The following is a 60948-nucleotide window of genomic DNA, read 5'->3' as shown; positions in this document are numbered from 1 at the left end:
TTGAAATGATTGCCTCTATAAATGTCAACCAAAGCTGCCAGTAATAAAGATAACCATCCTTGCCAGGTTGCTCTATAGTAAACAAAATATTCTGAATGCCCCTTTCAATGAGACAATAGAACCTATGTACAAAATATTGGGGCCATCTTACACCTACAAAGCTCACAGGTTTCCTTTGCATCTGTTTTTTTTTTTTTTAAGATTTATCAAGCATCCATCATTCTGACGGTACTGGGATCTCATTCATATTTGGAGGAGCATCATTAAGTTATCAACCCATGAGGTCTCTGGGTTTTACATAATTCCATTTTCATATTAAAATGTGCTCTAAATGCCTGCTTTTAGTATCATTTGATGGCTTTCCTGTGTGCAAATTTAAAAATACATAATAAAGAAAATCTGCATCTCTATGAGTAACATTGTAAATCTAAGCTTTTAGCTCATGGACAATCATTTGTAGATAAAGTTATGATACTTTTTCTATCCAAGTAAAACAAAAAACACAAGAATATCCCGTTTACAGTGACAGACAAACAGCTACTACGGAAGAGGATAAAAAGACTCTTCCTAGAGCCAAGACAGACAGGTTAACTTTCTCTGGAATGAAGTGGATTTTTATGACAACATTAACATCAGAACAGTGTATATTTCATTGAGCACCACTGGCTGTGGTGCAGAGCAGCTGCAAAGACTCATTCTCACTGTACATGCATTAGTATGAGGAACCAGTGGTTACACAATGCTTGTCGCAGTGCATGCGAGTGTAAATGTATTGCATGTGGAATTTTTTTTTTTTTTGTATTTACAGCTGCCTTCATTTAGGAGTGTTGTTTTCCCAAAGCTCAGCAGCACAAAGCAACAGAATTCGAAAGACAGGGTTGTCTAACAGAAAAAAAAAAAGGAAAAAAAAAGAAAAGCTAGGTGAAAGTGCAGTGACGCACATTATAAATCGATACCGGGCAATCAAGCAAGCACACACACACACATCTCTAGGCCCACACTGATTGAAAATATGAATGCCTTTTAAGTCACAGCTCAAAGACGGCACTTTTACAAAGCATTAAAACAATAGTATTGAGGGGTATTACGACCAGCGCTGGACCACATCCAGACTTGTCTTAAATTGAAATATTATTTCTATTTGTTGCACTTCTTGGAGTGACTAAACTGACCAAGCTTCAAACTACAGCTTTGATATCAATAACTGGACTGTATACTGGGCAGATATTGCCATTTTAATAAGAAAAAAAAGTAAGACTATTAGGTGATATTTAATCCATCTGTAACACGGAAACTGTACAAATATGCACCAAGTTGGTTGGGTAAAAAAACAAACATACTGAGGTCAGTGATGGAGACATAAAACATAGTTGTGGAGAGGAGAGTCCAGCCAAATCCAAGTGTAACAGACAATTAGGATTTAAGTACTGGTCAAGTTTCAACAGATATTTCCAATTTTTTTTTTCAATATAAGATAATCCTTTATTAGTCCCGCAGCGGGGAAATTTGCAATATGAGTGACTGAATTGCAATCTTGCCTTCTTAAGTTATAATTTCTGAAAACTGGTATTATTTTTAAATTGTATTCCATTTTGTGGGATGTAATTAAGGTTTGTTTACATCATATGCTTAAATTTTGTCATAGCAAAAAAACTTTTTGTCACTGTTGGACAGACCCAGAGCTGGCGTTAGCTGAGACAAATGAGGTTGTCAATCTTAGTTCATGACGGATTCATGAGTTTTTCCTGAATGCTGATTATGCTAAGAAAAATTTGCTTACGATAGCTAGTGTTGGACATTTAACCCTACAGCACACTGACCCGAATTTAAAAGGAATAGTTTGTTTTTTTGGGAAGTGCACTTATTTGCTTTGTTTAAATTTAGATGAGATCAATACTACTCTCCTGTCTTTACAGTCTTCACGGTAAAAATGAAGCTAAGGCCAGCAGGTAATAAGTGAAGCTTAGCATAAAATCAGAAAACAGGGGAGGGTTTTTGTTTAATCGGTACAAAAAATAAAGTGTAGAAAGGACTATGGATACCAGTCAGCCTTGCTTCCAATTTTGCCCAGTGGCTACTGGCGGTTTTGCAGCAAAAAATCCCAAAAAGCATTTTCCCCACAGACCACAATTGTAAAAGAGACTCCTGTTAAACTGTTGACAGGACACTTTGAAACGCAAACAGGGTCCAGTATGACCCTTTTTAATATTTTTTCTTTGATCAATGTTGGCTTTTATATATAGAACTTTCCCCAGCCGAAAAAAGCAATTTGAAAATTGGTGACGTCATCACAATTTAAAGTCTATGGGCGGAGTGGGAACTCGCGGGTGGTGCCAGCGAGAGAAACACTACTGCAGATATTCAGTGGGTCGCATAACCAGGATATAAACCCAGAGGCTAGAAAACTTTATTTGATGTATGCGCCAGGTGAGCTATTCTCATTGGACTGAATGGGCGCCATCTTGGGACCCCGAGATTGGTATCCAGTTTATATAATACATCCATGGGAGTAACGGGCTGGAACCATTTCTTTTTGGGCAACACTAAAGGCAAGCGCCTGCTCGATGTAGCTTCATTTCTACCATACAGTCATGAGTGGTTCTAATCTTCTCATCCAATTGTAGAAAAAAAGAAATCAAACAAGCTTATTTACGGAAAAAATGGCAAATGATGGCTTTACAACAAGTCGTTGCATTGATCAGGGTAGTTATCTTCTGATATTTGGCAACTTTTTGTAGTACTATATCATCCCCGCTGTTGATGTGAGTGCCATGCTCACAATTTCAGAAACATTTGGAATGTTGGCATTTGTCCGCTCCACGCACAAAAACACAAGGCTTAACATGACGAATGCTAGAAGCACCACAGACACACACACACACACACACACACACACACTAAAAGTCTTAAGACACAAAATGTTAAAAAATAGTGATAAGAAAAATGCTGAAGTGCTGTTTTCAGTGTGTGCACCACAAGTTCTGCAAGTTTAAGTAAGGCAAAGTAGAATTAACAACGCTTTGAAGTGTTTTTCCTTTCGTTGGTGGGTCCTCGTGGGAGACTTGTGATCCATCTTGACCCATTCGGTATTTTCTGGGGTTGTTGTGGTTCACGCCACTTTAGGAGAGGGGCGGCTCATCAGTCGTCAATGTCCTCATACACGTTATCGTCGAAGGGCCGCGCCAACGACGGCTGGATTTTGTGTCGGGAATACTTGAGCTGAAGAAGGTCTCCTACCTCACTGATGACTGTCAGCGCCTGTGGATGACATTTTGTTATGGCAGAGGAGGCGTCAAATATAAAGCATTAACATGACCAACAACACAGCCTGGAAATGACTGATTGCAATGTTAAGTACTACTGAGGACAAAGTCCCCTGGGTTGATTATGGTGTTATCCGATAAGACAGAAAAAAACCTGGTATCCTGACGGAAAGTTGTGGGTGTATTAGCGTAGAACAGCTTATGTTTATACTGATTGTGTTTTAAAAAAAAATGCAAATTCATGTTTCTTGCAGCTAGAAATTTTTACTTATTTTACATCTTGCATTTTTCTTTCTATACTGATAACATTTTCAACTTTAAGATGCATTATTTGACTTTCAGGCCATTTGGGGCTAGCGAAACTAACTGTGAAGACTGTGAATCATAATAATCATTATTGTAATTACCAGGAGTGACCAAGGACCTACAGTAAGAGTCTGTCTGGGGTGTCTCCCCTGAAGTTGTGGACAATACATTTTTAAAAGCACAAGACAAAGAACCTCAACACTGCTGGCTATCCTTCCAAGGAAAACAATTTCCATCCAATTATGAAAAGCCAATTGGAGAGCATCATCTGAAACCTTATCCGTTTCTTCCATCTCACCTTTAAAATCTCATATCTCTAAACCTACACGCAAGATGGGCCAAAATGAGTTAGCATTTTTGCAGTTCCGGTTTCTTAATCTTGAAGTCAATGGGTTTTGTGAATGGGATTTTGGTTGATGCCTGAAATAAGACCTGTGGTTATTAGAAGATATTTTACCTTTTTGTTCTCCGCCTTGAGCTTTGTGGTGGTGACATGAAGTCAAGTGACCGTGGTTTAGTTTGTCTATAGCCAAACATTAGCTTTTAACTTCTGGCATTTACGCTTCAAAAATCAAAAAAGGGGTGTTCATTTGTGAAGATGAACTTGCTGAACAAGACAATTTAAGTAAGTAAGTGAGTAACAGATGTAAGTTTCATAAACGTTTGTTTGCCACTAGGTTATCTTCTGCAATAATAAAACGGAGGTCATGATTTTTGCACCGGATCAAGTTGTCCCTATGATCGAGCAGAGTATTGGTCCACTCAACTCTGCTGGAAACTCCAATCTGCGAAATTTAGGGGTAATTTTTGACAAATCCTTGTCGTTTGACTGCCATGTTAAACAGCTGTCTAAAATGTGTTTTTTCCACCTCAGACACATTGGTAAACTGAGATCTCTTGTATCACAATCTGAACTTGAGATGCTCATACATCCCGCATTGACTATTGTAACGCCCTATTCTCCTCACTCAGTACATCTGCACTTAACCGTTTACAGTTAATCCAGAATGCTGCAGATAGACTACTGACTAGGACTAATAGACGGTCTCACATCACCCCCATTCTCAAATCTCTCCACTGGCTCCCTGTTGAATATAGGATACACTTTAAAATTCTCACCCTCACTTACAGATCACTACACGGTCAGACTCCGTCATATGTAGCAGAACTTCTTCACCCCCGTTTACCAGCTCGCACTCTACGGTCAAACGACTTGAATTTGCTTTCGGTACCACGCACTCGCCTTAGGACCCGTGGTGACCGAGCCTTTGAGGCAGTAGCGCCAAAATTATGGAACGCTCTGCCTGCACACCTACGGTTATCTGAATCTGTGACTTCTTTCAAAGGCCTGATTAAGACATACCTTTTTAGAAAGGCCTTTGTATAACTCCAGGTCTACTTTTTAACTTGTGTTTATTATTTCTTGACTGTCTTCTGTACCATTTTAACACGTTTTATTGTTTTATGTCTTGTTTTTATTGAATTACTTTTTGTTTTCCTGCTGACTGTAATTAACGCTGCTGTTAAGCACTCTGTGACCCCTGTCTGTGAAAAGCGCTTTATAAATAACATTTATTTATTTATTTATTTGTGGTCGGAAGAACAACGTCTCTTTAAGCTGCCAAACCGTTTGCAAGTGTCTCGGCTAACTACAGTCACTTGCTAACACATAGCTTAAATTAGCTTGTTAACAGCTAACTTGTTCCATTATCATTTTAGTTATCAACTGCACCACTGGTAGACATAGGGCTGCTAAAATAATCCTACAACTAGCTACAGGCAATCTGCTAGCGTTTCATTCCCTTGGTTGCATATTGGCATGTTAGCTTGCTAGCAAACAAGCTAAAGTAACAAAGTGTTGGTAAAGTTTATCTCACGAGAAGAGAGATGGAGTTCACTGATCTGTTTCACACTAACTTAAATGACAAACTGCGACTTTTTTGTCCTTTAAATTGACAAACATATGTGTAATTCATGGCACAATTCAAACCAGATCTTTCACCAACGACTACTGTACATTTGTTTTCCACAATGAAGGTCTCATGGGGGGAACGGGAAGAGGAGAGACTTTGCCTCTCTTTAGCACTTTTATGGCGCATAGTGGTCAAAGAAAGCCCAAACTAAAGTCACCTTGTTCTGTTCCCACCTCTTCAAGAAGTCAGTGTAGATTAGTATGATTTGTCTAGTCGGAAATTAATTTGGTCATTGAAATTAAAACGTCTTCAGGGTTTATGCGTACGTGTGTGGGTTTGTTTGATTGTGTTCTGCGAAAGCTAACCAGCGGATAAAAGAGACACACAAATCAAGATGACACATCAAAGTACGAGAGAATGATACCGAGAGGACGGCTAACAAAGAGAGACTTCACCATCATGACAGATAAAAGCACTAGAGCGCTACAATACTCCCACTCCCTGTCTTTATTTCGTTTTTTTTAATTTTGACGAATAAAAAGAGGAATGGGACAAGATTACAGCCCACCAACACCCAACACTTCCCGGAGACACAGCATGCATCTGAGCCAACTGAGCCACAAGGACACCCGAATTAGACAGGAGATGGTTCAGCCGCCGTGTGAAAGGATCTATATATTTTTGTGAGAATGAGAGACAGACTGAAGTTTAACGGTGACTGGAAGAGGACCAGCAGGCAGGTCTGCAGATAGCTCAGTATAGTGAAAGAAAAGAGGAGTGGGCGTCCTTCTGATGTTTGGCCAAGGGCAACCAAAGCTGAACAGTCTGCGCGAACGTAGAGCAACACAATGAGAAAATAGAATGGTTGGAGCGGAGGTTAAACACAGGGAAGATAATGTGACTACACTGTGCATTAAGTGACTCAAAAGACATCTCTGTAAGTGGACATTTGGGGTCATGACAGATCACACTTGTGTCCTTCTAACTAAAGAAAGTGTTCCTGCCCACTAGACCGCCCTGCTTTCCCTTTAATTCTGACATGACCTCTTGGCTTAGATTCAAACAAATTGAAGGTCATTACACCAACTTGGAACAGGAGAGCTGTTATGAAAAAAAAAAAGTTTAATAAACTGGTACTACTGAGATAAGCATACCAATGCTGGACATATTGGCATTCACACCCTTCTCTTCCTTCTGGAATCAACAACAATAACTTCTAAATCTCGCTAATAAGCTAATTGCTGGAAAACTTTGACAAAAATCAGAGTAGTGTATAGGAGCTGTTTGTTTTTTTGTTTACATTGGTAGGGTTAGGAAATAAAACAGATAAAGCTAAGCCTTATCTTGTTCTGCAGAAGGTTAGTCATTTTTTTAAAGCTGACAAATAATTAGTTACCCTGTCGAGCACGTCTTTTGTGTGGGCGGCTGAGATGCAGAAGCGTGCCCGAGACTCTATGATGGGCGTAGCCGGGAAGCCCACGACAACCACGCCGATGTTCCTCTTCAGCATCTCCCTGCCGAATGCTCTGGTAAGGAAAACGTGAAGAGATGTGGCGAAAATTACACACAACATAAACAATTTATTTGTCGATTGATTTAAGAGGCTCTGTGTGTGACATTAACCTGGCATGTCAGATAAATATTAGCCTGAAAATAAAACTGTTCAAGATCGTACACTCCTCTGATTGGAGGACGACAGCAGCTAGTCAAAGCTCGAGGCTCACCCTATCTTGGCGGGCATGTAGAGCATCATGGGAACAACGGGTGAGTCCTCGTTGCCGTAGATGATGAAGCCCATCTCTCGAAGCCTCTTTCGGAAATAGACTGTGTTCTGCGCCAGCTGTTGCACACGCTCAAGACCTTGGGATGACGAGAGGACATATTGAAACATGAGTTGACCCTCTATCCAAGTTAATGATCATTAAGTATATTTACACCGTGGTGAACATTAAGCTCCACTGAATGTCCTTCAACTCTATTTAGCACAATTCACTAGGATAAATGCAGATACTGGATTTAAATAAAATGTATATGAATGTTGAGAGTTAAACAAAGAAGACTCTCCTTTCCAAACATGTTTTACCTTTACCAGGTTTGATACTTCTGTTACAGGCAAGAATAGAGAGGAACTTATATATAGCTAGTTTGATGATGCATCGAAAAGAAGCAGAAGCAGAAGAAGGTTGACAAGCAGCTGCAAGCAATCACATTCCTGAGATGAGCGTTACAGCAGCCAGGCAGCATGGGGAGATCAGGTTTTTTACTTTCTCTGTAATGTTTTCCAGATTCACTGGGTTCTTTTGGAAAGCTGGGTTGGCAAGACTATAAACTCATAATTCTACACGTAAACAACATCACACACAAATTGTTGCAAAGATATACAGGTCTATGCCAGCAACAAAAATTATGTTAGTTGGGCTTAAAAGAAATGGCACAAAAGCTAAATCTGTACAAGATTTATCTGGACTAGCCTTGGAATGAAGGAGGAGTAAAAGAGAGATACTATTAACTATATCTAAAATGGATTGCCTTCAACTCTTTGAGGAGTAACTGGATTAAGATGAGACTACTGTGGCCGTCTTAGATTTTTATTGGTGTGCACTGACACCCGCTGGCACCTGATGTCAATTACAGCATTTAAAATAAAATTAATTCAACACTGACAAAGAGGACAGCGCCATTGCTAGTCTGATGCTTTTCACTCTTAGTTCATTTGAAATGATAAGCTATGAGAGTCTCTGATGTATGTCATTCATTAAGAGTCTTTGTTGGTCCTCTACCTTTTTAAATGTTGTAATAAACAAACTTTGCAATGGTGCTGTTAGGCTTCTTTGAAGGAGGCCACAGTTTTTTGGTAAATATAGATAGCATCAATTGTGATTGTTAAAATTTCAGTAAAAAATAAAAAAGGAACTATTGGGGCCCCGGTAGTAGGGCTTCATAGACCAAACGTATCGACACATTATGTGCAGTGGGTAAACTTTTCATTACATCTGAATCTCAGTCAGGGATCTTTCTAAGCATCAAGTTTAAAGGCGCCCTGTGGAGTTTTCTTCTAAACAAACGAAAGCTATGTTTACCTTTCAGTGTTAAGTCTCCAAAATGCATTGTGTGCATCTCCACATTCAGCCTCATAAAAAGTGAACAAAGCCAGAATTTTTGAACATTTTGAAACCTGCATTATTTATGTCCATGTTTCCTTGCCAGCAGTCTGCTGCTTGCCTGCCTTTGTTGGGGCCTTGTTCATGGGAATAGTGTGAACCCAGTGGTGGGACTGTGTATAGCGTTACCTTTTTGTTCACGCATGCATGCATTCCTTCAATGGCCACTAGGTCAAAAACTCCACAGGGTGTCTTTTTTAATATTTATATATATATATATTATATTGTTGTAACACTCACCGATCGTTGCGCCATCCTCTCCCATAATGCACTTCATAGAAGTGATGATTTGCTCCACCACAGGAGGAGACATGGAAGTGGCGTAGACCGCACTGTGCGAATGGGAGCGCAGGTACTCAATGAGTTCCTAAACCCAGCAGATACACAGGAGATGTAAGGAGACGTGCATGAAAAGCTTTAATTTACTCTATCAGACCAGTGAGGGTACAGAACTCTCATGCATGCTGCTTATTCTCTGCAGTTGGTTACAATTTCAAAAGATAATGGAATGTATACTGTTTTGTACAGACTGATTACATATACAATAGAATACAATAGGTTCTGGCACTGCATATTATTAAGTTAATTTGAGAAAATTGTATTAAATTAAATCACTCCTCACATTTTGTCCTTTCACTTACGAAAGAAGATTACCATCCATCCTTACTGTTTGGCTACAGAGTTTCAAAGTCATGCAGGCTCTTAACACTTAGTTGCAAGCCACATCCTGTCACTTTGAAACACTTGCGGTGAGGTTGGGAGTAGGTGAGAAAAAACCAGTTAATCTGCTCAGGCTCATTTTTTACAATCTCAATATCACAATCTCTTCTAGGAGACACAAAAGCAGTTCACGTCCTGAGGTCGAGATGTCTGTGAACCTAGGCTTTTGTTTTGATACGTCGATGTCATGTTACAGGGTTAATATGTCAGGAATGCAGTGGCCATGAGCTGTCAGGCTGAAAATCCACATTACTGAGATGATGGGTATCATCTTTACCACACCTTCAACTTTGTCCCTTGGCACAATAATCCACCCCTGATTTTGAGGGATAGTTTACGACTTAAACACTCTTAAAGATTGCCGTTCAGCCTGATTGAGTATCCCGGTAAGAACCACGGGTTGCTGAACTGGAAAACCATCCATGTCTTGTGACTACAAGAGCTCTAGTTTAACTCTTTATTTTACAACCATGCTTTCAAAAACAAATAAACATACAACCCCCGCATCCTCACCCTTTTCCCTGCGATGTATCCCCCTGCGGCGCCGAAGCTCTTGGTGAACGTGCCCATCATGACATCCACATCACAGGGGTCCAGGCCAAAGTAATCGACCACACCTCTCCCTTTCGGCCCCAGGGCCCCGATGCTGTGGGCCTCGTCTAGGTAAAGGTAAGCCCGGTAGCGCTTCTTCAGGGCGATCACCTCTGGCAGGCGCACTACGCTGCCCTCCATGCTGCAAGGGAGGGAAGAAAAAGACACAGTAGGAGGCATTACTGTCTGTGTCGAGCAAATGTCCCCATGTGTTTATTCTCTTTCTGACAACCCAGGAAATCTGAGCTCAGGGGAGTACTATCTGTTCCCCACTCGGGGGCCAAGTACAAAACTGCTGGAACCGGTCACCTGGTGAGCAGACATTACCTGAATGACAACTGGCTCATATATTCTGTTCACATGTGCTAACTCGTGGTAATGATGTCATAATGTCACAGTAAAAAGCATGATTTGCTTGCACAATGTTGCTGCAGGTTGCTATACAGTGCAGCTTCTTGCAGCAGCCCTGTCTGGCAGAATAAAGCAACCCCATCAGAGTTGCTCACTGTGAGTACAACCAGAAAGAGCCAACCAGGCAACGAATCAGCTCTGTCAACCAGCAATCCAGTCCCTGGGAGTGTTTATACTGCTGTATCTGATGGAACCACATGAACCATCATAAAAGATAAGTGCTGCCTTTTGAAGTCTGTTTGTGTAAGACTACTACTGATAAACATGGTTTTGCTATATTTTAAGGTAAATACAGAGAAGGGGCTGTAAACTGGTAATTAATTGGATTCAATTTGACCCGGTTTTGAAATCTGATTAAACCATGGCTTGCGCAACTAAGTTAAGCAATGGTCATGTCGAAACCAGGAAGGAAATCATTATTTTAAAGCTGGTAACTGCTATTGTTCCACTGCTTTTGTCCAATGACACTTTTATCCTACTTAAATGTAACTGTAAAATACCTGGAAGGGTTTTATCAAAGATATTTCTTGTGAAGAAAATGTGTAAGCTACCTGTAAATGCCCTCCACCACAATGAGGATCTTCTTCCATGGTCTGTGAGTCCTGGGCTGTCCGTGAACTATGGCCTCTCTCAGCTGTTTCTCAAGGCTCTGCATGTCTGACAGGAAAATCAAAAGAGACATACATTCAAAATGCAAGTTGTGGTATTAACAGTGGTGGCAGAAACCCACCCACAGGTTGTTGTCTGCTGAGAATTCAGTAGAAGAAAGTGAGACACTCGCCTACACAATTTCCATCCATGTCCAAACAACAACTTGACTACAATACTGAATATTGGGTGTTTTATTAAACATAATGATTGTATGGAATCAGATTCTTCAATTATGTTGCTCTTTTATTTCTTATTTTTTAAATTACACAGATTAATCAACATTAATCAGCGACAGTACCATTTCTCCGGCTATGGCTGTCACTGCCATGTAGGCATAAAAATGCAAACAAACAGTGCTTGTATGTGGGCATAGCTTCAGAGCCAAGCTGTGGCTAATTAGCCTAAAGGCTATCTTTTTTTAACAATGAATTACACATGCAAATGATCACGCATGATAATTAATGTAATCATCTGGTATTCTATAAGAGTAAGAGCTATTTGTGAGCTGCCCTGAGGCATACACAATATAATGGTTTCAGTGTGTGAGTCACCGTTAGCAGCTAGTCAGCTAGCTCTTCTCCCCTGCATTTGACATACAAGCACAGACAAGTGCTTTTGTATGAATATAATGAAGTTTGTGATACAGAAAGAAGATAGAGTATCTTGAATGCCAATATGACATTCTGACTTGTACTAGGAAAAGCACAGGTGTTACAAATAACGTTAACAAAGGCTATTCTTCTGTTCTAGTCTGACAGTGAGCCAGCATGAACCATACCAGGAAGACCCTGAAACTAAAGCAGCCATCATTCATTCTATTCTCCAATTTTCTAAATCCTCAGATTATAATACACGACTTAACCCGGGACATAGAATGCAGAGCTAAATCCCCAGTAGTGTGTGTATGAAAAGGGATGGGACCAAGTGACCACATGGTGGCGACACAGCATATGGAAGGATAATGAAGAAACTCATTATTAAGTAGAGTCGATAAGTACATCAATGAGGCATGTACTGAAAAAAAGTAATAAAAGCTACAGAGGCTTCTGAATAAGGAAGCAAGGAATCAAGGTAAACTAGAGGACTTACAAACACAGATAGAAAAATTGACCTTTAAGAGCAGGAAGGAGACATACATAAAGGTGGACCTTTCTGTGATCAGAGACTCACTGTTGTGTTTGAAGACTCTGATGGTGGACCCCGAGAGTCTGGCACCCAGGACCAGAGAGGCATGGTTCAATTCATCACTCAGAATCAGACAGCCCTGCAGGACACCAGACGACATTTACACATGATACATAGATCTCATTTGTTTACATCCACCTGAGGCAGCAGATAGTTTTACACACACACAGATCTGCTTACAGAATCACTTTAGTACATATTCTCCAGTGAGTTTTATACTTGATCTGAGATATTTACACTGAGAATGCTGCTTCATTGATTGCATTGTTTGCCTGTTAAAGGGAGGCCATTGAGCAACTACTACTGATGTTGAAAATGTACACCGGTTTGCATCATTTCACAAAGAACAAAAGGATTTACACTGTTGGTTTCCTCTCGCCAGTGGGAACCAACTATGTGGCAATGCATCTACCTGCTGAGCAACAACGGCAGCGATGTGACAAAACAGTACAGGTCGGGACTCATTGTTTTTTTTTTTCACTCTGACACACAGTCGAGCAACCAGTTGCTCATGCCAACAGGAAGTGTTTTCTCCTGATATATGAGGCCAGGGAACAGTTTTGTGTTGTGACTCGTGATGTTGCGAAATGTTCTGTTGAAGCTGAATGTGCCAAAAGAGCAGGGGTAAAAATATGGAGGTAAAAAAAGTGCTGCAAGAATAAATCGCAGCTCTAGCAAGAAAACATCCATCACCCGTGACCTGATGTCTTACCTTGCCAACCAGTGCTGGTATGTTCATGGAGTTGGTTGCAAACCCCATCCCAAACGCCATGGCCGACTCCACACCCAGGAACTTAGCCACCAGTTTCTCCATCTCCTCGTGTCTGTCCAGGTTACCTGAGATACAGATTTACAGGACATCACCATATCGAACATGACCTCAAAGATTGGCCTTACATAGATTGCTTGGTAAATATGTTTATTGACTTTTCTTGCCGAGAATTACACGAGAAGATTGATACCACTCTCATCTCTGTGCATTCAATATGAATTTTCTGCCAGGAGATGGTTAGCTTAGCTTAGCATAAAGACTGGAAATTGGGAAAAACAGCTGGCCTGGCTTCGTCCAAAGTTGAAAAATGCCTCCCAACACCTCCAAAGCGCACTAATTAACATGTTGTACATGTTTTGTTGAATCCATACAAAAGACAAAGTGTAAAAAGACAACATTTGCGGGGGGGTACTAGCTGGACTATTTCTTGGACGGTTGCAGTGACTTCATGTAATCACTGTGATACTGGCATGACTTGTAGTTTTTTACACTTCCGTTTTTGTATGGATTAAACAAACAAGATATAATATGTTCCATAGTGCGTTTAAACGGTGCTAGTTGGTGGAAGCCTTTATGGAGATAGCCACGTTAGCCGTCTCCCCCTGCTTCCAGGCTTAGCTGTTAGCTTTAAGACTGTAAGCTAACCAGCTGCTGGCTGTAGCTCCATAATTAACATCATATAACTCTGGGTAAGATGTTTTATAGCTAAAAACAACTAACTATTCAAAGTATCCTAAAATCAAACATCCATGAGCTACACACTCTGTATCTCAGTACGAGATTATGTCAACTCATTGGATTTAAAACTGACTTCTGTTGTGGAGCACTCGCTGATGCATTCTTTATCAAAAATGTGGGCCGGCCTTCTCCCTGTGTAAGGAGAGAAGAATTGCATTGGTTCTACTCTATCAGTAAAAATCTGCTAACAATATGACCCTTTTTCACTTCCCCCTAGGCTGATCTGGATCTTATCAGACTCGCTCAGATGACAGACCTCAGCCACATATTTCTGAAGTGCTCGCAACTATCGGCGTACTGATTTCAGATATTCTCCATTGTGCTGGAAGTGATCACAACTGCACTGAAGTTTGATATTTATCAAAACAATCGATTCTTATCTCATGGATACCAGTCTAAGGGGAATAAACTAGCCTGGCTCAACAGAACCAATGTTATTTGTTGTGCATCTATTAAGAAAACCAATGTTTGTTTTGCAGGACAAATAAAGCCCAGGTACTAGACAAAGCTTGGTGATATTTGCACACTACGTTGTTAGACAGACTCTACCGTGTTAGTTTCCACTGCGCCACAAAAACAAACTGGTCCATTATTCTCTCTTTACTGTGGAGAATTCATCCCTCCGCATTCCTGCTGTTCAGCTGTGTTTTTGGCGTGTGATTGTACCAATCTCCTGCCTGGTGCTCGCGACTCCGACGCCGTACTTCGCGGTGACCTCGGCTGCGGCGTTGGCGCACGGACCCGTGTTCTCAGCGAAGCCCAGGTAATTATACGAGCCCAGGTTGATCACATCCTGCACTACCCGACCCGTGTAACTGCAAGGGAGAGAGAAGGGATGCAGTCAAAGAGATGAAGCTGCTGTTTATGCAAGCCTTTTGGTACAGTTTATAATACCATTAGGAGATGTATCACAGGTTTCAAATTAAATGTAATGTCAGCAATAAATGAGAAAAATCATAAAAGCCTTATATCAACACGTAGTGAGGTATACAGATTTTAGATGTGGGAAACGACAGTAAAAGCAAATCCCTTCAGTGACTTATATAGACAGCAGGCACAACTATATAAACACATTCACAGCTCAAGTTACAATTCCGCTTATTCCTCATTCATACAACTTAACAACATGACTTTGCTACTTTTTAGCTGGTGTAAAACCCTGCTCAGTGTTATCGTAGACTAGTAACGTTTACCAGTCTTTTTTTCGAAAGTGAAATGTGTCACTTGTCCCGCTAGTATTTGTAGAGTAGAAGAGTGTAAGCACAGAGAGAACTAACCCATGACTAACCCTTAACCAAACAGCACACGTCAACTTTTCCATTGTCACATGAGGGCCTCCTGCTGTGCTTTCACGTGTCTGCATACCTTTATGTTGACTTATATATTACTGTGTTTACAGTCGCGAATAAATGTCTTTCTCACTCAAAAGTCCAGTTGTAGTCGCGGGACGCTCGCTCCATCAGGTCCACTTTGGCCCCCGGGACGCTGCATATGGGCCTGTTCCAGTTGTCCCTTATACGCATGTAGAGGTTTCTGGTGTAAAAGTTCTCAAAGTCCTGGTAGAGGGGCACAAAGTCCTACATGAGGGATGAATAAAGAGAGCGTGATGAGGAGGAGTAGGGAGGGGGACATTAGCCGAGGGGGAGAGAGAATGTCACTATTGTTTTTAGAGCACAAAAACTACCAGTAACGTCAAAGAACTATAAGCCATACATCATTTTGGCAAGCGTAGGTTGAAGGAAAGAAGTACAGACATATCTTCTTTAACATTTAAACACATGTCAGGGAACTCATTTTCCTTGGTTCTTAGAGAAAACATGCGTGGCATATCCTCTGGGTGATTTCGTGACTTCCCCCCCGGCTATCTCTACCGCTTCCTTTCCTCGACGTACCCAAACACTTGGGCCTCACACAACAATGGGCCTCACTATCAAAAGTTACATAACAGGTTGAAAACAACCTCTGCGGTCAAGGACATGTTCCAAATATGTGCTGATAGCTCCACCAGTAGCTGTGCGTTGACAAACATTCTGCTGAATTGTGAGGAGAAGAAGCCATAACAACCTAAAGACTCCTTTAAATAATCTGAGGGTAAATTTGATTTTCTAAATGTATGCTTCCTCTCTAGACATCAAGCTTGGAGCAATGCTTAAAAATACTTTAAAACATTTGTAATTCAAGAGCCCATGGTTTGTAATTGGAAAGCTTTGTGCTGTGAAAATAACATGCTGGCTCAGACTAGTTAACAAAACAACAAACGCATCAGGCTTATTTTTCCTCTCGTTATCCCCATTGTTTCTACAGTCACCAGGCAACATGAGATCAGAGTTGCAAACCAGCTCCTCTCAACACCCGGCCTTCTTTTTCCTAGACAGCAACTTTGCCCACAGCAGTGTCACAGAACAAGATGACCAATTATTATGACCCTGGGAAAAGTATGCTGTATGCAGATGTAAGTCATAACGACAAAAGACAACACAGGGTCGCGCCTGTGGCCCCCCCCCCCTCACCTTCTGCTCCTCCTTCTCCCTGGCGATGTTGCACCGTTCGATCTTCCAGTGCCGGAGGAAGTCGCGCAGGTAGCCGAAGACGGTCAGGATGCCGTAGCCCATGTAGGTGAGCACCGCCACCAGCATGGGCGTCTCCTCGAAGGACTCGACGAAGGGCCGGCTGTACAGGCCGCCGTGGTGTGACGCCGCATGGACCTGGGCAGCATGGAAACCGGAACAATTCTCATTAAGTGACTGCGACCATGTATTAAGATGACCTTTGGCACGTAGGAATGGGCAGTTTTTGTCAAATGTTCTCAAAAGTAATAGCATCTTTTATTGCATTTTACTATTACTTATATACTTTAGTAATTGAAGCATGCGCTGTGGCTATGTAATGTTGAAAAGAAAAAAAAAAATTGAAAATAGACAGAATCTCTAAATTCTCTAGATGAATTGTTATTCCATTGATAATAAAACATATTACTACCTGATATGTATTTTGTATAACATGTATTTAATACATATAACAAAAATACTTTATACTGTTTGCAGTAAATGGTGTATTATTGTTAATACTATTACAAAGTTGGAAAAAACCCACAAGTTAACACTGTCTCCATGTATGCAAGTCTAGCCTGTAAAAAGTAATCTCCCTATGCAAACACAGCAACGTAAGCCTCAGCTGGAATACAGTTTCACATTTTGAATACTTTATATGAAGGTAAAGTCTGTCCTCCTATGACTCCCTGTCCTTTTGTCCTAATGGAGAATAAAAAAAAAAAAAGTATTTTATCATAGTTGGCTGAGGTTTCTGTGTCTCACTTTAAAAGGTCACTTATGTGCAGTCCAATTGTAAGTAGTGGGAGGGATAAGAATGACCTCTGGTACAGCTTCACACCAACTGTACAGGAAAGAAAACGCTGTGGGACAATTACCAGGGAGGGAGGATTTGACTGCCAAATAAGGGAAGAGGAGGTTGTGTTGGTATTAATCCGTGCACCGAGTGCTGACTGGCACTGCAACGCGTTCATAAACTAAACGTGTTTATGATTCATCATAAAAGAAAAGTCAACTTCTCTCTTCTCTGTCTTGACGGACAGAACCTTGCATAAGTTATGCAACTCCCATCATGCGCGTCTCCGTGCTCATGGCTATTAGGCACCACATGTGACTGGTCATGCCTTTCTCTCAAATACCTTAGCATGAGTGGCAACACTGAGATCTGCACATACCGTAATCAGCTGAGGTTCAGTCACCAGGTGCTCGGCTTTTCGGCCTTGCAGCCCAGTTTACAGAAGGAACTGACTGTTTGTGAAAAGACCTGGCAACGGTGTGTCTCTACCTAGATTATTGTCCTTCAAAATCTACAACTGGAATTGGTTTTTAACTATTTACTTCTGTCAACGGTTAACCCGCTTAGTATGATGCCAGTTGACAGCATCTTACTGTACTTACTGTATTCTTCAGTCATTGTGTTGTGCTGTAAAATTCCTTTTTAAAAAAGTTACAAATCCTAGGAGAGAACCTAAAAAAAGAAAAATGCTCCCACACACTTTCTTTTTCATTTTGATAAGCAGAGCAAAATTCAGACTCAAAATCAATCTAAAAAAAAAAAAAAAAAAACTGTAGCAAAACACGTCCATGCGACTCAGTTCTCGTGTGTGATAGCATGTAGTCCAGCTGTCTGAGGGGACCTGTTAATTGGGACAGTCACAGCCGGTGCACCGAAGGGTGGAAATTTAATTAGCCTCTTTGGGAAATAAAGTTGTTTCCCAGCATGCATGCAGTCTCAATGGACAGCTTTAACTAAACAGTCGCACTGGTTCGGTGTCTCCCTATAAATCACTCATAGTAACCCAGTTCAAGGAGATGGAATTTTTGTTCACAAGGTAACAGACAAATATTTTCCACTCATAAGATTGCAGCCAATAAACACTCAGAGATACGCCTAAAACACATTTAATAAATGTTTATAGTTCTGTTTGAGGCTGAGAGGAGTAGCCAACATACTGTAATAAGTTTCCACCAAAACACACACCACTCCCTCTAAGAATAGAGTTAGGAAAGCAACCTGCAAACTTATTACCATCATCCAGACAGAGAAATGTAAACTGTCCCAGGTTGTTTACATGTCTGTGAAGGTAAAACTACAAGAATTCTGTTTGCTTAGTATTTGAGAAGTTATTAGGGGTTACATAATACCTAGTTCTTCTAGCCTAATCAAAGAAATAGAGGGGTTACAGCTATTCCTCCTCTTTAATTCTGCATGCATATTATGTGCTAAACTGATTTAGTATTCAGTGCAGTGTTAACTTTTAAATCCACCTCCCTCCTGTAAAAAAAAAAATTAAAGTGAGGGTGCCTTATAAAGCCATTCATAAAAGTGGAGATTTTTAAACATATTCAAATGTTGCCAGGTGCAGATATGACTGAGACTCATGGAAAGCATCCATGTCTCGAGGGAGACCGTGCGTAAACACCATAAACTAGGGTCGTCCATGATGATGATGATGATGAAGAAGAGCAGGACTGGCTCAAAACAATAACAGCTGTCATCGTGTCATATATTAAAAAAAACAACAGTAATGTCACACATCATCCAGGGTGTTTCCGGGTCCACACAGTCGATGCGTCCCCCCGGCTACCCCAGCCTCTCCTCCCCGTCCCATCCCGGGCCTCACCTCCTCCTCCTCCTCCTCCTCCTCCTCCTCATGGCAGCGGTGGAGGCTCCTGGTCAGTCCGTTCCTCCCCGGCTTCAGTCCGTTCCTGACGGGCTTCCCCACGTCCCCGTTGGCCGTCTTGGTCATTGCTGGCCAAACTATGGTGGAAGCCCCGACGGTCACTTGCATGTAGGGACGCGGCGCCTGCGTGCGGTGCGGTGCGGTGCGAGGCGGTGCGGTGGCGGTATCCGTGCAGGGAGCGTTTTTTTTTTTCCCACATACACACACACACACACACATGCAACAGACGCGCGTCAATAACACGCACTCTGTGGAACCTGAACGTCCAGACGCACGATACCGGAAATCAACGCCCATCATAGTGTGGGAGCGTGCGGGAGGGGGCGGGGCCACGCGCCTCACAAGTGCGGAAGGGCGTGGCTTGTTGTCCATGAACTTGATCCACACTTTAATGGTGTTTTATAATGTTTATGGCACTTTCAACTGGGAAGAAATAAAACAGAGAAGTGGTGCACTTTGCTTTATAGCACTTAAAAAAAACAAAAAACTTAAATATTAAAAGGGCTTCTTCTCGAGATTCCCAATATGTGAGAAAAGTCCACAATTCATTCTCAGGAAAGATCATATTCTTGTTAAATCCTTAGATGTGTTATTTGCTTGAAAACAAACGTTGGAATACATGTTCTGTCCTTTAACCCATCATTGAACAAGACGATACATTCAAATCCACTAATATTTGCCAAAACAAAGCCCCTTATATCCAAATGGCAAAACTTTATTAAGACAAACAGCTATATTTTTCAAAGTAACATTGAAAACAAATAATAAAAAAAAATGTGTTTTCAGGTTACACAGATGATACATCAGATATTATGTTGTGTGTGTGGTTCCCCTATTACAGAAAGTTTGTTATTGAATTGATTTGCAATTATCCATATCTGTTGTATTCTTGTAGATTATATAACGTATTAACACATTGTAAAAAAGTCGTTTTTTTTGTCATGATTGTGAAAGTGTAAGCATGAAGGGGCTCAAAAGTAAAACTATACAAGTTATAAGGAAAATGTAGAGTTTGTCAGTTTCATTCTAGACTCACCTCATTGCACTGCCAGGCTTACACAGTTTACAGCAATTCAACTCCATTGAGGTAATGACCGTTAAATTGAAGTTCATTACACCTTTGTGATAGTGTGCATTGAATTATGATTTTGACTTGACATTGCAGACATGGTCTTATCATTTCTTGTGTAAATGATGGCTGCTCCATCTAGTGGCTCGGTGAGGTACTGCCACCAACATGGGGGATACATACAAACATACTCAAAAGTTCTGAAAAGAATCCCAGATGGTTCGGTAAGCGGCGGATACACTGTGTCACTGTGGATACAGCGGGGACTCTTCATCACAAGGAGGGTTCAACTGGCAAGAAACAAACTGACAGCAAATACGTGATGTAGTCACGAGTCTCGTCTCAGAAAACGAGTTCATCAACAGGTAATTAAAAAAAAAAAAAAAAAATGCTTATAAAAGCATATTAAATTGGGTTGGGGAAGTAAGAATGTAAGGAGAACTCATTGCTGTTGTCATAAGTCAACAACATGCATGATTGGTGAATATTTGATTTCATTTCAGCCCAACTTTTTCCAAAAATGAAGAACAAATGTTGCTCTAAACTGGTGTGTTTATCCTGAGTTGTAGGACATGATGAGACCTTCTGTTATGGTCTGTTACTTCCTCGTCATCATGAGTGAAGGCCTTCCAGCAAGCAAACCCCGAAGGAGCGTTTCCTTCCAAGGTAAAGGCATCTAATGGGCTCTACTTAGACTACAGATGGCACTTTGAAGGGACCAATATATAAATAGACTTGTGAACAATACTTATTACGCATTATAAATCTGCATAGAGAGGATGTTCCCACCATGCAGCAGCAGCAAAATAATACTACTGTACTCATACAGTATGAACAAAACACATTGGACAACTGAACTGTAATTAAACACATGGCTATTTGTCCTTTGGTCTGCTGTAGACATGAACTTTAAACGGTTCAAAGAGTCCGGCTTTGGCGGCTTGAGCTCTCTGACCATAAGAGACGACATCGGCCAGCTGGTCGTCGGAGCCAGAGGGAAGGTGCTCACGCTCAGGTTGGATGACATCACCAAGAAGACCAGTGAGGTAAAACTTTAAACACACCGTAACTCAATCACAATCATGACTTAAAATGAATGTGCGGGAATTAGTTGGTGAGTTTTCAGATACCAAAGCACATACGAAGAAAGATGTTGCATTAAACAATCTTTTGAAATGTAATAATAGTACAGTTAATGTATGATAAATGGCAGTAAAAACTATTAAACTATTAGCTTTCAGAGCTATTTTCTAATACCATACGACTCCTTTATATCTCCCCTTACAGTATGAACACAAGAGCTTATGGGTCATTGCTAATTGTCTTTTCTTCCAGGCCAAATGGACGGTCAGTTCAGCAGCCAAAGCCCTCTGTCAAATGAAGGGCAAGGACACAAAGGTAAAGTAAGATTATTATTAGTAAAGCTGTAAATGCATTTTTTTTTTTTAAACCACCAATCACACTATACATTTTCCTTCATTTAAATCACACTTGTTCTTCCGACAGGAATGTGATAACTTCATCCGCACTCTACACACGACGGAGGACGGCAAAATGCTAGTGTGTGGGACAAACGCCTTCAACCCTGCATGTGACTACATGGTTAGTCACATGCCTAATGTTTCATCCTGAGATACCAAACACTGTAGCCTCCCTGTGTCAACAGCTGCTGTGTTGTTTCAGTAAGAAGTCAAGATAAATAAGGGGAGATATCCATATAACATCCATTTCATGTGAATGTTAAAACGATTTGAATGAGTTTTAACAACTAGCTGGAGAAAGCTGGTACAGAAGATATGTGGAACGTTGTTGTATGCAGTGGAGATGTTTTTTTATAGGGGTTTAGCTTGTTAATTGGAGCTTAAAGGAATAGTTGAACATTTTGTGAAGTAAACATATTCGCTTTCTTACTGAGAGAAACTGGATACCACTCTCAAGTCTCTTTGTTAAATATGTCGCTAGAGCCAACAGCGGCTAGCTTAGCACAAAGACTGCAAACAGGGGGAAACAGCTAGCCTGGCTCTGTCCAATGGTAACTACTGTATATCCGCTAACCAGCTCATCTAAACTTCACTAATTAACATTCTATTTCTTGCTCGTTTAATATCTACAAAAAACAAAGTGTAAAATCTGCTTTCAGTCGTCATGCTAAGCTAAGCTAAGCTGAACATGCCATTTGCCGGTTCTACCGTCTTTAGGAGAGTGGTATCAATCTTCTTATCGCGATATAAGGGAATACGCATATTTCTCAGAAACTGTTGGAATAACTGAGCCCCACCATAATGCTTCATTCAACAGACATTCACAAATGGAACAGTCTCCTTGGAGGGAAGAAAGCAGGTGGGTAGAGGGAAAGTTCCTTTTGACCCCTACCAACGCTTTGCCTCCCTTATGAATGGTGAGAACACAACTGTTTATGGTTTTTCAGCACTTTATTCCTGATTGCTCATGGCCACTCTTCACAGATAGATATCTTGTTGTAAAAAAAAGTCGAGGGTCAGAATAAATAAAGCTTGGTTTCTAGTATTGACGACAATAACTGTGCACCGCTGTTTCCTTTACCCTCGGCAGAAAACACTTTGTACTCGGCCGCTTCCTCTAACTTTCTGGGCACAGAGCTGTTGTTTCAGAGACATGGACTGAACCCTCTCAAGACCGTAATGAAGCGCTCTTGGTTCAACGGTAAGCTGCTCATACAGTATATGGGGGTGACAGAAGTATCCAACACATGGTGCAGTGAACCGTTTTGCCTGACAGAATGAACGATTGGGTTTCAGAGCCTACCATGATTTCCATAAGCCTCGTTGAAGCAAACAAAACCAGCGAGGATGGTGAAGACGACAATGTCTTCTTGTTCTTCACTGAGACCGCTGTGGAGGAACGTCGCAACAACATCCAGGTCTCAAGGATTGCCAGTGTGTGTAAGGTGTGCCTCGACAGTCATCTAAAGCTTGAATCACCCGCGCTCGCCTAACAAGTGTGAAGTAAGCTTATTAATGTGTGTCGTCCTAGAGTGACTTGGGGGGCAAAAGGACCCTGCAGAGAAAGTGGACTTCTTTCCTGAAGGCCCGTTTGGACTGCCCATTCGGCGACGCTGGCTCGCCACCCCTCATCCAGGACGCTTTCCTTCTCCGAGACCAAAGTAACTGGAGGGATAGCGTCTTCTACGCCACGTTCACCGCCAACTCGTAAGTCGCATGTGTCCACAGCGTGGACCTCATCGCTCAGCTGTATATAACTGAAAAGAATTGTGAAAAAAGATGGAAAGAAGTAGCACGTCTTTTCTGCGTCCGTCACAGGGAGTCCTCAGGGGCTTGCAGCCAGTCTGCTGTCTGCGCATACAAGCTGTCAGACATCAGCCGGGTGTTCAGTGGGAGGTTTCTGACTGAGAGGGAGACTGGGAGCTGGGACACATACACAGGAGAGGAGCCATTCCCTCACCCAGGTTTAGCAAGTATCAAGCCAATTTGAAGGACACATCAAAATTAGGGGCTTGTTATATTTACTTTTAACAAAAGAAGCATGTAGATGGCACGCTTATCCGTCATTCAAATCCAGCTCTGTCTGGTTCTTATAGTGCATTAACGAGGCACTGCGGGCCAGAGGTGTGACGACGTCCCTCGACCTCTCGGACAAAACCCTGCTGTTCGTGAAAAACCACCCTCTGATGGAAGGGGCGGTCACACCGGCGGCTGGCAAGCCTTTGCTGGTACGCACAGGGACCCGGTTCTCCAAAATTGTCGTGGACCAAGTAACGTCACTGGATGGACAACGGCATCAAGTTATGCTCGTTGGCACGGGTAAGCAACTAGAATGTCCGGATACGCGTTCACCCCCAATAACACACATCACACATGACAGGTGAACCCCCGTGCTGGATTCATTCTTTTCCCCCCAGACTCTGGCTGGCTGCAGAAGGCAGTGAGGTTTGACGGCGAGGACGGCCGCGTCATTGAGGAGCTGCAGCTGTTTCAAACTCCAAAGCCCTTTAACTTTCTCCAGCTCTCCTCCAAAACAGTAAGACTTGAGTCAGTAGGGCTGTTGGAATACCTTGATCCTGTGAGAGTTTTATTTCTTCCTTGATCTTTAGAGATTTGTGATTTAAAATGTGTAGGCAGGCAGCTGAGAACTCTGTTGTGAACCTTGTTTCTGTAGGGCCAGCTGTACAGTGGCGCCAAGGACGTTGTAGTTCAAGTTAATGTAAGGGACTGCAGCCGCTACACGTCATGCGATGACTGCCTCATTGCCAGAGACCCATACTGTGGCTGGGACAAGATCAGAGGCCAGTGTGCGTCTGTTGTTGGGGCGCTACTTGGGTCTGTGTAAGTCATATCTCTTAAAATCTTTTTCACAAGACTAATTCTGCGTTGGGAGCTTCATATTGAAAGAGGTATTTCGCTTTGTGCAGGATTCAGAGTTTGACTGATGGAGACTTCCGGATGTGCCCAATCACCGAGCGTAAGTAAGACATTCATGTGCTCATACACACATGATGTTTCTAAAATTGGGATTTTAAAGCAATCTTCACATCACAATCAACCATACATTAAAATAGAATCTCTGTTAGGCCCCGATCACACTGAGACGCGTCGCTAGAAACGTGAAAACCATTGTTTTCCTATGGTTTGGCATTGATGCTCTCTTGCGCCGCGTTTTTTGAGCCGTTTTTTGGACGCGCATAAGAGGTAAGTTTCCTCAACGACTTGGGAGGCGCACCGCTTGTCAATGTAACACTTGGCCCAGGCAGCCAATCAAAACAAGCAAGAGGCGGGCTCTACTACTTCACCACCACCTTCCTGTTTTGATGCGAGACGAAACGGTAGAAACGGATAAAAAGGCAGACGAAAAGGTGATATTAGCAAATTTTTCAATTACGAACTAATGTCTGGTGCGACACGTCTTGGTGTGATCTTACATTGCGTAGACTGTAGTAAGAGGTGAATATCGAAAATTCACTTCAACAATGTGTACTCGCTTGATTTCTTCCGCAGTGAAAAAGAAACCTGCCATTGTCCACCTCATCAAGCATATGGCGCAGTTCCTCCCGTGTTCCCCTAAGACAAACCTCCCAGTAAGCTGGCGACTCTCTGATAGCATCCTCCTCCCCGGTCCCCGACACAGTGTGCTAAGCCAGGGTCTCATCATCAGACCAGCCGATTCGGACTCCGGCGTTTACACCTGTGAGACAGTGGAAACAGTAAAGGGTAAAGTGCACCGGAAGACTGTGGTCCAGTACGTCCTCCAGGTTCAGGTCAGCGACCCTCTGGTCAGGACAATGAGGGCTGCTGTGATCGCCCTGGCTGCTTTCGCCTGCTTGCTGGTATTGCTCATATGCGTCGCCCTCGTGATCAGACACCTAAAGGCCAAAATGGGGAATCACATCGGTTGCCGCAATGAAAACAACAACAACAACAACAACCAAGTGATCACTGTGAGGCTTTTGTGTCGCTATGATCGGACAGCAGATCGACGCATGGAGGAAGGGCTTGTTTAATTTGACCAGTGAAGGGGAGCAGAGTTTGGAGACTGGGAGTGTTGCATCTATGCTCATTCTCCCAGAATGCACTGTGGTGAAAGGGGTTTTGGAGGAGGTTGAGCCAGACAATGAAAACAGCTGCACAGTTAATAGGATCGCAGGGTGTTCTCCTCCTGTTACACTTTGTTTCATGACATTGCATTGCATGTATGTTCCAATAAACAGCCCCCCCCCCATAAAATTAGCACCTAAGGTGAGTGATAATTCAGACTGAAGCCTTGAAGGAGTATATTATATTGATAAATATTCATGATTAGGATCCTGTGACAAAAACAACATAGAGAAACATACTCACCTTACACAAAGGTAATTATCTGACCTCCAAATAGTGTATTGATATCTAAGGTGCATCCAATGGCAATTCATTATTGAGAGGGACAGGTTTTGTTTTTTTTGCCAAGTGAGAATTTTCCATGTCTGTAATGCATTATAAACATACTTACAATGCGTTATAATCTGCTTATTGCACACTATATTTACAGTTAAAGTACTCAAATATTCATAATGATTCATAACAATAGGCATAACACATAGCATTTCATAATGACTTCTACAGCTATTTATTTTAAGAAATGTGTGGCAACGTTGTGACAGATAAGTAAGGTTAATAGGAGAGAAAGAAAAATAATGATAAATACAATAAATATAAATAAATCAAATACAATGAAATAATAATAATAATAATAATAATTATTATTATTAGTGAAAATAACACTAAAAAAGTTGGATATATAAAAAATAACAGTGTACAATTTTGTATATCCTTGCGAGGGCCATAGCGTAAATAAATATACAAACATCTTTTATTTAGATATTAATGTTACAAAACAATATTTTGCTGTAGATCTAACAAACTTCACTGGGCCACATATGCATAGGTGTTTTTCATGATTTAACGCTAGACTTCTAATATATACTGCTAACAATGTTAATAATACTGTCTCTGTTCCATTGTAATGAGTGAGCCAGCATGCACATTAGCTAACCAAATTAAAGCCTGTGTTATTAATTTTATTAATTACACCTGTGATCTGATCCAGCTGAGACAAGAAGTCAGGAAGCCTGGACTCACAGGGGTGTTTGTTTTTCAGAAACAGAGGCAGGCCAGGATTAATGTTACCACATACCAATCATTGCGCATTTAATAAAATCATTAAGTCATTTTTCTTGTATATTGCAACGGTGATGGACAACTCCTCCCCATTTTAAGTCCGTTTCCTCAAACGAGTGAAACAGCGCCTCCCTGAGTGGTAACGGCTGGTGGGCCAGTCTGTACGGTCAAAGGCGGTATTGCAGTAAGAAGACGGTCGCGTGGAGCCCACCTGAAAAACACAGGTGAGTTTGGCGTCCACTGATTAAAAACATAGTAAACAGGCAAATGGGAATACTGTGTCATGGCACTGGGAACCTGAAAATGGACTGGAGCCTGAGGAAAAAAAACGGCGTGTGTTCAACTCCTTTCTGTGTAGTTATTTATGTTGTGCAGAGGGTCTGCATGTTATACTTTTATTGGTTTACAGGCTAATTTTATGCCAAACATGCAACTGATTGGTCTACATGCATTGGTACTTTAAGACCTGTGGATATTTGTAGTGTTGTATATTTTCAGTATTCAAATCTGATCAGAGTAGCCTAGCTATTTTAGTATGTACTTTTGCTGGGCAAAAGAAATAATAATAATCCGCACATTAGCCTTTGGTCCCACAAAGGTTTCTATTCACTGCTGCTGTTCAATGATGTATGCTTAGAAGGTATTAGATGGTTGTAGGTCAAAAAAACAAAACAGATAGTATTTTACTTACTTTTTGTTTGCTTATCTTTCAACCACAGTCCTTGTCCCCATTTATTCTGGATTTTCTTTGGCCTTTTTTTTTTTAAAACACCCTTTTTCTGCTGACGATAAAGATGCATGTCTTATATTTCTTCTCTTTTACATCGGTTATGATATTTAATTTATAAAAAAAAAGGTCCAAATCCTTCAGTTTCTTCTTCTTCCTAGGGTTTTTCTTTTCAACTTAGCACAATCACGTTTCCATTTTTGTGATATGACTGGGAGAAATTGGTTATACCGTTGTACTGAAGCGAGCTGTCCTTACATCTTTTTCTTAATCTGTTGGCCACTCCACTGTCTAAGGTAATGCTTATTTTCTTAGCAGCTTTAACTGGCCCTTGTAGGAGGAAAAACTGGCCCCATGCTGGCCCCTGTGGTTATAATTGGCTCAAACAAAATGGCTCATAGGCTGTGCAGGAATTTTAAGGGACATATTAAGCCCAGGTAATGGACGCAATTAGGGAGAATAGGAAACAGCTGTGGAGACAAACAAGAGTTCAGGAGGGCTGATGAGGCAATCATCAACAGGTGTGAGGAGCACGAGAAGAGCACGCTGAGGCCAACCGGTGGACAGGTGAGGAACACCAGCCAGTAGACCACATCTTTAAAGCCACGTAAAAAAAAAAGACGGTGAGTTTGTTTAAATATACAACTTTACGATGGCAGTCTTTAAACTAGGAACTACAGCACATTTGCAGCCAGGATGGATGGCTACATTTTCTACAGTCGTGTGTATATACATTGTGCAACATTCCACTACACAGAAATATACAGTTGAGAAGTTGCATATACTCAGTTCTACGAGCCTGTAGAAACCATGCTCCACACCAGATGGCAGCATGGGATGTATCCGGAGAAGCTGCGTGTATGTTTTGTCTGCAGTTGCAGCGGAAGTGCAACACTAGTTATATTTTTTTCTTTCTCTTCAAAGTGTCATTGAACTGAGCTCTGTGGCAATGTTATAATTAGTTCTCAGGGGGATTAGATCTGCTCTCTTTCTGTCTGCTAGTTCTCCCTCTTCCGTCTCCCTTTACCCTCCTCCTCTTTGTCTTTCTCCTTTTCTGTCTCGTCTCTCTTTCAATGCTTTTACTTTTTTCCTTTGCCTATTTTTTCCCCCCTGTGCCTTTCATTGTCTTTGTCTCCCTGTCTCTGAGCCAGATAATAGCTCTTTCCTTTGGGGGCATTTTGTGGAAAGTCAACAGATATGTCGGACTATTGGGGGCAAAAAAAGGCAGACAAACATGTTGAAAGAAGAGCGGCAACTCCAAAAGGAAACCAAAGACCACCTGACAATTAGAAAATAAAATAAAATGCACGCAGTTAATTGACAGTCCACACACATACTGGACATGCACACACTCATATATTACCTCGGGCATGTTGGTACTAACCACTTTGATCCAGGACTGTGCTCCAGAGTCTGTTATGCTGCCGTGTTGGCCCAGAGGCTGGGAAGCGTGATTTAATCAATATAAGCTTTGAAGGCAGGGACCTACACCAAACTATTAGGGGTGAAACGTTGAATGGATATTAATTATGAATAACCATCTGTCATTAGTGAAAGCAGATGAGACGGTGAGGGGAAGCTGTGTGTACACCAACATTTGTTCAAATACAAGTTTGTACAAGATCAGCTGCTAATATGTCGCCAAATTCATCAAACTAACTGACTATAAATGAAACCTTCTTTGACACAGAAAACTTATATGCAGGGATTCCTGTTTATTTACAATTCTTGACAACATACACGCATCTAAATGTATTGAAAGTATTTTTAAGGCCGATATCACTTGATGCCACAAGGTGGCAGTCATGTATAACTAATAATTAACAGCAAAAGGCAAACTCAAAACCTGAGGCTGTGGAAAACAAACGTAAACTCTGGACAGGCTTTGAACTCTGCTCAATCATTTTCAAAATGAGTTTCATCATATTTCAGCAGCCTTGTGACTCTATCATACTATTTATCAAAGCCCTAGATGGTTGTCTTAGTTTTTGTGTTCCAACTAAGATTTTTGTGTTTTGGTAACTGTTTTACAATTACAAGTTGATACAAAAATACTGATCAGCCACTATGATTCTTCAAACATGATAACATTTTGGTTTTGATGTTTTAAAATTTTTGCCATTATCACCTTTTATTTTAGAGAGGGCAGTGTCGAAATGGGGGAGAGAGAGAGACATAGGGAAATTATATGAAACCAACCAACCTTTTCAGATGTAGGTTAAATACCTATTTTTTTTTACCAATAAAGACATTTGAAAATTTCACATGTAATTGGTAGACTAGGTGATAACTCTGTTAGTCTGTAATTGAAATGAAGCAGTTTGTCATAACCTTAATCAAAATGAAACTGCTCATTAGAGTTACTTGCAGGATACACATACAATGTCAAAAAAGATGAGGAATATACTGTATCTATCAGGCAAAACAGAAAATGCACTGAATTCTGGTGAAGAAGATCAAGTTTTATTTAAATGCAAGTTTGTAAATTAGTAGGAATGTATCACAGCGTGAAAGTGAGAGCAGTCCTCTTCTGATTTCATTTTAAGTTAAATTTTGCTTCTAGGAGATGCACTGTGAATGAGGACCAGTCTTATTGGCCCATTAGCAGGAATGCAGCACATAATGGCAGTGAAAGCAGTGCAATATGTGATAAATAGTTATCATTCTGATAACATTTGATGATGATTGTCATTCTGGCTATAATGGGGCAGCCAACATACACCATACCAGCCCCATGAAACTGAAGCAGCTAAGTGGAATTCAGCCATGAGTTACTTTGCTTGGGCGAGAACTACCCTTTGTAAACAAACCGACTAATGGATGATGAGAAGCAGCTGGGCAGGCAGGCATCCAAATCTGGTGATCCACACTCAGTGGAGGCAGGTAGTGAGTGGGCAGTCAGAGGAAAGACAAGAACAGGAAAAGACCATTAAGAGAAAGATTAAAACTGTGTTTTCTGTTCTGAAAGTGAAGAAGGGAAGAGAGGGAGACGTTTCAGTACAGCCCCATGCAGCCGCTCAGAAATAATGCTGCAGCTTCATGTCACGCACAACCTTTGTTGATGAGGACGACATTATGGTGCTGCTTTAATGAATGGTACTACCTTGTCTTGCTATTAAATGTGGTCACTATATTTCAGTAATGGTGATAGTGTAGCATCATTGTCCCGCTAATAAGCATAGAGTTTTGAATGTTATTGATGGTGCTACTAAGGCATCTCCACAGAGAAGCAAGAGAGTCTTTGAAAACGAAACACTGGCAAAAACATTTGTGTATGTTTTAATCACATTCTCATAACCCAACGATTCTTAAACCCAGCAAGTTCACATGAGGCGAGCACATGGAACAGACTGTCCTGACAAAAGCTGTTCTATGTAGCACTTTTTCATCAGGTTTCCCTCAGAAAATGAGTGAACTTACATTTGTAGGACTCTGTATTAAGTGTATATAGTCCCTGTATTTCTATATGTCAGTGACATGTGTTGTCATGACTCTTAAAGTATATCCATGTAGTTCTGACAGGAGCGTTTGCTCACTATTTATATCCGTCTAGTTAAACCAGTGAAATATGGCTGATTTGGAATTTCTTAACTTATAGTAGCTTACCTTGTTGTGTCCACTAAAACGTATCTGGTACAATATGCCTGTTTTTAAAGATACTGACTTCATTTTGTGTGTCTGCAGAAAAAAGAGACAGTTTTTTCAGCATGCAGTTGAGATGTGTGTTCTTAACATATTTATGTTCCCTTGTTTGCATTGCTTATAATTTAGCTTTTACTGATTTATTTAAACTCAAATTGGACCTCCAAAGGAATCAGGCCTCTTAAACACACACCTGAAACACTCATCTTGCTCCCTTTCCTCCTCCTTTCCTTCCTTCCTTGCCTGTCCCTCTGAATCCCCTTAACTTGCAAATGAGGGCAGGCCCATACTGTCCATCCGCTATAAATGATAGATTACGGCGATAACTTTATTCAATTTTTTATAGTCTGAACTTCACTGATATTAAAAAGCTGATCTTTGCACCTATAGCACCGCTGGGATCAGACCTTTAGCTGTTTAAGAGACAAAGGGAGAGATATAGGGCAAGTATAAAGACCTTTATGCCTCTGTTCCTACTCTACAGTGGGGTCTATATAAGGGATGCTACATGAATTATAACCTGCTAAAATCCCATAGGCAGCTCAGGACAGCAAAACTCCCAGAATGACCCTCTCTCCTACGGGCATTACACCAAATATATGCAGGCATGTCCCTGAACGGCAAAGAGCCCAGCCCCCTCAGAATGACCCCTTTGGATATCACATCAGTTGTATACAGGCATGCTGTAGGACAGCCTCTGTACGGCCCCTGCATCTTTTAATGTTATGGTCACTACTAACAGTCAGGGAAGTCCCAAGGGCAGCTTTTGTTTGCTTCTGGGGGCCCCTGGATGTCAAACTAATTCTAATCAGGCATATCCAAGGCCATTGTTTTTACGATCATATCAGGGTATGGTTGAAAGTACACTAGCTTTATTCAGGTGTGACCTACAGTAAATGTCCTTGTGTTAAGGAGCCGGATGCCTCCACAGACCCCTCAGGATAGCACATTAATGAAATACAGGCATATCCAATGGCAGCCTTTTTTTTATGGCGCCTTAAAGCCACCAGCTTGTCATTGGTATTCTGGACTAATGGGGGATTTTACAAAGTGTGTCTCACACAGTGCAAGGTCAGAAACTTGATAATGTCATGAGGGCAATAAAAGCGTTTCACTTTGTAGGAATCCAGCAGCATGTTTGGTTGTATCCTTTAGTGAGTACAAACCACTCTGCTTCCACTTCCAACTTTTAAGGTTGTGTCGGCTCCTCTGAAGAACTGTGAGGTTATCATACCATGGACACAGTTGGTAACGTGAGGGACTGATTTGTACTCTGAGAGGAAACTTGGGTACACTTGGCCAGCATCAGGCCAACATCAATTCTTATTTTTCAACAGGGCCCCTGAGGGAATGTCACGGTACTGGAGTTGTCGCTCTTCACTTTGCTAAGTGGGGGACAGGACAGGTGAGACAGGGGGAGAAAGAGGCAGTGACAGGAATGGGGAGTAAAAGGGGAGAGAGGAGGGCACAGAGAGAGGTAGGGGGAGAAGAAAGAGAGAGGCCTGTCTCTTCACCATGGCAACTGTGTGTCGAGAGTCTTTCCCATACAGCCAAAAATGCTGGATCAGGTATCAGCGAGTACTTTGAAGTCTATGCACCAATCTGATATCACTTTATCATATCATTTATCAGCCAATGTGCGCTTATACAGGAACAACAACAACATGTGTCACTCGCTACCTGATCCGTACATCCTGAGTTACATTATGATGCCTTCAAGGTCAACTCAGTAAAAACGAGTAGCAGGCGAGGGTAAATTATAAGGTTATCATGATTTGTTCTTGGTCGAGAAACTAGAATATATTCAGTTATTTGTAGGATATGTTTTCACAGCAATATCAAATAGATACTACAGAGGAAATAATGACCTGTTTACATTCTTTGTTGGATGAGAAGGTTCTTTTTTTTTGTTTTGTTTCAAGGTTTCTTTTGCAAAATAGATCTCAATGTGAGCCTTCAATTTATCAGTCAATCAATGACTGCAACATGTATGTCTGTGGGTACATTAAAATGAGGAGTAAGACATTCACATTTGATAATGGTGTATTTAATTGAAAACATAAGTGAATTCAATAGTAATACATGTATTTTCTGAGAAAAATATGTAAATTCTAGAAGTACTTTCAAAAATTGCATCAACCAAATACACTTTAAGTGTACATATAGGCATTTTAATATTGTGCATGAGAGAAGTTGTCTGCCTTAGGCTGAGGCAACACACCTTCTTGGTTGGGTTAAGGGAAGGATCAAGGTTTCCGGGGTTAAAATAAACCCTTTCTCATAGAAAGCCCTAAAGGCAAACTTAATTTGCTCATATTGTTTATAGCTAGACTTGAATTAATGTATAACATGAACAACATTCCTCTCAGGACTGTGTGTTGCAGCACTTATCAAGGTTCCCAATTTGGCTGCTGCTGTCAGCACCACAGGAGCTGTCCGAGGTGCTGAGCCCAGTTTGCACCAGCTGGAGTTATTTGGTTTTAGCAGGAGATATTGAGCCTGTTTAATCAAATCCACTTGTTGAAGCGGTTATACAGCTCCCTTATCTGTACTGCTGCTTGGTGAGTCATTTTCTGAGATTTGCCAAGTCATGTTTCCCTTCTCAGAGCTGTTCTGTTTGTCTTTCTTGCAACTGCGATTTTTATAATACACACTTTTAAATGCATTTACTACTTTGTGTTTTGAAATGAGCTCATATTTGAGTTGACGATTAATTGCCATGCAAATGCTTGTAATTGTATCGTCTCTTTCTGTTAATTTTATGCCACAAAGGGGTGCTGTTGTGTTGAGCTAGACCCAAACCTAAACCTAAACCTGTGTTGTTTATTTCAATGGATGCTCATCGAAATGATCATTGGCCAAGCGTGTCAGTTAATCTTCGTCTCTCAGCTGCACATAGATTTATTTACTTTAGCTTGCTCTGAAACTTTTGAGCAGGCCGACCTAATGTAACAAAAATGTGGTTTGATACAGTTAATAACGTAGAAAGAGGCTCGATAACTTTCTCCAGAGCTGTCAAACACTCTGCTGCACCCCGTGGTCAGAAATCAAATCAAGGAAACCCCGCCATTGGTGCCTCTATGTCATCATCCTGCTTCGAAGAGCAAAATAAATATTGTCTCATTGCCTGAATCAAAAGAACCAGCCCAGCAGTAGTAAGATCTAGACATCCAAGCTCTCTTTTGCCTGAATCGGAAGCTTGTGATTAAAATTCCCTTGCTTGTGGAATTTGACTTTTATTGGAAATGATCGCATTCAGCGCAAACAATTGCCATCAGGCGGTTCTGTAATAATTGCAACAGACCTAGCTAAACATTGTCTACAGTCCCTGATGCCGTTTTTCTTTGTTTCAGGAATTGTTTATTGTTCTTAACCTGAAACAATACAGAATTACGCACCATGGGCTTATTAGTGGTAGCTGTAGTCATTTCATATGCGAAGGAAGTGGAGAGGATATTGCTGTAATGAGGTCAGTGTGGTGAAATCTGCATCAAAACGTGTGTACAGAAATCACCCATGGATGTCCTTACTTGAGCTCAACGTAGTCGAGGCTCAACAGCATCAGATGGACATCATTACGACAAGCACAGAGTCCAAAAAAACAAAACAAGGTCACGTCCAACAAGCTGTCAAAGCCGTCTGTCGTCTGAACTATACAATTACTGCAATAAGTGTGTTATGCTGTATTTCACCTAAAACATTGCACATCACCACCAAGTTTTGTCCAAAGTTGAAGTATTTTCATAATCCTATATCTTGTTCTCTTTGTTTCGAATGTACAAAGATGTCATTCTTACGAGTTTTTTTTCCAATCAACACAATATGACCTGAACTATGCAGACAGGCTTATCCATATACTTTTGGTCTTTGGCTGTTTTTTTTATAGTTTGGGTTAGCCCCCTTTATTCCTGTTAAGGGAACTCTCATCGCTACATAATGACATTTCATTTGACAAAAACTTGCTTTAAACTGTGAAACAAACAGTTTGGGTAAGGCTCACTCTTTTTCAACATAGCAATGCACCTGTGCACACAACAAAGTCGAGCAAAAAAAGTCATTTTGGCAGTTTTGTGTTGAATGACTTGACTGGCCTGCATAGAGTCCTGACTTTAACCCCATTTCAACACCTTTGAACTGAGACACCACCAGGCCTTAACACCCAACATCAACGGCTGACCTCACTCTACATCCATGCAGCCGAGCTCCAAAATGTGATGGAAAGGATTCCCTAAAGATTGGAGACTCAACAGTCACGCATGGATGGAATTTTGGCCATATACTTATGGCCATATAGTGTACGTATTTATGAAGGCCCTCTTGAACTTCAAAAGCGGTACACTTATTATAGCTACAGATGTACTGAATGTTACATTCCCACTTTCAGGTCCACTTAAATTCCATTTTCCTGTCGTCTCCTCGCCCTTCCCCCTCTCGCTTTGATTCATTGCCCTCCCTCTGTCCCGCTTTCTTCTCTTTTACAAACAGACATCCTCCACCACTTTGATCCTGCCTGTGCAGTTGTGGTCGTCCACTTAAACCAGCAGCTCTCTAAACCTGACTCTTTTTTTAAGTGATACTCTTAATTCTCCAAAGGAAAAAAATTGTGCTAACCACCTTTCAAACGGGAGGTCGAAAGGTCAACAATGGCAAAAAAAAAAAAAACGGGGGGATGGTTGGGATTTATGGTAAGAGCTCTTGAGCATGCAGAAATAAGTGCTGGGTTTTTTTAATGGTTGAACTTGAAGGATGGCCTTTTGAAGGACTATTTCTTCCTGGTCATTAAACAATGCAATACTCTTCCTAGAGAGTTTGTCCTGATCTTGTTTTTAAAAGGGTCAAACACAAATAACACAGAATATACAATATATTTTAGAAGATATATATATATATAATGATAGCTGGGCATTATTTTCCTATGTTTTTAGAAATCCCTTCTTTCGCTGCCTCACCTGCATGCTGCTGTCTGCTAGCCGCTTTGTGCATAGCTGGAGACCATTTGTCTCAGAATGACAAACTGAGTCCAATCAATACTGTGTATTATTTAAAAATCTATACCAAAGTCAACAGATGAGACTTACGTTTACCAATAAATGGTAGCCTTTTTAATATAAGCTTGGTCAATGTTGACACTGCTGTAACTACAGGGTGTCTCCCCTAAATTGGATGTTTACTTGTTCCAGATAGATTCCTTGCAAAATAGAGTTTGACTATGTCCTGAATCACTGCCATCTGTACTTACCATTTTATTTATGTGGAATATATTCACAGTAAAGTGTCCCTTAAAACCAATGGCATGTTCAGTACTTTTTACTTAACGCCCCATCATGATACAAAAGTTTCTTAAATGAACTCCCCATACAGTTGTAAAAACTCTTTTCAGAAGGTATTATGCCAGTCGGTGCGGAGGAATTGTGTGGGCTGTAGCCTCCAGAAGTCTTGTTGTCTCAGCTACGTTGCCTTATTGTTGCCATTGAGCCTGAACAAAGTCCCATAGTAAACTTTGTGCTCACTGACTGGTACTGGCAACCTGCTCTATAACCGGAACCGCTACATATAAGTGCTCGGTTGATGGACAAAGTTTGGCATACCTTCCCCTCCAAAGAGAGTGTTGTTTGGACGGAGACATGCTAAGCTAGTCTAATGTCCTAACTCCAGCTCTGTCGGACACAGATTGGTTACTATCCTCACTTCTTGTTATCAGAGAGAAAGCGAACAAGGGTATTTTCAAAATGTTGAAATATTCCTTTACATTAGTTTAGAGAGGAACGTGACCTATTTTATGGTCCTTAATCATTGAAGCACACCAAATGGTGTAAATTGGCTTTCACACTTAGTACATAGACTTTGAAACAACAGGTTGTTGTGGCGTATTTATTTATAGTTCATTATGCTCCCTTAATTGCTAATTGCAGGCCTCTGAAGAAGCACAGCAGGAAACCATGATGCCACTACCATGATTTCCCCTGTTGATGAATATGAATCTACCTGACAGTCCTGACTGCTATACCCCAGACTAACATTGGGCTCATGATGATGACGATGATGTTGGCTGTGTCCTGGAGCATGAATAAGTTTTAAATATTTAAGGAGTGTAAAAATACAGGTGCTACAAAACAGCTCAACACAATGAATCCACTTGACATCCTGTAGATTAAACTTTAATGGCCGTGAGTGAAAGAGGGAGATTGTGTGTGTGTGTGTGTGTGTGTGTGTTTTTTCATGGACGCTTGGTTTGAGCTGGTTCTTTCTCTCGCAAGCATGTGAATGATTGCAGCATTGTACGTATATGTGTGTACGGGTGCGTTCAAGTGCCTAAGACAGAGAGGGGGTGAGGGCCAGCGCCTGTGCAACTCGTTTGCAAGTTTATGTGTGTATGTGTATTTCCTCTGCATGGGTGGGTGTGTGTTGTGTGCGTGTGCTATGAATATTTGATGTGCTACTCAGTATGCATGGGGCTGAAAAATCGAGAGAAGCAAAGCGAGAGGGGGAGATGGAGAGCTAGGGGAAAAGGGGATGATGGGAGATTTAAATCATCCGACAACAACATATGGTTACTATGGCTATAACACTGTAGTCTTTTAATGTGATTATGGGCACAATGGTGATCCCGCCCGCCTCTCTCTCCAGCACTGTAAACACATTTAGGATACAGCAAGGCGAGAGGGGGTTTTCTTTAAGGAGTTGTCCACTAGTTTTTATCAGATGTGATTTAATGAATTGAGCGGGATGTCTACAATAGCTGGATATCACGTCATGTCATTATGATGATTTTATGATTATTTTAAATAATTCATTAAAACATTTGAAATGGGTACATACAGGGCAGAGTTGAACGGGACATGGTGAGTTGTAGTTAGATAACATTGGAAATGTGTTAAATAATGGCTCAACATGATCTGCTCAATGAATGTTACACTTGTTTGAAGGAGATGTTTTTATACAGAATAAAGTAGATATTAAAGGTTCAAATATGACCTGTTTAACGTCCTAACACTAGCTCTAAGCAGCTTATAATGTATCATTAATCTGCCAATGATTATTTTTATATCAATAAAAATATATTATTTTGTAATCATTTATGTTGTGTTTTTATGCCAATAATCACTGTAGATGACTTATGTAAAGGATATAGTTGATGATGATAATTATCTCATTTGTTAGATATGGGCCTATAAGATTAATTATCATGAAAGCCGTGAAATTGTGAAATTTCCTCTGACAATAATTGTGATATTAAATTTAATATTGTTACACTAGCTGACAATCAGCTTGGTGAAGGCATGTTAGCGAGATGCTGCTTTAAAAACACACGATAGAGAGGACAAGTTAGATTTTGGGTTGTTCTCAGAAATTATGTTAACGTTGTCCTATTTTCTTTTAGCCGAGAATTAACTATTAGGATATCTATCAGAGCTCCCCAAAGCAGATAGCTTTACCATCTGAAAGGGCTTAGCCATGTTCAGGATCCTGTTATTGTTCAAATGGTAAATGAGAGTATTTTGGTTATGTTGTGGGAACGCTGTGAACACACACACTCAAGTGGTTCAGTAATGTTAGATAATGTTAGATTAGTTAACATGTTTGGTTCAGTTGATAAAAGTTGACATGCTTGCTACCTTGTTTTGCATACATCTGGAGGTTTGTTTGGATAATTCTATGATCAGTTTGTTGTAATTCCTAGGCATTTAAGAGATGATTTCATATATATTTAGTTAGTTATAGCCATATATACCTGTATATCACCACAATTCAAAAAAGTTCAGGGAAAATTCAGCAGATCACTAAAGTCAGTAAGATTCTTCTTACTGACCAAAGTGGTGATGACCTTTCTTAAATCAATGCCGCAACCATGGCAAAAAAGAACTGTAAAATATACACAGAAGGTGATCGAATTTTGCTGTTTTCATAAAAATAAGCCAGTGAGAAAAGAAACCCCTGGTTTAACAAGGGATGTGGTGTTCCAGAAGCTGTCAGTGTCAATACCCAATGTACCTGAGTTGTTCAGCAAATTAACATATTGAGACCCGGCTCAAACTGAGGCGCACATGCAGTGTAATAGGTATATTGGATTTTATCTCCCTATGACAAACATTTAAGAACCTCCTCAAGAGTTCTGCTTTAATGTAACTGCACTAAATGTCGCACTCCCATTAGTGCTGCTGTCTGGTTTCATTATGCAAACGGGATAAAGGAGCCTCACATTCTGTTAAGGAAGCTGTCAAAGTTTGTGAGTGAGCAAGCCTTCCTACTTTAGACAGTGTGAAACCCAACTTCTATTATCTGCCACTAAAGGCGGTATTACCTTGCAGCTTGTTAAATTTCCAAATAACATAGAACAATTCATATATTTTCTTAATACTTTAATACTATGTTGTTGAGTATGTGTGCCAGTTCATTCTTTGCTTGTTGCTTATATTGCCAAAATACATTACATTACATTACATTACAGTCATTTAGCAGACGCTTTTATCCAAAGCGACTTACAGGAAGTGTATTCAACATAGGTATTCAAGAGAACTACTAGTCACCAGAAGTCATAAGTGCATCTCCTTTCTTAAACAAGCATCTTAAAGCATAAGCCAGAGCATAAGTATAGTGCAGAGGCAAGTTACTACGAAAACAATAATTGCAACAGACTAATCCGAATATAGTAAGTGCTACAAACTACTATATAAAAACTGTATAAAATACAGTATACGGACCAATCAGCATCCTGTGAGCTTATGACAGCTACGGTCGTGGTTTGGTGCGTGTGACAAGGCACGGTGAGGAGATGTTCAATCAGAAAACAATGACCCTAAAGGGGTTAGCGCAGATGCTGTAATAGCATCAGTTATATCAGAACTTCTACCGACTGGATTTAGGCAAGAGTTTGATTGACAGAAGGTTTATCCAATCAGCTGCCAAGTATTATTTTTTCTTTTAAACTACCTGCACTTTTCTGGAAAGTTACCAACGACAGCTTCTCAGATGGTTCTGTGTAATAAACCATCTGGCCCACCACGTTATGATGGGAATGCTTCTTTGTCTTTGTGATGTGATATTCTATGGTTTCCTAGCGGATAAATGTGTTGCATACACCAAAAAAAATATCTATTAAGTGCAACAGGCTTGATTTTTTTATTTATTTTGAATGCTTTAAGTTAAAGATAAAAGTTTAAATTAAAGGCACCTATGGGAATGTACTGGTGATTATTCAGACTGGCATTAAAGAAAACCAATTCTTGTACCACTCAAGACAGGGGCCGGGACAAAATATCAAGACAGGAATATGTTGTATTACTTCCTCTTGTGATGCGTTATCGATAGACTGGCGCCAAGTATCAATATTTTAATTAAACATGCAGCCGCTCATAATGACTGTGCTGCCTACTCACCAGCCAGTAGGCAGCACAGTCCTGTTTGGCTTAATGACGGAGCTAATAGCTAATGTCAATGAAGGGTTGCATTTAGTAGCATTAAGATGCAGTAGTTTAAAAAATAAAGTAGATAAATACAGTAGTTTTGAGGAAGATGTTTGTCAGTTTCGAGACATAGTTTTTTCCTTCCTGTTACAAATGTTACAAATGTTTACCTCAGATCTGTTCTGCTTTGTGGAAATTTCGGCCTTTTGCTTGTTTATTGCTATTCTATATTAGAATAATGTCACACATGGACATAGTCAAGTTGCAGTCCGTGTGTGTGTGTGTCTGTTTGTGTGTGTTATTGACACATGGACTATATGCATTTTGTTCTACATTGTTTTACCTCAGTTGTCAAAGTCTGTTAAAGTGACTGGAATAAATGCATCATTTCTGTTCTCCAGAGGTATTTTTTTCTAGTAGTCTAAATTTGGAAAAGTTCCCACATTGTGAGGTACAACTGAACTGACAGTATCATTGTTTGGCTCTGGAAACGTGACACAATGTAAAGAAACAATCAGCACAACTAACATCCACACAGGTATTTGGCTTCCCTGTAGCTTTAATTTGATCTGCATAACTATGTGAATATACAGCATAAAGAAATGAAGTCGGAACAAATAAAAAGTGAATGTTCCCTGCAGGGTGATTGAGTTATTACAGCAATAAAATAAAAAGGGCTACAACAAAGAGAATAGTTGTTTAAATAGAATATAAACAACTGTAGTGCAAATTGGATATGGGCATGGCATTAGGTAAAAATATGACTTTGTATTAAAATACAATATATTTGTACAGCAAGCATGTAAAAGGAATATTACACTACACAAACATAATGAAGGCAAAATAACAATACAAGGAAAAAAAAAAGGAATGAATGTTCAATTTTTAGTGTGCAGCAATCTAGACGGTCATTATCACGAAATGAAGCCCAACTGGGTAAAATCAATTGATACAAAGTGGACCTCATCGCCCTGAGCAGCAGCCTGTACATCATCCTGCTTATTACACAGTTACTTACCAAAATCCATTAATCTTTTGGAGCGAAATATCTACGCGGAATAACTTCATTACAAGCTCAAGACATTTACAAGCTTTTTGCCAACAAGCTAATTTAACAAGCCCGCAACCATGCAAACATTTGTAGCTAATGACCTCACTGTGGCAGACAAACGCCGAGGGCTTTGTGGTCGGGGCCACTCCTAAGTAGTAGAAAGGAGAAGTTATTTTTACTGCAGGGGACCTGTCACAAGTACCTGTGACAAGGTACTGAGACAGGTGACAGGTATCTGACCGGTACAGAAGGAGACGGGCAGTGATGAGCCGCGGGTCACATGTGTCCTGTTTTGAGGACGGATGCATTTCACCCGAGGAGCTCCCAAAACAATTTACCTGAATTCTTTAACGTGTCATGCTGAGACCAAAGCAGGATCGAGCGGCAGAGTTCCCTCAGTATGAAGGCTTATACAAGAAAAGGCTTCCAGTAGAAAAGGACTTTTCAAGCAGTGCATTCCACTTTGAGTAGAGCATACACATTGTTTAATAATGCTTTTGTCTGTGTTTTGGATACCATGCTACAGGACAGGTGTAATGAGATCCTGAACAGAATTCTCTGGATCACACATGAAACAGGTGTATCGGGTTTTTCACTGCTCCCGTAACAAATTGGGAATGCAACAATCAACACAAACAATGTTTAAAGGAAAAACAGTTATACGGTGACAATGTGTCACTTTTAATGAAGTCACTGTACCAGTCAAACTGTTACAAGCTTTGAATTACTTGTGCCCAGATCTGATGCTTGCTCATAGAGCAATTTTTAGGTAATTGTCGCTTGTTACCATGGAGATAAAAGCTGAAAAATATTGCTAATACCATCTTTCTTTTTCCTTCTCTCCCTATTTATTATTTTCCCGAAGGTATTCAATTAATAACACTCTTGCCTTCACTGTAGAAGGACTTAATAGTTATCCCTCATCTGTTTGCTGCTCTGTGCCATCGTGGTGGATGTTCGGTCACATCAGTATAACATTATGAACAACGTACAAAACATGATTTGATGAAATCTTTGAATCAATTCACAGCTGTAGAAGTCAAGAATCCTTATTCTTGTGTTATCAAATCTCTTTTCCCCGATAACTAATGGCAAGGTTTTCACCTCAACTAAGAAACTAACTACTTTTACTACCAAGGGCCCTTGGGTTCATTTCACTTTTACTATAGATTCTAAACATAGAAGACTTTTATGTTGTAAGAGATATATTTAAATAGAGAAAGCTGACTCGTTCAGGTTGGGTTCCTTTCTGCCGAGAATAAACATGGCTGAACAGTTTGACAAAGCTCCAGCTGAACTATGCTTGGGCAAATTTATGACAAAAAAAAAAAAAAAAAAAAAATATCAAAAGAAACACAATCTCTTTCTTTACACAGTTCAATAAATATTGAAAATAAATAAATAAAAAAGAACTAAGGGGGTGAGCAGCTTGCAACACAAAGGAAAATAGCTGACATAAAGGAGTTGAATGCTGCCCAATGAAAAAAAGAAAACACATGCAAGGTGGATACCAGCTGAAGGAAGTGATAGAGTGAGACACAGAGCTAAGCACAACGCTTTTTGGGTTGTGACAGCCAAAAATGAATCATTGACACCCTTTGTCACAGGTGGAACATGTCCCTCTGCTGTGAGCAGTCCCAGCAGTACCATGATCCTAATCCACTCAAATATACGGACTTTTAGTTCCCACCCCTTGAATCATCTAGTGACATAAGAGCCCAGGTGAGCTATGTGTTGTCGCCTGAAATCAAGTACTTTTACCGACATCAAGGATTTGATGACCGCTTCCAATTCTGCCATGAACTCTTTCAACACGTCTCCACCCCCCCAAACAAGTCAATGACTCAGACCCCTCTGAACCTCGTCCATTTGGACTCCAGAACACTGCAGTTGCTCGATGAAATACTACATGAAAGCTTTCCTGGCGCTTTTTCTCTCTGACCCTGTCACGGGGAAAGATTTTTAACAGCTCTCTCTCACTCACTTCCAGGCTAAACACACCATGATCACAGGGGCCGGGCTTTGGACTCCCGAAGCTGTTTGAGTCTTTATTTAATTAACTGATTTTGACCTGAAATCAATTTGGCAGGCTACTGGAACTTGGCTCCCTGATGTGCAAGTGTGAATGTCTAGCAACGCCACTCAGCCACAACAAGTAATGGCTGGCTTTTACACCCGGAGACACACACACACACACACACACACACACACACACACACACACACACACACACACACACACACACACACACACACACACACACACACACACACACACACACACACACACACACACACACACACACACACACAGAGTAAACCAACTGCTGAAGTGAAGTTGCCAACCTTGTCTATGTACTCAAAGAAAATGGACATTTAATTGTCGAGCAATCAAGGCTGAGAGCTTAATGGGACTTTTATAGCTTTCTGTCGCTCAACCACTCTCCCTCCTTGCCTCTCTCTCTCTCTCTCTCTCTCTCTCTCTCTCTCTCTCTCTCTCTTTCTGTGTGTCACTTCCTCCTCTGCAATTTCTTTTCATAGTTTTTCATCCAACACCAACAAATATGTGAAAGCTTTCTTGTGATGCTGCTGAAATTCATCACCCCCCCCCCCCGCACTTCTCCTTGCCACCCCCCTTTGACCTCCACATTTCAGTTTCTTTGCTTTCAAATCTAATAAGATGAAATCAAGGGCCACAATTGGCAATAAAAGCAGCATTTACATCTCTCCGCTTGTTGGTTTTATTTTTGTGTTCCTCTGGTCTTTGAGTTTTGATGTTTCGCTGCCTGTTAACACAAAAGTGCAACTTTACAAAGTTTAATGAAAGCCGTTAGAAGAACACTTATCTTCCCAAACATTAGCGGGTAAAAATCAAAAGCCGGCAAAAGAATAAACGGACATGTAGCGTTTTGTGTTTGTTGGCTGATAAATTGGCCTTAAACTTAATCCGAACAAACACTGATACACCGCACTACACTCGCTACACGTTTCAGAAGTTTATATGTTAGATGTTTGTAGTATGAGAATAGTGCAAACTCAGAGCTTTAAACCCTTTGAGCAAAGCTTGCTCATGGACACTTTGAGGATGTTTTTTTCCCCCCCACCTCATCTTTTGAGAAACTTTACCTCAGTTTTCAGAGGAAGTAGGAACTGATTGTGGTTCCTCTGTTCTTGCTCCCAGGGCGGCACTCTCCAACTGTTCAGGAGCCGTTGAAGGCGTAACAAAAGCCTGAACATTATCTATATGCTTTCTAGACAGAAAGTTACTCTACTCATTTTACTTTCTCACAAATCAAGTTTCCAAATGCGGCAGGAAGCTATTTTCAGCTAAAAAAAAGACAACTTTAAAAAAATGCTGAGAGCATGAACAAACGAAACAGAGAAGGGGTGGCTGAGGGAGTAGCAATTCATTGAGAGAGAGAGGGAGTAACCACAAAAACTTGAAATAGTTTCATCGCAGTTATTAAGCTTATTTGCATCTTTCCATTGCTTTAAAGCCGGACTAAGACTACATGAGCTTTGGGCTGATTTAACTGATTCACATCTCCTGATAATTGGAGGGGAAATCTGGTGAGGGACCTTGGTCGGTACAGATGTTTGGTCCAGATTATCTGTTATTTGAGGGATTTAATAATCCATTCAAAAACCAAATGGAACCATTTGTAGAATCATCATAGCCGCCCGAGTATTTCAAATGATTTGTTTACATCTGTTGCTCCGTCTGGCAAGATAATCTTAATACTATCCTGTAATGTGTTGGAGATTAGAGAGAAGAACATCTGTGAGGATTCCCATTATGTGATAATCTAATGTTCACTCCAGGAACAAGCTATTGGTGGCAGGAGGTCAATGCAGAGTTGGGGAGGTAATTTGAGGTTTAAACCTGGGTTTTGAGGATTATGACAGTGGTTCGCTTCGTACCACGGTAAATCACCATGGTAACGTATGCTGCACACCTCAGCTGCTCACGATTTCAGAACAACAACTCGTTTAAAAGCACCGATCTGTTGAGCGACACTGACGACGAGCCAGATAACAGCCTGTTTGGAAAATCGTTACTCCATGAAGCATAAAGCATCAGCATAACCATAACACAAAAATTAAAAAATAAAATCTAAACATAAAGAACACAACTGTTGGTTCACAGCTTCTGTTTCTGTGGCTGACTCTCTGCAGCCGTTACACCGTTTTAGATAAAGTCTCTTATATTTTGCACTGTTCTTTCAGCTAACACATGCACACACACACACACACACACACACACACACACACACACACACACACACACACACACACACACACACACACACACACACACACACACACACACACACACACACACACACACACACACACACAACACACATTGTCAGATAGACACCCCAGATGGCAGAATTAAAAAGCCCCACTGTGGAAAGTTTCATCCTTTGGACAGCAGCGTTACCCATAAGACACTTCTACGTGTCACTGTGGCAACCATGGTAATGACAGGCCAGAGCCTGCAGGGGTCCATTGATGCTGAACAATATAGAACACTAGGTGGAGACCAGACTTTTGTAACATAGCAGAAGGCTTTTTTAGTGCTTCGTGCTCTCTGGTTAAAAAGGAAATGTGGAGCAGAATTAATTCAACCTAGGGAAGATTACTGCCAACTGTAATTGAGCACAATCTTTAGATTACATTTTCCTTGATCTCAACAGCTCATAATTGTTAATCAATTCACTAAATGCCTACGGTAAACTTAAATTAACTTTTCGCGTTTAGTCGTTATGTCCTTTGCTCCGGGGGAACATAGTGAGCAGGCAGGGTTCAGATGTTAAGTGATTGCTAAGTGAAATTAACAGAAAAAGGAAAATGTTCTACAGTTGAATCGATGGAAAGAAAAGCTGAGAGGTTATGTTGGAATTTGGATTTAACCAAACCGACAGATATACAGATCCTTAGATTGGTATGTTATTGCGGTGGGTGAAGATATAAGAATCGGGATTCTCATATTCTATGATTTTTGAATCAAAATTTTTTTTTTTTGTCAGAAAGGAATAGCGGAATTCATGATTTTACAATTCATGTTTTTTTTTCAAGACTGCCAATGATTCCCAACCCTACTATAATAAAAAGAAAGAGAAGGTGAAATACGATTAAAAAAAAATAAAAATGAAGAAAGCAAGAAGGAAGGAGACGTGAAAGTCATTCCTTAGCCTTTCTGTCTTTCTTTTCTTGTAGCCTGTAGTCCTTGGGTTGCAAGTGAAAGTTACAGAAACAGTATTGGAATTGCTTTTATTATTTGCTTGTTAAATCCTTTTGCTCCCAGTAGCAGTCAGTCCATTTCCATTCACTCCTATTCTTACTTTTTCTTTTCTCTGTCCTTTTTTTTTTTTACCAAGTTCACTCTGAGCACATTCTGTTCAAAAACAGCCGTGCACTGTAGGAGTTCTGTTGGGTAAAATGTCTAAAGGACATTGGTGACCTGGAAAACTTTTACAACAGAGGGAAATAAAAACATGTCAGCATTTCTGATGATCAACAGACACCTCATTCTCCCACCTTTTGCACATTTGAATACTTTTGAATTACCACTATCCTGTGTTTTTCATGTGTTTGCATGCACACATGCACCTGTGTTTGTGCACTTTATTTAAGGGCAAGGTTTCGATTAGGCATTTAGATGGTAATGGTTAGGGTTAGGGTAAAGGGCTAGGGAATGAACATGTGAAGTGTCTTCACAGAGATAGAAGTAACAAGTAACAAAGGCTACCATCAGTAACACACTACGCCGCCAGGGACTCAAATCCTGCAGTGCCAGACGTGTCCCCCTGCTTAAGCCAGTACATGTCCAGGCCCGTCTGAAGTTTGCTAGAGAGCATTTGGATGATCCAGAAGAGGATTGGGAGAATGTCATATGGTCAGATGAAACCAAAATAGAACCTTTTGGTAAAAACTCAACTCGTCGTGTTTGGAGGAGAAAGAATGCCGAGTTGCATCCAAAGAACACCATACCTACTGTGAAGCATGGGGGTGGAAACATCATGCTTTGGGGCTGTTTTTCTGCAAGGGGACCAGGACGACTGATCCGTGTAAAGGAAAGAATGAATGGGGCCATGTATCGTGAGATTTTGAGTGAAAACCTCCTTCCATCAGCAAGGGCATTGAAGATGAAACGTGGCTGGGTCTTTCAGCATGACACTGATCCCAAACACACCGCCCGGGCAACGAAGGAGTGGCTTCGTAAGAAGCATTTCAAGGTCCTGGAGTGGCCTAGCCAGTCTCCAGATCTCAACCCCATAGAAAATCTGTGGAGGGAGTTGAAAGTCCGTGTTGCCCAGCGACAGCCCCAAAACATCACTGCTCTAGAGGAGATCTGCATGGAGGAATGGGCCAAAATACCAGCAACAGTGTGTGAAAAGCTTGTGAAGACTTACAGAAAACGTTTGACCTCTGTCATTGCCAACAAAGGGTATATAACAAAGTATTGAGATGAACTTTTGTTATTGACCAAATACTTATTTTCCACCATAATTTGCAAATATATTCTTTAAAAATCAGACAATGTGATTTTCAGGAATTTTTTTTCTCATTTTGTCTCTCATAGTTTAGGTATACCTATGATGAAAATTACAGGCCTCTCATCTTTTTAAGTGGGAGAACTTGCACAATTGGTGGCTGACTAAATACTTTTTTGCCCCACTGTATAAGTGCTCGGTTGATGGACAAAGTTTGGCATACCTTCCCCTCCAAAGAGAGTGTTGTTTGGACGGAGACATGCTAAGCTAGTCTAATGTCCTAACTCCAGCTCTGTCGGACACAGATTGGTTACTATCCTCACGTCTTGTTATCAGAGAGAAAGCGAACAAGGGTATTTTCAAAATGTTGAAATATTCCTTTACATTAGTTTAGAGAGGAACGTGACCTATTTTATGGTCCTTAATCATTGAAGCACACCAAATGGTGTAAATTGGCTTTCACACTTAGTACATAGACTTTGAAACAACAGGTTGTTGTGGCGTATTTATTTATAGTTGATTATGCTCCCTTAATTGCTAATTGCAGGCCTCTGAAGAAGCACAGCAGGAAACCATGATGCCACTACCATGATTTCCCCTGTTGATGAATATGAATCTACCTGACAGTCCTGACTGCTATACCCCAGACTAACATTGGGCTCATGATGATGATGATGATGTTGGCTGTGTCCTGGAGCATGAATAAGTTTTAAATATTTAAGGAGTGTAAAAATACAGGTGCTACAAAACAGCTCAACACAATGAATCCACTTGACATCCTGTAGATTAAACTGTGTGTGTGTGTGTGTGTGTGTGTGTGTGTGTGTGTGTGTGTGTGTGTGTGTGTGTGTGTGTGTGTGTGTGTGTGTGTGTGTGTGTGTGTGTGTGTGTGTGTGTGTGTGTGTGTGTGTGTGTGTGTGTGTGTGTGTGTGTGTGTGTGTGTGTGTGTGAGATCAAGCTAATTAGAAAGCCCACAGTTTGGGTTGGCAACATCGAAAATCATTGTTGATTGGACTGGCTTATTAGCTTCAGCTTCAGTGTGTAGTATTTAGTGTGCATTAAAACTGGTATGTGTGTACATGTGTGTGTTGAGGTTTGATTGTATTGAAGTGAATAGGAAATCATGTCGTGTAGTTTGAAGGGATTAAACTGACCCTTAGGCACACCCTGATTTGTGCTTTTGTGGTAATTAAGAAATCTTAGGAATGATATTAGGGGGTGGAGGTCAGATGTGTGTCAGCCACAATTCATTCTTATATTTTTATTTTGCTGAGTTCTGACACCTGAATTGGCAAAATGCATAGATTCACTAAACCCTGAACCCCTGCTGTTGTGTACTTAAACTTCAGGTAACAGCTTCTCAAGTTTTGTTGGTGGCTTTTCCTGATTTAAAACGACAAATTTGGAAGAATAGGTCATACCTTCTGTCGTAAATTTCCATGAGTAACATGATAGCAGGCCAAAAGAATAAACAAACACATATGAATAATGATTTAAGACTAAATATAATGCAATCATGTCATCTGATTAATGTTGTGTTTGCATTGTGAAAAAAGTGCACATTTGCACAAGTCAAGTCTTCCATGTACTTGCATAAATCATTTCCTGTTAATTCCTTATGCTGGATTAAACTGCACCAGACAGGCGGACACTTTGATTGGCTATGGCTTAGCTGTTGTGTCAGGACCAAGGACAGCATCATTTCTTGTAGGGGGGAAGCTGTCCAGAGTTCTGAAAGGAAGGGAGAGACGGACAACGATTGACAGATTTGGCTCAACACAATTCCATGGCTGAATGATGAGGAGCTCCTGTGCCTAGAATTAACAAGGTGGTTGTTGTTATTGTTGTTGGGTGAGATACTTGTTCTTAAAACCCATCTCCCGGCTCTGATATCTAATCAAACGACCTGTAGAGTCCGCGGGGTCTGGGGCTTGGTCACATTTTTCAGCAGATCAGCCACAGAAGCTTTCCCCCAGAAGAATGCTTGCTTTCCTTCTTATACATTAGAAGGGAAATGACAGGGAAGTGAAGGGACAGTCGACGAGAGAGAGCTTTACAAAAGAGCTGTTTCTACGCTTTTCAAAGTTGGTATCGTTCAAAAATACAATAAAAAACCCTCGCTCTTAGTAGGCTTGATTTGGGTTTACGGCGTATAGAGCACGGCATCACACTATGCAAGCTCCTGACTCCATGGTTATACGTCACCTTGGCATGAACAGTGGGAAACGGTTACTCTACAGTATATCTTCCCCTCCATCTGTCTCCCTCTCCCTCTCTTTCTCACTTGCGTTTCCTGTTAATCGCACACCTCCTCATGATGGGAAGTGAGAATGAAAAGGGAAAAGAGGTGGAGAGGAGAGGGAGCAGTGCTTCTGATCTATTCCCTGTGTCAACATCTCAAATCTGTTCTTCAGCTGAGCCCACCTTTCTCTCTCTTTTAAGAGTCGGTCATCAGGAAACTTAAAAGGAGATTTTGAACCTTTGATGCTTGAAAACAATAAAGTGACTTTGTTCAGCAGAGAGCCTTTCATGTCCCTGAAATTAACAAGATTAGTGCAGGGCCCATTCAGAACTAAATGCTTGGCCTGTGGTGTTGCTGCTTGCATTTCTTGAACTCGACTTAAAACTACTTACTGTGTACCTCTACTTCAGAGGAAAACATTATAGTACGACATTAACCTTACAGAGAAATGTTACTAATAACTTTGCAGTTCCAGATTTGACTCACAAAATATGCAACTCAAATATAGCGCATTTTCCTGCCACAGTTTATGAGTGAACCCAAACATTTCCACTGCTCAATGAGAGGGTTTGCTGGCCTGCACTCTCCGGGGCGCATTTCCTCAGCTGCGACGGCAGCGCCTGCTCTATTCTGGCTCGGAACGTTGCTCGAGGCTCGAGGTTGCCCGATGTCGCTGCTTCCTGGGGCTGAGAACTTAGTGCTTGCCTCGCCCTCTCTTCCCTCGGGGGCTGATGAGGCCCCTGTTCCTGCCCTGGCTGCTTACCTGGGCGGGCGGTCCTCAGATCGTGGTCTGCAACCCACCCGATCCGTCTTGAAACACAGACCCTAGGGTGTTTTTTTTCTTTTCATCAGCACTCATTAAACAACCAATGTGTTTATAATCCATATAAATTGTGGTCGACAATGACAACATCTGATTGTTCGTGAAAGGTGATAATAATCTAATCTGAGCCTCAAGGAGGCATCAACTGCCTGAAATATAGAAATGTAATATTTACAAGCCAATGTTCCTGTCCAACCAAACTAAATGTAAATAAACCCAACCTACCATTTATGATGCCACTGTCTGATTTACACACTTTTGCATTCATGAATTAATTCAAGTCATTCAAGAGTCCTGATAACATTTTCAATAAACCAGCATTTATTGGATCTCTGAGTTCCCATCAAACCACCAAAAAGAAACAAACTGAAAGGAAAGTCATTTTGAATAATAATTTAAAGAAACTTTTCCACTTTGCGTCTCAAAACCTGACAGAAAGAAAGTTATTACCAGCTTTAACTGTCAAGTGTGTGAGAAACGCACACATGCAGACATAGGGAAATGCATATCTGCGTCACAGTTTTTAATGATAATAACTTCTATCTACTTTTTAATGGCCACATTAAATATCATGTTGCTATGCTTCTCACACGATGTACTTTTATTATTCCCTCTCTATAATTGCCATCCCTTTACATTACACCTCTTGATTTCTTTCATGGCCTCACTGATTCATTTCTTGTGTGTGTCAGAGAGCGAGAGGAAAAAAACAGATGAGTTTTATTATGTACAATAGGCTTCCAGAAATAAATTACATGGAAATGTCAGTGGGCATCCTCTTGTCTCTCTCCATCATGTCAATTTAATTTCTTTCCATTTTTTCTCATCTTCTATTCTTCATTTCTCTGCCCCCTGTTGTGTCAAATAGAGCATAACACCAGGAAGTGTTTCAAGTCAGTATCACTTTCCCCCCAAATGAGACTGTAGATCACCTCTTCAGACACATTTTCACACACACACACACACACACACACACACACACACACACACACACACACACACACACACACACACACACACACACACACACACACACACACACACACACACACACACACACCTCTATAATTGCATGCCATCTTCGTCACATTCCGAGAATTACCTTGCTCGACATGTTTGTCTCACTGTTCCTCTGTGGGCCACATCATAAACACATGTGGGCTTGCTGACAACATGACAAATGTGTGTGTGTGTGTGTGTGTGGACACAGCAAGTAGATGATTTGTCACAAATGCCCTATTTTTCTGCTTAAATGTTCTTTTCACAGTTAATATTCCTTGCAAATCCTTGCAAATCAGAAAACCATGAAAGAAAATGGACTGGGATTTCCAGTGGAACATTGAAGCTAAATAAATAAGTAAATAAATAAATAACAGATATCTACAACAGTTTTTTTTTTTTGTATCTAAGAATGAGATATTATGGAAAAAAAGTGACTGGCCTCAAAACACACTGTAATATTTAAGTATTGAACAACGAAATATCCCATCATAATCATCACATAAAACAAACGTTGTTTAAACATCTTATAGAATAATTTAGTCATATGTTTTGCATCACCATACCTTATGAGGGGCTGATCGATGTGAAAACTCCTTTTGACATTTCAATGGCTGCTGGGATGTCAAGCTTTGTAAACAGCACCACCCCATCTTTTAAAGGCTCAGTCTCCCAGGGTTCCTGAGAGGAAGTTGCATTTTACAAATCCAGCCCTTCATCAGCATTGTTTCCATCTGTGGTGTAAAATTCTAATTGCTTCGTCACATTACATCTCTGACTGTTGGTTGTCACGATTATCAGGTCGGCATGGCTTGCTTGTTTCGTTCCATTTTACAAAGACAGAAACTATGAATCCGATAGGGCTACAGGGCTTGTCCTTACACACTGTGAATTAGTTATTTCTAACATTACAGATCAAAGAGTCTTTACCACAGTGACACAGGTTCGAATCCAACCCGTCCACTTTTTTTTGCATGTTGTACCCTCTCTCTCTCTCTCTCTCTCTCTCTCTCTCTCTCTCTCTCTCTCTCTCTCTCTCTCTCTCTCTCTCTCTCCAAAAGTCCAAAATATGTTCTTTAGCTTACACTCCAGTCCCAAAGTCGTGATACAGAGATGTGCCTGGTTAGGGACCTGTCTTTATGAAGACATATGAGGTTTCCCTCCTGGGACTTTAAGTGGCTGTTTCTGCATCATGACACGGATGATAGATCATCTCTGCTCTGGCTCTTTGTGACAAGGCCAGTCCGGAGTGCAGTGTGGTGGAGTATGTTGGCGTGATTACTAACACTGCACTGCCTGCAACACTGTTAGATTTGATAAAAAAAGAAAAAAAAAAGACATTTAAAGTCTGCCCAGTAGTTCCATGAGTAATGGCTTGTACTTCAGAGCATGGAAATCCAAAGTTACCCCATCGACAAGGTAGGGCAATCAACAGAATAAAGAAGTACGTCCTGTCCAGGACATCAGATTTGTGCATTAAAATATACCATGTGACGACATGCCTGGTTTGATTTGAATATTATGCCACATAGCGAGGAGCTACTGTTGCATCTCTTCCAAAATATGTCTGTTATTAATAATTTTTTGTCTATTATTAAAGTTCCTACTTGTATCAGTTAGAAACTATAAATCACTGTCAAAAGTTTATTTGGATTCCTGAGGACACCTTAAGTAAACAAAGAAACCATGGTCACCATGATTTATGGCTTCTGTTTAACAAGATTGCAATGTTTCTCAAATTGTTTTTCAAAAATAAACTCACAAATCCATTTATCCACAGTTCAGCAAAGTCATGCAGCGTCTGACCCACATCAAACCGTGTGGTAGACCAGTGTAACGATGTCTTTTCATTGTAATTTAGTGATCACTAGAGGTGATTTCCTATTTTTAAGTCCTGTAATAATCCACCGTAGCCAGAAACTCTAAAAGCTGTAGTTATTTTTAATTTTTTTCTGTGAAAACATCCGCGTCTTCCTGCTTCGTGTCATAAAGTAAATGACTGTAGAGCAATCCAGCAGACTGGGAGTCGGTGAAAGTGTCGGTTGTGTAAAACTATGTGTCAACGTTAATGTGGTTAGAACTTTTCTTGGTGTTAATTGTTATAAGTAGAGCCTTTTAATAAAACATCTCTCCATGATTATTTTGACATTTAAAGTCAGTTTTAAATTGGTTTTATTAAAGAGGCGTACAGAGCCATTAAAATAACTTCCTCTCTTTCTCTTTTTCTCTTTGAGCAGCTCTACACAGGCAGCTTCCCCTTGCCACAGAGTGACACAGTTGGCATTTAAAAAAAACGCTCATGATACAAATATTTTTAGATTTTAGTGTGACTTACACTTTCTGAGGATATAATTATGATGAATGTGAATAAATATCCATAAATCTGCTTAGAAATAAAAAAAAAGATGTCCCTTCTAACTCCAGAACTTGCCTGAGAATCATCATGTTTTTAACGTATCGTAGTAATAAAGTGTGTGTACATTCATCGGTACACGGATAACTTTTTAATGGTGATATTTTGGATTCATAAGACTTCAAAGGTCCCATCAACATGGCTCTTATCTTCCTTGATCACTGTCACTCTCCTCTACCCATTCAAATGCAGATATGTGTTCTGCGATATTTATTTTTGAACATACAGACAAAAAAACTAAAACAATGTTGAATGGCATTGAACTACATTATACGATAAAATCAGCCCAGTGTCTGAAAATAAGAAAACACTGCATGGCAATAACCTGTTGACTCACTATATATATTAAAAAAAAAAATGCGAATTACAATGACAAAGCCAAATATATATTTACTGATATTTTAACAAAATAAGAAAAGTAGGCCTTTAGAGAAACATGTTTATCACTTGATAACTTTGAATATTATCATGCCATACATTGGTTGATAGATCCTACCCTTTAAACATATTGTATAACAAGGGCAGTATGACTTCAGAAGTTCTATATGTCGACAGTTCAAGTAGCCACATATATTGCTTCATGATAAAGATATGTTAAATCCAGCACACCCAATATTGTATGATTGATGATAAGTTATCTACATATATATACACAAAAAATAGCTTAGAGTGCATACACAAAGCTATGATTGATGTTATGTTTCATAAAATCAGATGAGCGATAAAGACACTTTAATTTGCATGCAACACTATGATTAATGTTATGGAGAATATTTGTGATACCATAGACATGACCTAGCTTAGCCAACCTGGAACTGGCTGTGATTAAGAAACGTTACTGTAGAGGGTGATGGATGTTTTGGATTATATCTGGTTTGCCATGACTGATGGGAAAACTTCACTATATAATGAGGAAGACAATATACACAGGGAATGTGCTCTGCTTGGAGCTGTGCTGCATAAAGACATGAGATAAAGCTGTGTGTGTTCCATAAATGTATCCTTGAGCTGGAGAGTTCATTAATCAGAGGAATCAGAGTTGTGTAGGAGTGAGAGAGGATGAGGGGGTGATGAAGAAGAGTAGGCAGCCAATATATTTATTTATTACCTTCCTTCTTTTGTTTAGGCTAACCTGTAGCCAAACTGTCTTCAGGTGAAATGACCCTTCCGAAACCCACCGCCAGAGCTACCAGAGCTACCATGGAGCCCAAACTGTCACTAACTGCACTCCTTGAAGATATATCTAATTTTGGGAAAATGTGATTTAAAAAAGAAGTAGACAGAAGGGTCTACAATATGAGTTTGAAAGAATATATCCAGGTTGTCAAACTGATCCAGCAGCGAACGCAGGTTGAAGAAGATAGCCAGTTAGGTCTTTATTCACTCTTACAATCATCAAAAAAGAGCATATGTAAACATTCAGTATACCCTCAGTAGCCAATGTCATAGAAGTGCTGACGCTAGATAATGATGCGCACTGTGCTAATGGTAGCGCTGCTGTTTTTTATAAACGATTGCATGAGAGTTTGTGGAGCAAAGGTCGGGGGCTGGCCGATGCTACGCTGTGATTGGGCAGCGTGCGTTTGAGGAGCATGACTTAGAGAAGTGTCAATTGGAAGATGTTTTTATTATCCTGTGATAAACTGGTAACTTGTCCCAAGTGTTTACATTTTCTTATTTTATATATTAACCAGGAGGGATGGGTGGATAAGCATAGAGTGCCCCATCTTTGTAGTAGAGCATCAGCTAAAATGCGTGATTGCACCATGACAAAATATTTCAAATAGTTTTGTGCAAGCCTTCAAGCCATTCACTTCAAATGAGAAGACCAAATACTGATAAGAAGTCATTGAACATTTCAATTCATGAGTGAAATTGACTAGTTGGAGATTAGTCTCACATGCATCTTTTTGAAAGACCAAAGACATGTTTGTGTGTGAGCCGGATCAGACCTACTGGATGACCCACATTATGTCTCTTTTTAAATCCAAGACAAAACACGGAAGCAAGCCGGTTGAACATTGCCAGGGCTGTCAGACTGAGTGCGAAGAAAATGCTTTTCAAAGCTTGGCAAGGTTTTTTTACATATCAAAACAAGGTTTTGTGTCCTCAGGGAAACTCTCTATGAGGCACTGTCTACGTCTTTATTCCCAATGAAAAGGGTGGATGAGAATGAATCAAAACAGAGGTATCGATTCCTGATGAGATAAAGAACGGGAACAACAAGTGTAAAAAGAGTTAATGAACGAATAACATGAGGCCACAAGCAAACTGAGAGGAAGACAGGATGAAAAGACGATTGAAAAGTGGTAGGAGTACCGGAGGGAAATTAAACCTCAAAATGCTCAGAGAGAGAGAGAGAGAAGAAAAAAAACAGCGTAGCATAATATAAAGAGAATGAAGAGAAGAGCCAATACTAGCATGAAAGATTAAACCTATAAAAACAAAAAGAAGACATCAGGCTCTGCTGGTATTTTAGGAATAAAGTGCAGTGACGGAGCGGAGGACAGGTTGATGCAGAGTGAAGAAGAAAGGAGAAAAGGCGAATATTTGAAAGCAGAGTGGATGAGATAAATGGCTAAAGTGCTGGTGGTAATGCTTCCTGCTCCTCAGAACTCTATCTGAACAACAATTCATCAAATACACATTTAGATAAAAACCCCTCCTCCTAATACAACTGTTTAAAGAGGATATACATAGCATGTTTAAGCACATTCTGACAGGGCCATAAACACAATACAATAACGTCTCAGGTGCTATGAGGTAAGCCGTCTCTGCAGTCTTTTCCTGTGCCAGCTTTGAAATACCAGCTTTCCACTGAGTTAAATCACTTTCTTTTTTTGCCAGTGCTTGATGCCAGTTTTCCCAACCTGCCACGCCAACTCCAAGGCTTATGATACAAAACCTCAAAGCCAAGGCACTATAAACTTATGAAACCACAGAGTTTTACAGCTTTTTCAATCCTCCAGGGATTCACTGGTGACTTCCCCAAACTAGAACCTGAATTTTGCTATTCCTCATTATTGTGAACTTAAGTCATTTTAAAGTTTGTTCAGACCTTAGTGTCATTTTTACAACACACATGTCTGTTTTATTCGTACACGAAAAGGTTAAGAGTTGAAGAGATATTGAGCTCAGACATGCTGAAAGTGTCAAGAACAAACCAATTTTAAATCAGAAACAACAGAGGTCAGTCAATAAAGAGCTGCGGAGACAGGCAGCAGGTCAATATTTGAGTTTACTTAACAAATCACAGGCAACATGGGTACACAGCGCTTGTGACTCATGCTGTCTCTTAACAAAGACATGATGAGAACAGATTTTTTACAAGATCGTTTATGGTGTGACATCTGCTTGGTTTTCTTTCTCTAATAAAATACAATTTGGTATCTATGAGGAATGCTGGTTGAGTTTGTTACTAAAACCTTTATGTAAAATCTTTTTTTTATTCCTTCAATGCTGATAAACAATGTTATGTGAGCTCAAAATGTGCAGTAAGGGAGTAGTATGATACTCAAACAGGGAAATGTCAGTTCTTTTCAGAAGCAGTGACATTTCCCCGTCTGTAAAATCTGCACAATACCCCAGAGGTATGTTCAGACTGGTGTGAATTGACTTTGTGTTCACTCTTACTTTCTGCATTGTTCCCTTAGTTAGGAAATAAACACTTCCAGGATAAATTAGTCTAATCAGGTAACCATCAGAGATTCAGTTGATGACAATGGGGAGTGTACATACACAGAAACCTTTGTACAACCCTTGATTTGTTTTGTGTGTTTGTGTGTGTTCTAAAAGGTGACTGGTTTAAAAAAAAAAAAAAAAAAAAAAAAAAAGGTATCTAAGTTTTTTTTTTTTTATAGCAAACAATAATTTGACCTCAAGATTAATATTTTTTAAAGTGGCTGGAATCAAAACTTCTATAAGAAGCTAGATAGTTGATAAGGAATGACTTTGTCAATAATAATGCTCTTGCTAACAGATGCTTTCTGGCGCTAAACTGTAACAGTTGTTGAGCTCGCTACCTTAAGAGGCAGGGGACATGTGATTGGTTGAAAGGAGAGAGGGCGGGGACAACACCGCTGTTAAAAAAAGTGACATTAGGAAGTGACATGAAATAATAAATGACACTGTGAAAAATTCTATTTTAAAATTCAAATTTATTTGAAAATATTTAAATTCTATTCTATTTTATAATGTATTACGATAAAGTAAAAAAGTCCTTTGAAACTATATACTATATGAAATAACATTTTATAATGAGTTGTTTCAATCATTTTTTTCAATTATTTCACAAATTGTAGTTTAATTTTATATCTCCCCAAATGTATTCATGTTCCTATTTATTTCATAGTTATTCATTCATTCATTCAATATTGAACCCTTTGGTATATAGTCATAAACCAATTAGTCATGCATTACTTTATTATTCTTTATTATATAATCGACTAATATTTTTTATCATTTCTGTATATAGAGAATTTATTACATTATTTATTATTGGTTGTTAACGTTCCGACGGCCCACGTTAACAGGTCACAATGGATATCTGTACCAAAATGTGTGCAAATCTTCTTGAAGTTGAGATATTTTCTAAAGAAAAAAAGCCAACACAAACTACATTTATAATTTTTTCACTCACATTTATTTGAACCCAAATTTTCCTCAACCCAACCTTAGTACTTTTGTTGCCTAAACAACCTGAAAAACTAAGTAAACCTACGTTCAGAGTAGCTGCTCTATGCATATAAAGAGCAGAAACTGACACACCGTCCCTGACCCATCCAAAACTGACTCTAGAGGGGTACCGAGAGCGATCGTTTGAAGCTCAGGGCCGCCCACGGAGCATCTGTGTTTGACGAGTTCAGTCTCGGGAGTGAGAATGTGTTGACGGGACAGCCTTTGACCACGCAGCCTTGTAAAGAGCAATACGCCATGCCACAATACATCAGCGGGCCTTTTACTCCCACCCATCCTGGACATTTCAATCAATTGACCCAGCTCATCTCAAGATGAGACTGTTTGCTCGCTTGCCATCGGCCGCACACTGCATCACAGAAGTGGCAAAATAGACCAGCAGTATTGTTTTTCTTGACCTCAGGTTAAAAAAACATGGCGAGTATTGCTGAAAGTTCTATCACCTTATACAACCAAAGGACAAAGATTTTCCATTATATATTCACTTAAACAAACAACAATAAAACATTTTTTTTTGATTAAATAGAATCAAATGTCTCCCACACACACACACACACACACACACACACACACACACACACACACACACACACACACACACACACACACACACACACACACACACACACACACACATAGACAAAACACATAACAGCGCTCTGACATTCCCTTAGTTCATGAGCTTTCTGTCATTTTAGCTTCTCTTGTTTTCCGCTCTGTATTCTCGGCTCTCTCTCACCCACATGGCTGCAGGTTGAGAATTAATGAGCGGGGCTGAAAAGACAAGACGAGGCAGACAGACAGACAGAGAGAAAGTTGAAGGAAGGCAAGTTAAGAAGGGGGGGGGGGGGGCGAGAAGACTGACTGTGTGAGTCAAGTCTTTACGATGCACTGCAGATGGGCACTGAGCCTTTGATAGAAATAGCAACAGCCTTGGAGCGGAGCTGCAGAGCTTACAGGGGCGCCACTAAAAAAACCTCTGAGAGAAATACGGCCGACTATTAACGGCTAACAGGCTTTACCTGCAGGAGAGGTTGGAATGTGGCGGGGCAGGGAGCGCTTCATTTTGGGAAAAAAGCCATTGAAGGCCTTCACATAAAAATATATTAACCAGCAGGGGGAACAGGTTTCATTTCAACTTTAAGAATTCTTCTCCCTTCTCCCTCCTCTTATTTAGGATGTGCAAATAAAGAAAAAAGCAAAAAAAAAAGCAACTGCCACTTAAATTTATTAAACCACTTCCCTTTATTGACCGGACTGTGGTGTATTGCTTTTAAATGTCTTCTTAATTTGTTGGTTATCATACTGTCAGCTGCCAGAGTTTTCAGCCATACAATACACATCCTCCTCATCTCCATCCACATTCACTGTAAACCCAAGAGCAACATAGACTTAATCATATTTAGTTTTGATTACTGTCAGCTGATCGGGTAGTCTTCTCCGTCTTGGAAGCATCGTCTGTTTTACTTTTTTGTCCTTTTTTTTCAAATATCTGTCCATTCTGTAAACCTACAGACACTGTGTTCTTATGAACACTGTTTCTAGAGCACAATTTGTTTGTTCAGTCGTGAGAGAGACTCAGCTGTCAAAACATTAGTTCAGAATCAATCATTTCATGCGGCTCCAATGTAATGATTGGTCTACCTGCTGCACTCTGCCTATGCACTCATTAGGCGTCTCCAGAGTCTTCCACAAGCTGCGTGCCTGACAAAGAGCCATGTTGGTTATTTACGTTCATTATGATAACTTTGTAGGGGTGGCTTCGGAAGAAGTCCTGAAGAGACGGGCTGTCA

At 40.5% G+C, this 60948-nt stretch overlaps 1 protein-coding gene, 1 long non-coding RNA gene and 1 pseudogene across 2 annotated transcripts; 1 reads left to right on the top strand and 2 right to left on the bottom strand.

The window, feature by feature from the left end:
• Positions 1-752: 752 nt before the first annotated feature.
• Positions 753-19116, bottom strand: LOC129103271 (serine palmitoyltransferase 2-like). Its single transcript, XM_054613651.1, has 12 exons — positions 18885-19116; positions 16222-16416; positions 15134-15288; positions 14378-14526; positions 12914-13038; positions 12187-12280; positions 10917-11022; positions 9877-10096; positions 8884-9010; positions 7207-7342; positions 6879-7008; positions 753-3258 (listed from the first exon to the last, which is right to left on the bottom strand). The coding sequence occupies exons 1-12, from the start codon at positions 19050-19052 to the stop codon at positions 3139-3141; spliced, it is 1725 nt and encodes a 574-aa protein (XP_054469626.1). The 5' UTR covers positions 19053-19116; the 3' UTR covers positions 753-3138.
• A 1232-nt stretch (positions 19117-20348) lies between these two features.
• LOC129103767 (semaphorin-4E-like) lies at positions 20349-25816 on the top strand (annotated as a pseudogene).
• A 511-nt stretch (positions 25817-26327) lies between these two features.
• LOC129103988 (uncharacterized) lies at positions 26328-27768 on the bottom strand. The gene is made up of 3 exons (XR_008531757.1): positions 27619-27768; positions 27352-27439; positions 26328-26871 (listed from the first exon to the last, which is right to left on the bottom strand). It is a non-coding gene; the product is annotated as an uncharacterized LOC129103988 (long non-coding RNA).
• Between the last annotated feature and the right edge of the window lie 33180 nt (positions 27769-60948).

Source organism: Anoplopoma fimbria, chromosome 15 (genome assembly GCF_027596085.1).
Source record: "Anoplopoma fimbria isolate UVic2021 breed Golden Eagle Sablefish chromosome 15, Afim_UVic_2022, whole genome shotgun sequence".
NCBI classification, from domain to species: Eukaryota; Metazoa; Chordata; class Actinopteri; order Perciformes; family Anoplopomatidae; genus Anoplopoma; species Anoplopoma fimbria.
This window is presented reverse-complemented; position numbering and strand designations above follow the sequence as displayed.

What these genes read in the sequence shown, in the direction of transcription:
- LOC129103271 (XM_054613651.1), bottom strand. Translation starts at nt 19,052, where the DNA reads ATGCAAGTGACCGTCGGGGCTTCCACCATAGTTTGGCCAGCAATGACC. An exon ending in CAGAGTCTTCAAACACAACA is followed by an intron (nt 11,023 to 12,186) that starts GTGAGTCTCTGA and finishes TTTTCCTGTCAG; the next exon opens with ACATGCAGAGCCTTGAGAAA. An exon ending in CAAAAGACGTGCTCGACAGG is followed by an intron (nt 3,259 to 6,878) that starts GTAACTAATTAT and finishes TGTCATCCACAG; the next exon opens with GCGCTGACAGTCATCAGTGA.